This window comes from Diceros bicornis, unplaced genomic scaffold (assembly GCF_020826845.1).
Source record: "Diceros bicornis minor isolate mBicDic1 unplaced genomic scaffold, mDicBic1.mat.cur scaffold_67_ctg1, whole genome shotgun sequence".
In the NCBI taxonomy this organism is placed as follows: Eukaryota; Metazoa; Chordata; class Mammalia; order Perissodactyla; family Rhinocerotidae; genus Diceros; species Diceros bicornis.
In genome coordinates this window covers 505,367-566,314 of record NW_026691553.1, presented here as the reverse complement: position 1 = coordinate 566,314, position 60,948 = coordinate 505,367, and the positions used below count along the sequence as shown (strand labels likewise).

General features: G+C 65.9%; 5 protein-coding genes across 11 annotated transcripts in view; 1 reads left to right on the top strand and 4 right to left on the bottom strand.

The window, feature by feature from the left end:
• Positions 1–939: 939 nt before the first annotated feature.
• On the bottom strand, positions 940–3,543 carry LOC131403450 (cleavage and polyadenylation specificity factor subunit 6-like). Its single transcript, XM_058537787.1, has 2 exons — positions 3,434–3,543; positions 940–2,105 (listed from the first exon to the last, which is right to left on the bottom strand). Exons 1-2 carry the CDS (start codon positions 3,462–3,464, stop codon positions 1,609–1,611), a joined length of 528 nt encoding a protein of 175 aa, XP_058393770.1. The 5' UTR covers positions 3,465–3,543; the 3' UTR covers positions 940–1,608.
• Positions 3,544–3,734: 191 nt separating this feature from the next.
• Positions 3,735–12,748, top strand: TMEM259 (transmembrane protein 259). The gene is made up of 11 exons (XM_058537753.1): positions 3,735–4,053; positions 8,592–8,834; positions 9,507–9,606; positions 9,985–10,095; positions 10,373–10,495; positions 10,570–10,670; positions 10,782–10,839; positions 10,932–11,015; positions 11,233–11,365; positions 11,442–11,541; positions 11,631–12,748. Exons 1-11 carry the CDS (start codon positions 3,832–3,834, stop codon positions 12,171–12,173), a joined length of 1,818 nt encoding a protein of 605 aa, XP_058393736.1. The 5' UTR covers positions 3,735–3,831; the 3' UTR covers positions 12,174–12,748.
• A 5-nt stretch (positions 12,749–12,753) lies between these two features.
• Positions 12,754–20,950, bottom strand: GRIN3B (glutamate ionotropic receptor NMDA type subunit 3B). The gene is made up of 9 exons (XM_058537735.1): positions 20,519–20,950; positions 18,058–18,656; positions 16,561–17,593; positions 14,595–14,740; positions 14,391–14,506; positions 14,117–14,268; positions 13,640–13,804; positions 13,500–13,558; positions 12,754–13,298 (listed from the first exon to the last, which is right to left on the bottom strand). Exons 1-9 carry the CDS (start codon positions 20,948–20,950, stop codon positions 12,896–12,898), a joined length of 3,105 nt encoding a protein of 1,034 aa, XP_058393718.1. The 3' UTR covers positions 12,754–12,895.
• Positions 20,951–25,938: 4,988 nt separating this feature from the next.
• WDR18 (WD repeat domain 18) lies at positions 25,939–32,369 on the bottom strand. Of its 2 annotated transcripts, XM_058537765.1 has the most exons (11): positions 32,137–32,369; positions 31,628–31,786; positions 31,112–31,222; positions 29,480–29,613; positions 29,051–29,192; positions 28,377–28,520; positions 28,118–28,182; positions 27,898–28,022; positions 27,477–27,643; positions 26,643–26,711; positions 25,939–26,199 (listed from the first exon to the last, which is right to left on the bottom strand). In XM_058537765.1, the coding sequence occupies exons 1-11, from the start codon at positions 32,344–32,346 to the stop codon at positions 26,068–26,070; spliced, it is 1,458 nt and encodes a 485-aa protein (XP_058393748.1). In that variant the 5' UTR covers positions 32,347–32,369; the 3' UTR covers positions 25,939–26,067. The 2 variants fall into 2 exon arrangements, with proteins under 2 accessions (XP_058393748.1, XP_058393749.1); XM_058537766.1 differs by lacking the exon at positions 31,628–31,786 and having other exon boundaries at positions 32,137–32,367.
• A 6,056-nt stretch (positions 32,370–38,425) lies between these two features.
• ARID3A (AT-rich interaction domain 3A) overlaps positions 38,426–60,948 on the bottom strand; it is a 32,740-nt gene continuing 10,217 nt past the window's right edge. For all 6 annotated transcript variants that reach the window (XM_058537756.1, XM_058537758.1, XM_058537755.1 and 3 more), the window contains exons 4-9: positions 47,789–47,861; positions 43,842–44,025; positions 43,121–43,368; positions 40,357–40,653; positions 39,217–39,315; positions 38,426–39,067 (exon numbers count right to left, since the gene is read on the bottom strand). In XM_058537756.1, the coding sequence (XP_058393739.1) occupies positions 38,892–39,067; positions 39,217–39,315; positions 40,357–40,653; positions 43,121–43,368; positions 43,842–44,025; positions 47,789–47,861 (1,077 nt within the window). In that variant the 3' untranslated portion in view covers positions 38,426–38,891. The remainder of the gene's footprint in view (positions 39,068–39,216; positions 39,316–40,356; positions 40,654–43,120; positions 43,369–43,841; positions 44,026–47,788; positions 47,862–60,948) is intronic.

The window sequence follows — 60,948 nt, the reverse complement described above, 5'->3', positions numbered from 1 at the left end:
CAGCGGCTCTCCAGGGAGACCATCGTGAGTTGGGGGGCTCTGGAGAAGTTGCACGTGACGCTGGCCTGTGCCTACAGCCCTGTGTCCACCCAGCGGGCCTCCTCGCAGGGCAGGGGCGGGCCCGTGTCCTGGGTGCTGGGTCCAGCAGGACGGCTGAGGGGCCACAGCAGCAGCCACAGGGGCAGCGGGGGGTCCAGGGAGCGGGACGGGGGGGCCTCTGCAGGGCCGGTCAGGTGCTGAACCACAGCAACGGGACTGAGCCTGGATGGGTCCAAACCCCAGAACCGTCCGCACTGCGGCGCCCCAGGCAGGCCCCCACCCCCGCCAGGCCTCAGTCTCCCGCCTGTGAAGTGGGCCACCCCCAGGGTTGGTATTTCCTAGGTGCCCAGGAAAACGCCCGGACATCACCAGCGCCACGGGAGTGCCCGGGGATTAAAATCCCAGCGTTCTGACCAGGGCTGACCCAGGGGACCGAGATGACAGAAACGGCCTCCTGGGTACCGTCCACCTGTGCAGCCGCTGGGCCGCACAGCTGCTGAGCACTGGACTCGTGACTGGCGCGGCCGGGGAAGCGAAGGCTTCATTTTATTGGACTTTAATTAATTCTGACTTAAAATAAAACACCGACACCGCACCCAGTTTTGGGAAAACGTCCGAGTAGATTTGAAGCATCTGGGGAACGTGTGCATTTTCCTCTTTGGTCTCAGTTTGGCTGCTGCGGCCGCAGACACCCGTGTCCGAGGGCAGGTCCGTGTCCCGCCTGAGATGGGCTGGGGGGGACGCGCCGATCTCCCAGACTCTGCTCAGAAAAGCACGTGAAATGCCCTCGCTGATCATTTTTCAAATCGATTACATGTTGAAATGATATTTTCTAGAGATCGAGTTATGTGAAACGTTGCTAAAACTGTTCTCTTTTTAGTTCTTTTAATGTGGTTTAAAATTACGGTGAGGTTCGTCCTGTGTTTCTATCGGCCGGCGTGTTCTGGACCGTGGGCCAAATCCACATACTGCCTCGTTTTTTTTTGGTGTGGCCCGTGAGCTAAAAAGTGAAAAAAATCAAAAGACGACTCTTTCCCGACACGTGGAAATCATATAATATTCAGATTTCAGTGTCTAGACAAAGCTTTATTGGCGCAGCTGTGCCCACTCATTTACAGCTGGACTGAGTCGTCTCTGGGCTGCAAACCGGAAAGCACTGGCTTTTTGGTCTTTTACAGAAAATAAGTTGCTGACAACCCCTGGTCTAGACGGCAGCCTCCCAGAACCCAGGAAATCCAGACTCGGACATCCCAGAATTCAAAATCCTGGGGTTCCAGAAGCTTAGAATCTTGTAATTGGAGAAACTCTGCCGAGAACCTAGACTCAGGGAACGCCGGTGCGTGGGGTCTGTAAGATCCTACGACCGCGGAGCCCGGGTTCCAATCCTGACTCCCCACGGGCTGTGTGACCTCGGCAATCACGCTGGACCTCTCTGTGCGTCCGTCTCCAGGTCTGCAAAGCGCCCACTGCCCTGAGGGCGGCTGGCCGTGGGGAGCGGGTTAAGACGTGGAAATATGCGTGATAGTGGAGGGATGCGGTGCAGGGCGACCTGAGATAAGGCTTATTGACTCAACACGTGCAGAATCTTAGGAATTTTGGCCTCGGCCTCGGGAACCAGGCAGGGCGGTCCCGGGCCTCTGCAGCTGCCTCCGCCCTTGACCCCGGGCTTGTCCAGGACTGACCCCCGGGAGACCGTGGGGGCTGCCAGATGACTTGGGGCTCGTTGGGGGCAGCTCCAGGTGCCCCAGGGTGGGACCACGGTGATGCCCGCAGTAGGGGGCCACAGCTGGAGGACCTGGGGTTGCAGGGCACCCGCCCTCCCCTGGGTGTGGGCTGGCGGGCAGGGCCTGGGGGTCTCGGTGGCTGGCACAGGGGCTGCAGGTGCGGCCAGGGCCCTGGGGCAATCCCGTCCCTGCACTGTCCCAGGAGGGTCAGGGCAAGACCCCAGGCTGGGCCCTCTAGCGGGGGCCTTGGTGCCTCCTGGGGGGGCTTCAGACGCCCCCCCTTGCTCCCTGCAAACAGGCATTTCAGCCTCGCCTGCTCCTGTGGCTTCCTGGCCAGGACACCTGCCGGGACAATAACAAAGTAGCAAGATGGTAACAGTAAAAGCAAGTAGTAACAATAGCAAGTAGTAACAATAACATCTCAACCGCCAGGTCAGGAACCTCCCTTGCTCACAATCCCCGTGGCTCCCCATTGCCCCTTAACCAAGGTGCCTCCAGGCCCCTCCCACGGCTCTGAACTCGTCTCCCCGACGCCGGCCCTGCCCCGCTCTGCTCCAGGCTGCCAGGCTGAATTCACTCCCCAGGTCAAGGGGACATCCACCGGCCTCTCCATTGGGAAAGATTGTTTTTCTCTTTTGTAACTAACAAGTGATCTGGGAGTGATCCATAATAATTTCAAGCGTGTGCATTTATTGAGCGCCTACTGCATGCCAGGCCCCGTGCAGGGCGCTCTCTATGGGACAGGAGGAGAATGACTTCCTCAGAGGCCCCGTCTGCGCCCCTCGCGGTGGGCTGCTCGCCTTCAGGAGCCAGACCAGACACCCCCTTGTCCCCCTGCTGGCCCCGAGCCCCAACACCCGGCACTGGCCCTGGGGCGCTTTTTTTGCAGCAGGCCTGGGTGTCCACTGTCCTTTCCCCAGGCGGCCTCCCAGCCATCGCCCCACGCGTCCTGCCTCCCCTTCCTGCTGCCCTTCCCGGTTCCCTGCGGCGGAAGCACCTGGCATACAGTAGGCGCTCAGTGAACGCTGGGTCCTAGTACTTTCCCGGCTGCCCAGAGGCGCCGAGACGTCTCAAGGATGAGCACGTGACCCGAGGTGCCCTCCCAGGCCTGGACACTGGAATGTGCCCGGGCCGGCGGGCGGTGGGGGGACAGGCACTGTCCGGGGGCGGCAGGGGCTCAGAGTCCTGTCCACCCCTCGTCCCCGCCCGGCCGCGGTCGCGCGGGTGGCATGGGACAGGGACCTGACCCAGCGGGGCCGGTTCAGAACAGCAAAAACTAGGCGGCCCATGACGGTAGGTGGGCGAGCAAAACCCGGCTCGGCCCCGAAACCACCTTCTCCCGTGCACGCAGCAGGCGCCCCGTAAAGCCCCAGACCTGCACTGGGGGGGGGGGGGGGGGGGCGGGAACGAGGGAGGAGGCTGGTTCGCCCAGTCGCAGATCTCCGCGGTGAGCACAGCCCGGCGAGGCCCTCTGACGTCACGCGGCCCTCTGACGTCAGGGGGCTTCAGCGAGGCAGCGTGGAAGTTTCCCACGCAGCAAACACGCGAAACGCGCTGTTTGCGGGTATAGTTACTGAAAATAAATAAAGCTACTTTACACTTATGCCAATTTGATGAAACTTACACTCGGCGTGACTTTCTAGAGCACCACGTATAAGAAAATCTCCTACCGTCACGCTTCCTTTGATTGTCTTTTATCATGTCTAAAACCCTCCGATGTTGACTAATTTTACCTCCCAAGAACGCCCTCACAGCCGCGGAGGATTGTGGGGGCAATATGCAAAACAAAGGGCCGGCCGCAGCCCCGCCCCCGGCGTCCTCTCCGCGGGTTGGCCCGGCTAGAAGGCGGGGCCTCCGCGGGCGGCCGCCGGCATCCCAGCGTGCCCCGCGGGCGCAGGGGGCCGCTCTGGCCGGGCACGGCGACTCGCTGGCGTCAGCAGGCCGCGGAGGCGGAAGATGGCGGCGGCGGCCGGGCGGTCGTGAGCGGCGGCGGCGGCGGAGACGGCCCATGGCGGCCGGGAGGCGCGCTCGGGGACCCGCGGGCCGCTAGGGCGCGACGCGGGGCGGCATGTCGGAGCACGCGGCGCCCGGGGCCCCGGCGCCCGGGCCCAACGGCGGCGGCGGCCCGGCCCCCGCGCGCGGGCCGCGCACCCCCAACCTGAACCCCAACCCGCTCATCAACGTGCGCGACCGGCTCTTCCACGCGCTCTTCTTCAAGATGGCTGTCACCTACTCGCGGCTCTTCCCGCCCGCCTTCCGCCGCCTCTTCGAGTTCTTCGTGTTGCTCAAGGTGACCGCGGCCCCGACCCCCGACCTTTGACCCCGGAGGCGGGCCCTCCCCCGGGCCTGCGACCTCTGACCCCACACGCCCGGGCAGCGAGCCCCTGGGGACCCTCCCTTAACCCTGCGACCTCTGACTCCTGCCCCGAGACGTCCGCCTGGGGAGCCCCGGGTGTCGCCCCGTGGTGGCCCTGGTCCCGACCCCAGGAGCTCCCTCCCCGCCGCGCCCACCCCTGGTCCCCGCCTCGCCAGGCCCCGACCCGCCGGGAGCCTCCTCCTGCCCTGTGACCCCGAGCACCCGCTCCCCACCCTCTGGGCCGGTCCTGACCCAGAACCGCAATCCCGGGCGGCCGCACCCCTGGACACGCCCCCGGCCCACCAGCTGCCCCGGGGGCGCTCCCGGTCCACCGCCTCCTCCTCCCGCCCCCCTTTCCTGGGGCTGCCCCCTCCTCGGGACCTTCCACTGCCCCACCCGAGTGTCCCTCCTCCGGGCGTCCCGGGAGTGTGACCTCGTTGAGGACATTCGCCGGCGTTAGTGGCGAAGTCACAGCAGCGCTGCGGCTCACGGCTCAGTCAGGGTCCTCCCGGGGGGCTCCGGGTTCCAGCGGGAGCGCGGCCCCGGGCCCTCCACGAAGGGTCTCCCTCGGGGGCAGCTGCGACCCCAGAGAGGGAGCTCGTGGGGCCAGGGTTCGGTTCCCGAGCACAGGGTGGTCCTAGCTGTCACCTGACACGGTGGGATGCTAACGTCGCCAAGTGGGCGCTGGGCTCCTGGGCACAGAAAGGGCTGATGTTGGCGGTCGAGGCGCGGGGGGTGCGGCCGGCAGGGTCGGTCAGGAGCCTGCGGCTGTTTGGGGTTTGGCGGAAAGAGGGCGAGTGGGGCTGCCCAACAGACCTGGGTGCGTCCCGGCCCCACCGCAACCTCGGGGAAGCCCCTGAGCCCCCCAGTCCCTCCTGCGAGGCTGACCTGGGCTGTCCGCCTTATGAGGCTGCGTGCAGGTGGCCTTCCCGCCCCTCCCTCCCCACAGCCCCCAGGACGGCTCGGGTCCCCTCGGGAGGCGGTGAGCAGCTGTGGAGAGTTACAGGATCGGGGTACCTTACTCAGGCTACTGGGGACAGTGAACAGAAGTCTGCGTGTGGGCGTCACCTCCTCGGGGACAGCGAGCACTGTCCTCCCCAGACAGAAGGAAGCACTGGGTCCGCAGGCTGACCCCTGTCACTTGAGGGGTGTGTTCTGTGCCAGGTGGCACCCTCCCCAGGGATCTCCATCTCCTCTGAGAGCACGTCCTGGTCACCTCAGCTCTGTGTACTGCTCCCCGATTTGAGAGCAGATGGGTGTTTGTGCCAACCTGGCGGACAGGATCCACACCCAGAGGGTCCCTGGGCAGGTGGCCCCCGAGGCTCTCAGCCCCCACGCTCCCTCTCTGCTGTGTCAGAGCCCAGAGGCCCCTCGTTCCTCGTGGATCTCCCCGGTTCCCTCGTCTACACAGCGAGGGCCCCTCATTCCTTGTGAATCTCCCCGGTTCCCTCGTCTACACAGTGAGGGCGGACCACTGGTTCTGAGTTGCCTCAGGTTGTGGAAAGCTCAGCTCCTTTGCTTCCTGCCCGCCCGGCTTCCGGTGCTCTTGCTGCGGAGACCGAGGTCCCCTCTCGGACTTCCTCTCGCTGGCCTCTTCCTGTGGCGCCTGTTCCGCTGAGCTCACGGCTGCGACCCGTCAGACCCCCTGTCTCCCCGCCATGCCTTGGGGTCGTGGAGGACCCGTGTCCCGTGCCAGCTGCTGGGGAGCGAGAGGCGGCCGGGCCTGTGTTCAGGGCCCTTAGAAGACCTCGCCTCCGCCCCCCCCGCCTCGGCTGCCACCTCTGCTGGTTCTCCTGGCACAGAGTCCTGAGCAGCTAGCATGGGGTACTTGGGCCCATCAAGTTGGACTCTGGACTGAGGGCATCCTGACTCTGCAGCCACCCAGGTGATGCCCGCAGGGAGAGGGGCACTGACACGTGCCCTTGCTACTTGCTTCCTCTGAAGAATGGAGGTGACAGGCTCCTCGGGGTCACTGTGAGGATTAAGAACCGGATGTGCGTGCAGCCCCCAGGGTCCCTGCACACGTCCTCTGTGCCGCCTCAGGCGGGGCTCCGGGCCCCAGCAGTGAGGGGGCAGATGAGGGGGAAGGGACAGACCGGGCATGGGGGGTGGCCTGTGTGTGTGGGGGGGGGGGTAGCAGGAACAGCATGTGCAAAGGCCCTGGGGCTGGAGAACAGCAAAGCCAGCGTGGCCAGGGAGGTGACAGCGCAGGTCCCACGGAGTGGCAGAGGTTGGGGGCTAGATCACCCCAAACCTGAGGAGTGAGTGGGGCAGGCTGCTGGGCAGCGGGCGGAAGGCCCCAGAAGGAAGTGGGCAGGGCTGCTGGGTGCTGCCTCGCCTTGGGGGGTGGGAGCACTGCCCCGTTTGGCTGTTGACAGGTCTGGAGGGGACTGAAGCCGCGTCTGCCTGTTTGTTCCATAATGGGGAAACTGAGGCCCAGACTGGGGGCGGGCCTGGGGGGGGACTCCTGGCCCCGCCTCCAGGGACCCGCCCACTCCATCCATCTCAGCCGGGTTGTGCATGTTGGTGCCGTTGGGCCTGCTTCATGTGTCCTCCCTTGGCGGGACCGGTCAGTCACACCTGCCGTTCTCCCTCGGGACCCCGCCGCCCCTGCCCGGCGTGTCTTCCGGGTTCAGCTCCTGGCCCTCCTCTCCTGGCCGTGTGGCCTCTCTGCCTGGTTCCCTGTGTGCACCTCGTCTGTGCACTGGGGCCACGGCGGACGCAAGCGTCCCTGGGGCGGTGCTTGGGCAGCCGCTGGCGTTGGCCACACGGCGTGTCAGCACTTCTGTGGTGTGCTGGCATGTCGTGCGGTGCTGTCCGCCTGGCCCCGAGTGGCCGGTGTCCTGGGCACAGCTCCCGCTGGACAGTGGGCCTGCAGAGCGTGGCGGGGCTGAGCCGAGGGACTGGGGATCCGCTTTCTGACCACATCCGGCCACCGCCGCGCATCCCTCGCTCTCGTGACCCCTGTCACGAGCTCTGGGGTCCCCAGGACCACTGACCCTGTGGCCACATCTCAGGGTCCTGCACAGCTTGGCCTGTGGGAGGCTCTGCCACGGGGGGGGGGGCCCTCGCAAGCCTTCCTTCCACGCCGCCTCCCCAGACCGAGGTCCCGGCTCTGGTCTTGGCTTCGGCATCCGTCCCTCGACCTGAACTGGGGCTCGGGGGCTGGGCCGTCTCTGCTCCTGTCTCAGCAGTGTTGTTGTCCCTGTCCCCTGGGCGCCGTCGGCTCACGGTGGTGCACGGGAAGGAGACTTGGGAGCTCACACAGCGGGGAGTCTGGGTGGGTTCACCCCAGCTTCAGGAGTCGCTGGATCCGGGACTGCAGCAGGGCACCCACAGGGGGGCCTCTCCCTGTCCTGGGGCTCTCTGTCCCCCTCAGGTCACAGTCACCGTGGTCAGGACGGGAGCGGGTGCTCTGCTGGCCCAGCCTTTGCCAGGTCTGCAGGGTGGGCTCCAGGGGGGCTGCCGGGGGTCCACGTCTGGCGCTGGCACTGACCTGTGGGGTCCGTGCCAGGGTGTGGAAGGGATGAGGTTCTGGAGGGCCTGCTGGTGGCCGTGTGGCCCCGGGCAGTTCACCGCGCCCCGCAGGGCGGGGGAGGGCTTTGTGCTCTGGATCCTCTGTCTTCTGGGCTCCTCTGCCCCGTGGCTTTGAACCACGGTCAGCTCTCCTGGAATTTGGTCTGAGGGTGTGCCCCTGGTGGGGTCGTGTCAAAGGCTGCGCTGGCCCAGCGAGGGGTCACCCCGTCTCTGAGCAGGTCCTGGGGTCACTGGCTCTGACACCCCTTTCCTGGGGTGACAGCAGGCGCCCTCAGGCAAGCTGGGCCCTTTCCCAAAGGGGTGAGGCAGTGGGTGGGTCACGAGGGAGTGATGTCCTGGGCTGGGAGGGTGACACTCGGCCAGCTGGGGCCCCATGAGAAGCAAAACTGTCTGCCGGTGAGGTGGGCTCCAGGGAGGGGGTGGCCTTCTGATGCGCCTGCTGGGAGCCGGGTGGGAGGTGCTGTCATGGGTGATGCAGGGAAGCGTCTCCCCCGGCACGGCTGACACAGGCCAGGTCACTCTCTGTGGGGGGCCGTCTTGGGCACTGTGGGGGGTTGAGCAGCATCCCTGGGCCCCCCCCACTCAATGCCAGGAGCACCCCCAGTGCGACAACCACAAATGTCCCCAGACGTGGCCCAGTGTCCCCTGGGGCAGCACTGCCTGGTGGGAACGGCTGCTGTCCCCGTTTTACAGATGGAGACACCAGCCTCAGAGCGGCAGAGCGAGCTGGCCCTGCCGTGGGGCCCGTGGCCCAGGCCCTGAGGACTGGCTGTGTCTAGCTGGCGAGGTCAGGGGTGCCGCGAGGACAGCATGCGGGAGGAGCACTTGGCGAATGGCGCCTCAGGCTCTGCCAGGTCCCCTGTCGGGTGGGTCCCCACACGCTGCCAGGTAGTCACAGGGATTCCCCGAGCCCCGCTGACGACGCCACCCCGCAGGCGCTGTTCGTGCTCTTCGTGCTGGCCTACATCCACATCGTCTTCTCGCGCTCGCCCATCAACTGCCTGGAGCACGTGCGGGACCGCTGGCCGCGGGAGGGCATCCTGCGCGTGGAGGTGCAGCCCAACTCCAGCCGCGCGCCCGTGCTGCTGCAGTTCTGCGACGGTGGTGGCGCGGCCTCGGAGCCCGAGGACGAGGAGGAGGAGCTGAGCATGGAGATGTTCGCCAACAGCTCCGTCAGGGTGAGCCGGCCGGGCGGGCACGGAGGCGCTCCGTAAACAGCGTGTGGGAGGTCACGGCCGGCTCGCCCACGCCCGGCTGCTCCCCTGGAGTAACCTTGGGGTGCGGCGGGGCCTGAGGCGCACAGGGCAGTGCCGGTGACTCAGGGCTGGGGCGTTTCCTGCCTGTCTCCTGAAAGGGACTGGCCTGGTTCTGGGGCCCCAGAGGCTCTGGGCCGAGGGCTCTAAGCGGGTCCTGTCGGCCTTAGATGGCGCAGCCGCCGAAGGGCTGCTGAGCGTGAGGCACGTGGGTGATGGCCGGCACTGGCGGGGTCGGGCAGGCGTGTGAGGCCCCCAGCCTGGAGGAGGGGCGTGCCTGGATGGTCAGAGCTGGGGTGCCACGGTGAGGGCCGGGCAGTTGGGGTGTTGGTGCAGACCTCGCCAGGCAGCCCTGTGCCCCGGCCCGAGACCGCCCTGCTCCAGGGTGCAGACCCTTGCCTGGAGATGGCTGCTCAGGGGAGCTTGGTGTTTGGGGGGTCTCGGCCTGGGGTCTTTGATGGGACGCGAGTTAGAGACTTTCCAGCCCAGGAGGTGGACGACGTCTGGCAGAGGCGGCCAGGGGCGGGGGAGAGTGGCCTCCAGGCGCGACCCCTTGGTGCCACAGCCTGCTGACGCCCCGCCTCCCGGCACCCGCAGTTTGAGCTGGACATCGAGCCCAAGGTGTTGAAGCCGCCGGGCGGCGCTGAGGCCGTGAACGACAGCCAGGAGTTCCCCTTCCCGGAGACGCCCTCTAAAGGTACGCGCCACCCCGGCCACATCCTGGCGCGGCTGCTGAGGCATGCGGGCGAGGTCAACTCAGGGGCACCACTTGGGTCACTGCCTGGCCAGTGGGACTGAGAGTCCCCGCAGCCAGGTCAGCACTGGCCGGGAGGATGGCTACTCTGTCTTAGTTTCTCCATCTGTCAGCAACACGTGAGGCCCTGGCTCCCCTGCCCTGGGACCCTCCTCTGTGAAGGGGGGGTCAGGCCCTGCAGCTCGGTGCCACGCGTTCTCGGGGAGCTGCCCAGCCCCGGCCCTGCGCCCTGAAAGTCCTGTAGGGGGCTGACCAGCCGTCCCGGGCCCCTGCAGGCCGGGACTGGGCGGGGCCAGGGCTGAGCGGCTATCCCGCCCGCAGCGTGGCCGCAGGACGAGTACATCGTGGAGTACTCCCTGGAGTACGGCTTCCTGCGGCTCTCACAGGCCACGCGGCAGCGGCTCAGCATCCCCGTGATGGTGGTCACGCTGGGTGAGTCGGCTCGCCCCCGCCTGGGGCAGCCCCGGGCAGTCGGGTCTCCGGGGAGTGGCCCCAGTGGGAGACCCGGAAGCAGTAGAGTCCAGGGTCTGGTCCGTCCCAGGGAGGGACACGCGCTCTGCGGCTGCGGGAGCCCCTCCCGAGGTCTCATCCCCTAGCCATTCCTCAGAGTCACGCACTGCTGTGTGTGGGGGGGCCCACTCTCAGAAACGAGGGTCTGGGCTCCCCCGGGTGCCCTGGCCAGCCGCACACCCCGTCCCGGCCCTCGCAGACCCCACGCGGGACCAGTGCTTCGGGGACCGCTTCAGCCGTCTGCTGCTGGCCGAGTTCCTGGGCTACGACGACATTCTCATGTCCAGTGTGAAGGGCCTGGCCGAGAACGAGGAAAACAAGGGTGCGGTGGCGGGGACCGGGCGGGGCGGGGGCAGGGGCCGGGGCTCGGGCTGACGCGCCCCCGCGCCCCTGCAGGCTTCCTGCGGAACGTGGTGTCGGGCGAACACTACCGCTTCGTGAGCATGTGGATGGCCCGCACGTCCTACCTGGCCGCCTTCGTCATCATGGTCATCTTCGTGAGTGCGCGGACCCGGGGCGGGCTCGGGGGCGCGCCGGGCTGGGGCTGGGGGGGACAGGGCGCGGCGGCCCCTCCCCGTCCCCCTAGGCCTCATGCGGCCCCCTTGCAGACCCTGAGCGTGTCCATGCTGCTGCGCTACTCCCACCACCAGATCTTCGTCTTCATTGGTGAGTGTCCCGGCTGGGCGGAGGGGGCCCAGCCCCAGGCCCTGCGGCCCCCGCCCACCCCCGTCTGCCCGCCCGCCGCCCTCTGCCCGCAGTGGACCTGCTGCAGATGCTGGAGATGAACATGGCCATCGCCTTCCCCGCTGCGCCGCTGCTGACTGTCATCCTGGCCCTCGTGGGTGAGTGCCTGCCCCGTTCCCCGGGCCCCGCCCCGGGCCGCCGGCGCCGCTCACCCCGCCGCCCCGCCCACCCACCGCCCCGGGCCCCGCCCACTCCCCCGGCCCCTGGGCCACCGGCCCTGCCCCGCCCACGCCCCGCCCCGGGACCGCCGGCCCCGCCCACCCCCGCCCCAGGGCCCCGGCGGCCCCGCCCACCGCAACCGCCCCGCCCCCGCAGGCATGGAGGCCATCATGTCCGAGTTCTTCAACGACACCACCACGGCCTTCTACATCATCCTCATCGTGTGGCTGGCTGACCAGTACGACGCCATCTGCTGCCACACCAGCACCAGCAAGCGGCACTGGCTGCGGTGAGCGGCGGGGCGGGGCGCGGCGGGGCGGGGGGGCGCGGCGGGGTGGGCGGGGCCTCACCGCCCCCGCCCGCAGGTTCTTCTACCTGTACCACTTCGCCTTCTACGCCTACCACTACCGCTTCAACGGCCAGTACAGCAGCCTGGCGCTCGTCACCTCCTGGCTCTTCATCCAGGTGCGCGCCGCCCCCGGGGCCGGTCTGCGGGGTGTCCGAGGCCGGGGTTCCGGCTCCGGGCCGAGGCTGACCGCTTGCCCCGCCCGCAGCATTCCATGATCTACTTCTTCCACCACTACGAGCTGCCCGCCATCCTGCAGCAGATCCGCATCCAGGAGCTGCTGCTGCAGGCGCCCCCGCTGGGCCCCGGCGCCCCCGCCGCGCTGCCCGACGACCTGAACAACAACGCGGGCGCCGCGGCCGCCCCCGACCCTGCCGGCCAGCCCGCCGCCCTGCGCCCTGGCGCCGCGGGGGGCGGCGGGGGCCCTGGGCCTGTGGCCGAGGCGCCCAGCTCCCTGGTGGCGGCGGCAGCCTCCGTGGCCGCGGCGGCCAGCGGCGAGCTGGGCTGGATGGCGGAGACGGCCGCCATCATCACGGACGCCTCCTTCCTGTCCGGCCTGAGCGCCTCCCTCTTGGAGCGGCGGACTGCCGGCCCCCTGAGCCCCGGCGGGGGGCTACCCCGGGCCCCCCAGGACAGTGCTCCTCCGGGCGACTCCCCAGCGCCTGATGCGGCGCCCCCGGCCGCGGCGGGGAGTGGGCCCAGCGCTGAGACTGTGGCCCCAGCGGACGCGCCCTCGGAGGTCGTTTCCTGAGCTCTGGGCAGCGGACCGCGTCTGTCTCTGGCCACCCCGCCTGGCCAGCGTGACCTGGCTGGAGCCCTGGGGGTCGGGGAGGTTGTCCCGGGTGGCCCTGGGACTGCCCAGCCTGCCATGGGTGGTGTCGGGTCCATCACGTTTGCCGGAGGCGGGCTTCTCCCCGGGTGTGGGCTGCCCGGGGCCTGTCCCTGCTGTTTGTGGGGGCCCCATCCGTGAGAAGAGGCAGGCCGGTGACCTGGGTAGGATGGGGGCTCCACGTAAGGTTCTGGAAGGGGGTGGTGGAAGGTCTGGAGCGAGCTGTCCCCGGGGCAGAGCAGGGTGAACAGGGAGGGGCCCGCGCTGTTCCCGCCCCTCGGCTGGTGCTCCGTCGTGCGCAGTGCCTTTTCCGCAGCCCCCGCTCCGGGGCTGCGCCGGGCCGGGCCGGGGTGGAGCCGGGTCCAGCCCGCCCGGGGAGGGGCCGCGGCCGCATCTGTCGCTCGCGAGGAAGGCGGAAGGACGCTCATTCCATTCTATTTAATTGCAGTGGACACAGTGGTGTTTGTACATAGAATAAACTGCTGATAGCGCCCCCGCCCGCGTCTCCGTGTGTGTCTGTGCGCGCGTGTGCATGTGTGGGGACCGGAGGGGACGGCGCCGCCGCTCCCGGGCGGGATGGGCTTCTGCGCAGGCGCGGGGCGTGGTCACCGCGGACGCGCGCCCCTGGTGGAGCCGCGTCGCCGTCACCGGGCGGCCCCGGGCCCTTCGGCGCGGGCCCGGAGCAGGCGCAGCGGCCGCTGGCGGGCGCCGTCCCCGAGCTGGGCCAGGAGCTCCGCGCGCCGCCCCAGCGCCCGCCGCAGCCGCTCTCGCGCGCCCGCGATGCGCCGCTCCAGCGCCTCCAGCTCCTCCAGCCCCTCCGGGTCGCCGGGCCGGGGGGCGCCCGTGGGCGGCGCGGCGGGCGGGCGGCCGTTGGAGCAGAGCCAGACGGGGCCCTCGGGCGACCCCGCCGCGTCCGCGTCTGTGTCCGCGTCCGGTGCGACAGCGGCCCCCGCCGGCTCCAGCAGGAAGCGCACGTGGCGCTCCCGTGTCCAGCGCCCCGGGCCCGCGGGCGCGGCCGGAGTGTCCTCCCGCTGCTCCTCAGGAGCCCTGGGGACGCGGCACGGACGGGGCTGGGGCCAGTGTCGCCTCGGGGCAGGGTCAGCGGCGTCCCACCCACGCTCCTCTGCCCTCTGGGGTCAGGGTCCCCGGGAGGGCGCGGGCGGCTGGACCGAGCGGTCCCGGCCTCGGGAGGGGGCTCGAGGGCGGGTGTGGGCCGGGTGGGGTGCGGACCGGCCCGGGCTCCCTCACCTGGGCTGCGGCTCCTCCTGCCCGTCGGGCTGCTCCGCGTGGAGGGCGCGGTGGATTCTCTAGGAGCCCGGACAGAGGCCGCGGGGGTCAGCGTTGGCCGGAGGCCGCCCCCCGCCCCGCGCCCGCGTGGCCGCACTCACCTGGCTCGTGTGCAGCCAGTACTGCAGCCGGTGGCCCCTGCGGATGCGCGGCAGCGCCAGGCGGTAGAAGACGTGCTCGCCCAGAGAGCAGAGCAGGGCGCTCCCCAGGCCCAGGCAGAGCAGCACGAAGAGCCCCGAGAAGTGGTAGATACCCATCTGGAGGGTCTGCGGGCGGAACGCGGGCACACGCCCCTCACGGTCACGGCAGACCGTGGGGGCCCTGACGTGGGGGGGACGGAGGTTGGGCTAGAGAGAGAAGCCTGGGGTTGTGGGGTTGGATTGGGAGGCGCAGACTCCCAATATTGAGGAATGAGACTTCATGGAGGAGAGGGCACTGGAGCTGGGGTTTCTTAGGATGAGTAGGAGTGCACAAAAGCAGACAGATAGTCTTGGGGAGGGGTGTTGGCCACCTCAGCCGAGGCCCACGCAGGCTCAGGGCCCCCGCCTACCCCTACCCCGTGTCCGGGGCCCGCGCACCTCTGTAACGGCGAAGACGCGCTTCCCACAAGGCACCATCTTGTACCACTTGTCGTGGAGCAGGTCCATGAAGCCCGAGGACTTGTAGCGGCTGATAAACTCGGACAGCTTGGAGGTCAGCGGCGAGTTCTGGGGGAGGCCGATGCCGTAGCCTGGGGGAGGCGGCGTCGGGTCGGGGCCGGCCGGGCGCAGCCGTGGGGGAGCGTCCCCCCCGCGTCGAGCCCCCAGCGGCTCCCCGCGGCCCCGGGGTCCCCCGGCCCGGGCGCCCCCTCACCCTCGATGGTGAAGGGCTTGCCCACGGTCAGCAGCCTGCAGTCGGCGTCGATGGAGACCTCATAGTCCAGGAGCGCCTTGTCCATGATGAAGGCGTTGAGCTGGGGGGGGTCGCTCCTGCGGGGGCGGGGTGGGGTGAGCGCCCCTGCCCCCCGGGGCCCCCTCACCTGGCACCCCTTCCCCCGCCCCCACGCCCCAGCCTCACGTGAGCATGGCGACGCCGCGGGGCGTGGTGGGCGCGCTGTGGCGCCGCATGTGCGCGTGCATCTCGGGGAAGCTCGCCGTGATGTAGGCCTCGGCGCTGCTCTCGCGCACGGTGCCCACGCGGAAGCCGGGGGGCGGGCGGTGCAGCTGCGGGCCGGACGGGTCAGCGCCCCGCCCCTCGGCCGCCTCCCCGCCCGCCTCTGCTCCGGCCCGGCCCGGCCCCGCCCCGCCCGCCCCCTCCGCCCGGTGACATGGGGCCGGGTCATTCTCTGGGGGGCCGTCCTGGGCACTGTGGGGGTAGAGCAGCATCCCACCCACTCGATGCCAGGAGCGCCCCGGGGTGACAACCACAGATGTCCCTAGATGTGGCCCAGTATCCCCAGGGGGCAGGACCACCTGGTTGTAAACTGCTTTTCTAAATGCCCGCGTGTCCATCTCCACATGGACCCGGCCCTGAACCCCAGGCCGCGCCTCCTCCCCATACGCCCCTCCTCGCCCTCTCCCCTTAGGGTCACACGGGCGCCCCAAGCTGACCACATCCAGGACCCCGTCCCGATCTGCTCCCTGCACCTGCCCCCCTGGGTCCCCACCGGTGAAGGCGGCTCTGTGCCCCCTTCTCTCCCTCTGTCATCTCCACGTCCGTCCATCTGCACGTCCTGTGGGCTCAGCCTTGGGGACACTCGGCCCCTGCCCACTGCTCTGCGCTCTCCATGGTCCCCACCGTCCCCGCTGGACCGGCACCGTCCGCTCGGCTGGTCTCGCGGCTGCCCCCCCGCCTGTGCCGGCTCCTGGTGACCGCGGGAATGGTCGAACTGGCCACCACCTCCTCCCTCCCAAAGCCAGACCCGAGTCAGGTGGAGCCCCAGAGCAGAGCCATCTAGAACTTTCTGCCGACGGAAACGCTGTGTAGGGTGCTGTTTTCGACTGGCTGTTGAGCGGTTACATCTAATGTAATTAAATTAACTTAAAAAAGTAGCCACAGGTGGCAACCGGCCGGTGCCTCGGCCAGCCCGGCGTCCGGGGTTTATTAGAGTTCACAGAGGACGCGGGCGGGGGGCAGCGGAACGGAATAGACACCCCCGGGGGACACAGCTGGCCACATGTGACAGCGGGGGACACCATGGGACCAAAAATCCCACGAATTCTCCCAAACAAGCAAATCACCGGGAAAGACAGGTGGAGAGAGAACCGAGAGTTGAGAGTTTTCTTCTTCTGTGGTGTTGGCACGTTTAAGGTCCAGATTCAAACAAACCGTGAAAAAAAAAAGACACCCGGGAAAACAGGTCCCCAGTGTTTGCTGACGTCCCCAGGATATTTTGGGTGAAGAGACACAAGGTCTGGGATTTGCTCCATGATAACCCAGCACTGGGGCTGGCATGCGGATTTTTGGAGCCGGGTGATGGAGTCATTCATGGCTCCCTACTCAGGAATACTCAAGATCTTGCATTTAAAAAGAACATGGAGAGTGGGGTGTGTGTCTGCTCTGCCCGCAGCCCTCCGAGGCTCCTGGCGAAAGTTCTTTCTCGGACAGAGCCACTCTTGAGGCTCAGGTCCTTCTGTGTCCACGGGCCCTGCACGACCTGTCCCCTCTGCCCCCCCCGCCATCCCCCTTGGTCACTTGGCTCCTGCCCCAGGGCCTTTGCACAGCTGTGCACTCTCTCTGCCACGCTCCTCCTGACATCTACATAAAAGTCCGTCATGTGTCACCCCTCCTTGACAAATCCTGAACCCATTTGAGAAAACATCCCTGCCTAGTCCTCCCCGTGTCCCCACTCTGTCTTATTTTTGTCACCACCTCACACCCCAGCTGTTTTGCGTATCTGTCTGGACTCCTGCCATCTCTCCCCTGGGACCTGGATCTTTGCCTGTTTCGTCCCAGCTGGGTCCCCAGCACCTGGCACACAGCAGGCGCTCCATAAATGCTCGAGGGACCTCCCAGCTCCGCCCGGGGCCCCGCGGCCGCCCACCTTGGGGTCGTGGATCCCCGACAGCTCCTCGAAGGTCTTGTCGCCCACCATGACGGCGGCCAGCTTGGCCGTGTAGCTGGACAGCACGAGCAGGCAGAAGATGGCCCAGAGGTTCATGAGCAGGCGGCCGGTGGGGCACTTGGGCGTCTTGCTGGAGACGGTGCGGCCGAAGAGGATGGCGTAGCAGAGGTTGAGGGCGGACGAGTAGGAGAAGACGGTGGCGCGGTTGCGGCCGCGGGGCGTGAGGCCGTAGGGGCTGCGCCACTCGTAGAGCGTGAGGAAGAGCGCGGTCAGGTGCAGGGCGGCGAAGACGCCCAGCCACATGGCCCAGTGCAGCGGCCACGTGAAGGCGCCGAGGGGCGAGGCAGCGTCCCGCGCGCGCACCAGGATGCCCAGGCTGGTGGCGAGGAAGGGGCTGCTGAAGTCCAGCACCCGCGAGCGGGCCGAGTTGATGCTGAAGCTGGTCACCGCCATGTGCGCCCGGCCGGCCAGCAGGTCGCCCACCAGGCCGGTCCAGCGGCCGCCGCGCAGGGCGCCGTACTTGCCGTCGCCCACGATGTAGAGCTCGACGTCGAAGGGCGCGTCCTCCGCCAGCCGCGCCAGCAGGTCCATGCAGTAACCGTAGCAGCAGCGGCGCACGGCCCGGGGCGCCGAGCCGTCGGCCAGCGCCGCGAACAGCGCGTCCAGGGCGGCCGAGTCGTTGGTGCCGGGCGCCAGGCACAGCTGGCCCGCCAGGCACTGGCCGTCCTCGTCCGGCTCGCGGGCGAACACGAATGGGTGCTCCACCAGGGTCACCACGCGCAGCCTCGGCCGCGCCCCGGCGCCCGGCGGGGGTGGGGGCCGCGCGGCCACGCCCCCCGGCTCCCGCTCCAGCCGCCCGTCCCGCCAGGTGCCCACCGTAGCCCAGGCTGGCGCGCCCCGAGGGTCCTGGCGCAGGCTCCACACGCGGAAGGCCCGGGACGTGTGGACCCGGGAGGAGCTGGTCACCCACACGGGCCCCGTGCGGCCCTGGAAACTCGTGTTAGCCAGGAACCTGGCGGGAGGGGGGCGGGCGTCAGGGCCGCAGGGGACCCCCAAGCCCAGCTCAGACCCCGCCCTGCGCCTCTCTGAGTGCCCACACCTGGGGACCGCCGTGGAGGCTGTCGGGTCCCCGACACCTGATCCCTGGGCCAGCCGGGGCTGTGACCACACCCCTGCCGGAAGCCGACAACTGACCGCCAGGTGCAAATGCCCAGGCGGGACCCCCGGGCTCTGGGGCGCTGTCCGCCCTCTCGCCGACCTGGCCCAGCTTGTTCCTGACCTGGTCCCCTGCCCACGCTGACCAGAATCCTTTCCTCAGGCTCTGCTTACACCAAGACAGGGACAAAACCACCTGTCATGTGGGGACGGTGCCCTGTATACAGCAGGTGCCCCATGACGAGCCCTTCTGTGACCTGCAGGCACACACAGCTCCACGTGGGGCCCGCACACCCTCCCCGAAGCGGGGTCCCCACTCACTGCGCCAAGAGGCGGCCCGAGGACTCGGGCCCGGCGGGCTGAGGGTCGTTGCAGTCGACCCCGGCGGGGAGGAGGGCTCGCTCTGGCTGCACACGGGCCACGCCGCCCAGCGCCCGGGCCACCAGCTCCACGGCGTCGTGGACAGTGGCCTCCAGCGGGGGCCGGGCCACCTCGCCCAGTGCCAGCAGCCCGGGCGGCAGGCCCTCGGTGGGCAGGGCCTCAGCGGGCAGCGGCGTGCCCAGCAGCCAGCGGGGCCCCGGGGGCGCGGCCTGCAGCACGCGGCGGGCGCGGGCGGCGTCGCAGCCGAGGAGGACGGCCGCGGGCACCTGGGCCGTGCCCCCCGCCACCGCCCCCACCCCCAGCGGGGCCAGGCGTGCCCGCAGCCCCGCCTCGCCCACGTCCGGCCGGCCCAGGTCCAGCACCAGCTCCGGGGCTCGGCCAGCCCGGCTCGTCCAGAGGGCCACCAGGCCATGGGGGTCCCGCACGCGGCAGAGCGCCAGGCCGACGTCCTCCCAGGCGTGCGCCCGCAGCACCGACACCAGCACGTCTAGCAGCGTCTCCAGGGGGCTCGCCCAGGCCAGCTGCAGGTGGAACGGGTTCTGGGAAGGGGTGGGTCACGGTTAGGGCTGGAGACCTCCACGTCCCAGCACCCCCTCTCCGCCCCCATCGGCAGGTGTCACTCATAACCCGATCTCGAGCCTGCCTCCTCCCAGCCCCACCCCTGCTCTACACCCTCTGTGGCTCCCCATCGCCATCGGCACAAAGCCCAGCCTCCTCGGCCGGACGTTCGGGGCCTGCTCTCTTGGCTCCGGCCACCCTGGTGGTCCCACACTTCGAGACTTTTTCATGTGCCGTTCCCCAGTTGGAATACCTTTCTGCCTTTGTGCTGGCCAACTCCTATACATCCTTCAAAACCCAGCACCATTGCCCCTCCTCTATCCAGACGTCTCTGCTCCTCAGGCAGAACTCTGGCCCCCCTCAGGGCTCTCCCAGCCTTGTGTCCCTTGTTCACCCCCTTCCTGACCTCACGCACCCCACCCCCCCTCGAGGGCCAAAGACTGGAGTCCATAATTGTGAACTGGCTGCTGCCCTCATGCTCAGAGCCAAGCTGGAGCACTTCCCCTTGGGGCTCCTCCTTACACACCAAGGGCCCCCGTGCCCAGCAAGCCCCGGGCTGAGGGGCCCCTCTGTGCCCAGCGGCACCCAGAAAGTTCTGGATTTGCTCTGAGCCTGTCTGGGAAGGACGAGAGAACTTTGCCAGACACCTAAGGGGGGCAAGGTGTCACTCGGTGGGGACAGGGCGCCAAGGTCTGGGGGAAAGGCCCGGGCTGCTGCTCAGTCCCTGGGGGCCCCAGCCTGTCCCCCCAAAGCCTGATGGTCCCTGCAGGGGCGCAGTTCCAGGAGGTGGCAGCAGAGAGCGCCACAGGATGGGATCTGGTCCTCATCTCTCCACTGGGCAGGGGCAGGGGGCTGATGACCCCGGGCTTCCTCCAGGGTCAAGGTCTCCCCTCCCCGAGAGGGACGGCCTGGAGGGGGCTCCCAGGTGGGCCTGGAGGGAGGGAGACGCTGCCAGCCCCCGTGTCCCACGTTAGGTCTCTCCCTGCTGGCCCTGGAGGGGGCCTTCTCCTGGGGCACAGAGGGCTCCCCAGAGCCCTGCCAGCCGCCCTTCTGTCCTCCTTGTCCCATCGGCTACTTATTTGGACCCCAATCGGGGCCTGGGGGTGGGATCAAGAAGAGAGAAGAAACTTCCAGGACTCGGAGGGGGTGGGGTGACAGGGTGGCCCTGGGGACCCGAGCAGGCCATCGAGGAGGCTCCGGGGTGGGGAGGCCTCGGCCTGGAGGGCGTCTGGGAGGATCCTGGAAGGAGGAGGGTCTGGACGCGCAGACCCAGAAACTGCGCACCGGAGAGCGAATAGAAAGACCCGCTTCCCTCCCCAGCCCCGCGGCCACGCGCGGTGGAACCGGGAGGCGCCCTCACACGGGGAAGGGGGACGGGTCCTGGGGCCGGAAGGGGCAGGGGCCGCGGGGGCGGGACTCCGCCACCAAGGCCCGGGGACGGGGTCTACACGGGAGGAAGTTCTGAGGGTCCCGCCTTCGGAGTCCAGAGGCGTCCCGTGGGGTCCGGAGCTGCAGGTCCGGGGCTCTGGGTTCCTGCGCCCTGGGCTCCCGCCTCCGGTTCTAGGTCCCTACGCTCCGAGTCATCCGGGATCCAGGGGTCCAGGTCCCGGGAGCCCGGGGCAGTCTTGGGGCTTCCATCATCGGGACTCCGAGTCCCCACGCATCCAGACTCCTGGGCATCCCCGCGGGCTTCTGCATCTGGGGTCCAGAAGTCTGGGTCCCGTGCGCCCCAGGGACCCCGGCATCCGGACCCCCGGTCCCCGCGCTGCAGGAGCGCCCCGGGGCCTCCCTCATCCGGCCCCCCGGTCCCCGCGCCCTGACCCCCGCGCCCGTCCGCGCGTACCGGGGCGCCCAGGGGCGCGCGCGCCTCCCGCCGCAGCACGCTGAGCACGGGGGTCTCGGTGGCGGCCGCCAGGAAGTGCAGCAGCAGCAGCTCGGGCCGCGCCGCGGGGAAGGCGAGCACGGCCGCCGCGCCCGGCGCCGCCAGCACCTCGCACAGCGCGCGGGCCAGCGAGGCGGGGTCGCGCGCGGGGGGCGCGGCGGCCACCAGCTCCAGGCTCAGGTTCTGCGGCAGCCGCGGCGCCAGGGCGGCCCGGGCCAGGGCGGCGCGGGCGCGGGCGCGGGCGGCGGGCGCGCGGGGCAGGAGGGCGCCCAGGCGCACGGAGCCCCCCAGGCGCGCCAGGACCCCGCACGGCTGCGGGTGGCCCCCGGCGGGCCCGGGCCCCAGCGCCAGCGCCAGCGCCAGGCCGAGCCACAGCGCGCGCACGAACTCCATCCCGAAGTTGCGGGAGGCACGGAGCGGAGCGGCGGGGCCACCGCGCGGGAGGCGGGATCGTGCCCGGCCCAGCCCCTCCCTCCCCGCCCCGCGCCGGCGCACCCCTCCCTGCCCCGGCCGCCGCGCGCCCGCCCTCGCCTCCCCCGGGTCCCCAGTGCCAGGTCCCCCAGGGAGGAGTGGGACCCCCACGCAGAGCGGGAAGCGGAGGCGCCGATGGCCACACGCGTGGGGCGGGGGTGCGCGCGGGACCTGACCACTGCTCTTCCCGGCTCGTGCCAGGCCGCTTACCTCCCCATTCTACAGAGGAGGTGACTGAGGCATTGGGGTTAAAATCCGTCCCACACTCACCCCTGTTCTAGCCCAGGATCCTCCATCCCTGTCCAGCCCGGGGACGCTGCCCATTGTTCTGTCAGGGAAACTGAGGCCCGGGAGGGGTGGGATTTGCCCCCGTGGTCGCTCAGCAGCACCTCCCACCTCCAGGAAGCAGTGTCTACCCAGACCGATTCATCTGTGTTCTAACATCCTGTGCACCCTGGGGAAACTGAGGTAGGTGTGTCTGATGGGAAGCAATAGGGTGGCTGTCCTGTCCTCCAGCAGAGGGCAGTCAACTTGGGCCAGAGAACTCCTCTTCATCCTTCAAAACCCAGTGCCAAATGCCCCTACTCTGAAAAACGTTCCCTGCTTATCACCCAGAAAGAGGCATAACACGGCCGCCTCTTAAACTCCCACTCCTCCACCCCCACCTACTTTAACTCCATGACGCTGTTATCTTTCTGTTCGTTTATTTGATTTCTTATTTTCTGGCCATCTCCCCCCCTCAGTTCTGGGAGAACAGGGCCTTGTTAACAGCTCTTTCTCCAAGGCTTGCACACAGTGGGCGCTCTGTAGTTGCTTGTTGCTTGAGTCACTGCTCAGACAGGGACACTGGTTACATCAGCCTCCACCGCTCCAGAACCTTCCGTAGCTCCCACCGTCGACCAACCCCAGCCTTCTCCTGCGTTCTCTGGGCCTCCCCATGTCACACAGCCCAGGGTCCTCATGGCCCCGGCACGCAGCAGGCGCACCGGAAACGCTGCCAGTGCCCTGCACGGAATTCTCTCTCCCGTCCTCCCTGGGTGGGGGGAGCGGAGAAAACCGAGCCAGGGCGGCTCCAGCACAGAACATTCCAGGCCCGATGAATGAATCCGCACTTGGCTGACTTTTCACACACAGAAACCACCTCCAGTGGGAGCCGATGTCGCAGGCAGGAAAAAGCCTCCATTAGAGAAATAAAAACGCCAAGTGCCAGCTGGCGGTATGTGCCGAATTTTGGGACGACCGTAATGAGGGCCGGGTGGCTGGGTGCCAGGGGACAAGGAGGCCACCTCATCCAGCCACCGGGCCAGGCATCGCAGGACAGGGAGGGTCCCCGCCTGAGGCCACCGCCATGCCAGGAGCGCCCCCATGTCCCGGACGAGGCGCCGGGGTATCAAGTGTCCTCAGGGACCCTCCCTGGGGTGTGGTCCCTCTGACTGCGTGAGTCCTCAGAAACAGGGACCCATCCTCGGTAGGGGACACTTCCCTCTAATCTGGCCCTTGATGGACGCTTAGTCAGTCAGTCAGCAAACACTGCTGTGTGCTTGTTCTGGGGAGCCAGCTGCCCTGTGGCCCCCCTGACTCATACCGTGACGCCCTCATATCCGGTTCTGCTGCCCCCCCCTTCTTCCGAGTCCCACTGGGCCGTCCTTTCCCACGATCAGGGGCAGCGACGAAGGGCCGGGTTCCGCTGGGGTCCAGAACCTCGCTGCCCACTGTGTGACCTGGGACGGCTCCCTGACCGCTCTGTGCCTCAGTTTCCTCATGTTTACAAGGACGACCGTCGTTCCTGCTCCCTGGTTGCCGTGCAGATTAAACAAGTGAGCACACATGGAGGATTGTTGTCTAAAACTGGCAAAGTACAAATAACATAAAATTCACCGTCTTACCCATTTTAAGTGCACAGCTCAGTGGCATGAAGCACATTCGCATTGTCATGAAGCCATCCCCCCATCCGTCTCCAGAACTTTCTCATCCTCCCAAACTGACTCTGTCCCCCCCCATGAAACACTGACTCCCCCTCCCCTCCCCCAGCCCCTGGCCCCACCATCCACTTTCTGTCTCTGTGGATGTGACTCCTCTAGGGGCCTCCTGTGAGGGGATCACACAGTGTCTGTCCTTCTGTGTCAGGCTCATGTCATTCAGCGTCATGTCCTCCAGGTCCATCCACGCTGGAGCAGGTGTCAGAATCTCCTTCCTTTTCATGGCTGAGTAATATTCCAGTGTGTGGATGGACACTGCGTGTATCCATCATCCATCCACGGATACGCGAGCTGTGTCTAGTGTTTGGTTACTATGAATAAAGACGGTGTGAACACTCATGAACTGTGAGCGGTTGGCTCTGCTGCGTGGAGGACTGTGATGGACTAGCAAGGCGGGGGCACAGGTGTGCAGGCTGCTGTGAACGTGGGTGTGCAGATATATATTCAAGCCCCTACTTTCCGCTATTTTAGGTCTATACCCACTTTTTGTGTGTGTGTGTGTGTGAGCAAGATCAGCCCTGAACTAACATCCGTGCTGATCCTGCTCTTTTTGCTGAGGAAGACCGGCTCTGAGCTAACATCTATTGCCAATCCTCCTCCTTTTTTTTTTCCCCAAAGCCCCAGTAGATAGTTGTATGTCATAGCTGCACATCCTTCTAGCTGCTGTATGTGGGACGCGGCCTCAGCATGGCCGGAGAAGCGGTGCGTCGGTGCACGCCCGGGATCCGAAACCGGGCCGCCAGCAGCGGAGCGCACGCATTTAACCGCTAAGCCACCGGGCAGACCCAGGTCTACACCCAGAAGTGGGATTGCTGGGTCACATGGAGATTCTATATTCACTTTTTGAGGAACCTCCAGACTGTTTCCCACAGTGGCTGCCCCACGTCATGCTCCCACCAGCCATGCACGGGGTTCCTGCCCCACACTTATTTTCCGTTTCTTTTCACACGCCCATCCCGGCGACTGAGAGGAAACAGCCCATCTGGCTGTTTCACACAAACCCAGCAGCCCTCGGGGTCACTGTGAACGATGGCGCCATCGGCATCCCCCCTCTGCAGGGCTGGCCGGGACCTGGGGTCTGGTGTGCGGCCATCCTCACGGACAGGACAATGACGACGGCACCACGTGCTGTTTCACGCCCCCGCCCCACACCAGCTCCCGGAGGCTCCCTGCAGGCCTGGGGGGTTGTCCCCTTACAGACAGGGAAACTGAGTCAGCGAGCCCAGGAGGGCTGCTCTGAGGCCACGTGGCGATGTCGGCCGGTTGGGAAGAGCTCAGTGGCTCCACCCCCGCCCCCTGGCCCCAGCCCCAGCCCCCTCCGCGGCAGCACGGATGGAGGACACAATGGAAGGGCGACCTTTCAGGCCAACACCAGACAGGCGGCGGGGACGCGAGGGCGCCGAGGCTGTCCCGGGCTGGGCCGGCCGTGCCTGCGTCTGCAGGCCTGAGTCAGAGCCTGGGGACAGCCTGGGAGTGGGCACCCGCCCCTGCCCCCAGCGCTGCAGGAACCACCGGCTGTCAGGTCCCCCAGCCCCCAGCCCCTGGGTGAGGCCAGGGGTACACAGCGGGACCTCCCAGGACCCACCGAGTGGGCAGCTGCGGGTCCAGATCGGTGGTGGGGGCCCTTAGCCGCGAGAATCTTTGGGGCATCAGGGGCAGTGGGCACAGCCCCCCCAAGGGGGGGAGAATCCAGACCCGGGGAGGCGGCCACCAGACAGAGGCCGGATCCTCAGCCCCATCGTGGCGACCTGCCAGTTCCCGCCTGGGACTCGGCCAGGCGCCGGCCGCTGCACCGGGTCTCCAGGACAAGCGGCGAATCTCCTTCCAGCCGGCGTTTACTACGAGCGCGGGCAGCGGAGGACGCGGAGACCGGGGTGGTGGGCAGAGGGCAGGCCGGGCCTGGGGGCTCTGGGACCCTCCCCGGGGTCAGAGCTCAGAAGGTATCAGGCTGGGCAAGTGACAGGCCTTTGGCCTTTGGCGAGTCTGACCCTTAACTTCCAAGCCCCCTGGAGACCAAGGGGGAGGGTGGACTGGGCCCCGGGCGGGGCCGAGCTCCGAGCCCCAGCTCTGCACTGACCGGCCACCATCAGGCCCTGGACCAGCCAGGCACCCACCCTGCTGCCAGGACACCCCAGGGCCCACTGGGACCTCATCCAGAGGGACCGCAGGAGGGGTTCCCAGCCAGGGCCTGTGTGTGGGGGGCCTAAGACATGAACCCCACCAGCCAGCAACCCCTCACCAGGCACAGACAGGGAATCCCAGGCCGAAGGCCACCGGGGAGGGGACAGAGGGTGGGCCCGGCGCCACCCCGGGCTCCCCGCTGGCGAGTGCCGGGCCCTGGGAGGGACGTGAATCAGCCTAAAAGCCTGGGCTCAGAGCGGGCACAGGCTCTCAGCCGGTTACTGTGGCAGCCACGACATCACTGCGGATTTTCTGGATCATTAGGCAGGGCTGTCAGTCAGAAGCAGCTTTCTGGAAGAAGGTTCCATGGGCGGCCTTGGGGACACGGGTGTGGACTGGGCTGGTGGCTGGCAGTGTCCCCAGGGTAGTGGGGGCGCCTGGCCTCTCGGGCCCTTGATGCCGACAAAAATGTTCTGATCAAGCTGCCTCGCTGTGTGTCCCGGACCCAGGCTGGGCAGACCCTTGGGTGACCAGCAGAGGCACGGGCAGGTGTGACCACAAGGTTCTCCCTGCGTCACTCCTGCCCGAGGCTGCCCCTCCCACTGAGACCCTCGAGGTCGTGCAAAGGCACGGGGGCAGCGCAGGTGTGTGGGGAAAGTCGCAGAGCCACAGCTTCTCAACAGGGGTTTATAAAACAGATTCCCCGTGTGCTCAGGTGACTTCCGCGGGGCGGTGACTTCCGCGGGGACAGGCCCCCCCGCCAGGTCCTGGAGCCCAGCGGGACCCGGGCCCCCAGTGGCAGATGGAGACCCAGCGAGAGGAGCTTTTGTTAAAAACACACAGCACCACGTGACACACACCAGCGGGTCAGCACTGAGACGAGACGACCCCGCGGGGTGAGAGTGCGCACGACGCGGGCGGGGCGAGCCCGGCCCGCGCTCACTTGGCCGGCCGCGTGATGATGCGCGTGGAGAAGTCGAACAGGTCGCGGTTGATCTTCCGCAGGTTCCGCACCTCGTCCTCCAGCTCCGTCACGCGCACGCGCAGCTGGTCCTGGCCGCCCAGCACATTCTGCCGGAGGGAACAGGACGAGGGCCGGGCTCAGGGCCAGAGCAGCCTCGGACACGCGCGGGCCGCCGTGAGGGTCACTGCCCACTGTCCCGGACACAGGACGGGGGCACCCCGGCTCGTACCCACCCCACGCCCCGCCTCTCCAGTCCCTGCCCATCAGCCCCAGAACCCGCCCACTTCCTGGCCCCGCCCACCGCCTCCATGGTCCCGCCTCCCTCTCCCGGCCCCGCCTATCACCCCCAGGGCCTGCCCTCTGCTGCCCACCCCCCGCGCCCACTTTCTCCAGTCCCGCCCATCACCAGGCCCCGCCCCTCCACCTTCCGGCCCCGCCCACCACACCCAGGGCCCTGCAACTCCCAGCCCCGCCCCTCTCCACACCCCGCCCCCTCCCCGGCCCCGCCCACGCCGCCCGCGGGGCCGCCCATCACCCAGGCCCCGCCCACCTTCTCCATGGTCCCGCACATCACCGCGTGCAGCTGCTCCGCGCGCTCCAGGTAGCTGGGCTCCGAGCCCTGCAACACAGCAGGCGCTGCGTCGGCGACCCCCGCTCACCGCGCGCTCACTCCATCCCCTCAGTGCTGGCCACCAGCCTGCCGGGAGGAGCCATCCTGACGCCCCTGACAGCCGGGGAGACTGAGGCTCAGAGAAGAGGCCACCAGGCGCCCAACCCAAGCCCAGCTGGAAGCAACGTGACCCCATCCCTGCACATCTGCCTCCTGGGCAGCACTCTGCCCGACAAGGCCCAGGAGACAGGCACGCTCCAGGCCACACTGCAGGGGGGATGGGAGCCAGACCTTGAGGGATGCACAGAAACCAGGTCAACAAGGCTCCAGAAGACAGCCAGCTGGTCAGCTAGTGCCTCAGAACGAAGAGAGCCTGCCTGGCACAGCAAGATGGACGCTGCTGCAGTGGGGAGGCCGTCCCTCTCCTGTTTTGGACACTGTCTAGGCACGCTGCCCGTGGCTGGTGGACAGTGCCTGGCAGAGCCGCCCATGCAGCGACTGCGGAAGGGGCCTGTACACCCCGCGGGGCTGGTGTGACTCCACAGCACAGAAACGGTGGACAGAGGTGGACAGAGCATGGCCTGGGTGCACAAGGCCAGGCCCCACCGTGGACGGGCAGATCCCTGGGGGGAGCCCGGTGGGCACCAGGGGAGAGCACGGCCCGCTGCCCTGCTGGACACACGCAGCACCTCTGGGTCAGGCTCTGCTCCTGAAGGCATCCTGATGCGCCGCACGTGCGTGGACCTGTGGTGGGGGGAGGACGGGGGCAGGCACCTGCTGGTGGAGGCCCAGGCGCAGCGTGAGGCCCCCGCGGTGCGGCTCGTCGCCGTGCTCGGCGCCCAGCAGGTGTTTGTTGAAGCGGGGCAGCGGCAGGCTGGGCCTGAAGTCGGAGCTCAGCATGCTCACGGGCGCCAGCATGATGCAGGCGTTGGTCACGGGGCCTGCGGAGGGCACGGCCGGTCAGGCTCGGCCAGGCCTGGGCCTCGGCTCCCCGCCCAGCTGTCCAGGAGCCCCGACCGCTCTCCTGTACTCTCGTCCCCGTCCACTGGGCCGGACCCTGGCCCTTCCTCCCAGCACCGGGGCCCAGCCGTGATGGGCCTTTACGGGAAAAGCCACACGGTTACAAGGGTCCTGAGAGGAGCTGGGGGCATGCAGGAGGGGCTGCCAGGCCTCCACATCCCAGCGCCGCGCCTACCTTTGAGGGTCACCGTCCTGACGCACTGCTTACTCTGGACGTCCCAAAGGCGCACGGTCTCGTCATGGGAGCCCGAGAGCAGCACGCTGCCGTCAGTGGACACCGACAGGCAGGTCACCTGGTTCCTGGGGACAGACAGACCTCAGGAAGGGCGGCACAGGTGACCCCGACCCAAGAGCGAGAGAACAGGGTGTCGTCCCCCGCTGACCCGACCCCGCACCTGTGCCCTCTGAACACCTTCCCGCTGTCCTGCTCCGGCTGGAAGCTCTTCTCTCGCTGCCCGGGCTGCGGAGGCCGAGGGGGCCCGTGAGCAGAGGGACACGCGGCGCCTCGGGTCTGGGGCCCCAGGGGACTGGGGGTGGTGGGGAGCGGGGTGGAGCCCGCAGTCCGTGACGCAGCATGCGGCCCTGGACGTGGGGAGGAGGGAACCCCGGGTGCCGCCCAGCCCAGACGCCCCCATGGCTGCCCCCGCCACTCACCCAGGTGCAGAGATCGACCTGGAAGATGGAGCCGTCGCTGCCCCCGCAGAACATGTGATGCTCGGCCAGGTCCATGGTCACGGCCATGATGGCCACGTCGAACAGCACAGAGAGCAGCAGCTCGCCCGAGGAGATCTCCCACAGCTGGAGGCAGGGGGGCGGGGTGTGGGAAGGGGCTCTGCGGATACCGGGGTCCCGGCAGGAGGGGAGCGCTGGTCTGAGCCGGGCAGCCCTGACCGGGAGACGCCGGACCCCCGGGAGCCTGGGGGCTGAGGGACTCGGCCTTCCTCGAGACGGACCTCAGTTCTCAAGGCTAGGACCCCCTCACCACGGCCTGCTTTAGCCGCCGTCATCCCCCAGGCCCCCAGCCGGGCAGCCCTGAATGCACCCCCACCACCCCCGATCCCAGCACAGAGCCTAGGGCCGAGACGGCCTCAGATCCCCCGACGGCTGGGCAGGGAGCCACCGGGCGTGCGCGGGTGGCCAAGTGGGGATTTCCGAGCCGACACAGGCCCAGAGCGTCCAGCTCCGGACGTCCTTGAAGCCGGAAGCATCAGGGGGATTAAGGGCTGTCTGGAGCCGCCGGCCCAGGGGAGGAGGCGACGCACTGGCTCAGGCCGGCCAAGAACCCGCAGCTGCCCGGGCACGGTGCCCAGCTCCACGGGGGGGCCTACCTTCACTGTCTGGTCCAGCGAGGCGGTGGCCACCCGGGCCAGGGGCCCCCCGAGGCCACAGTGCAGGTCTGTGATGGGGAGGGTGTGGCGGGACCAGACATGCCGGGGGGCTGGGGTCCTGGACGGGTCCACCTGCAGCACGCTGTGGGGGTGCGCACCTCAGGGGGGGAGGCCCGCGTCCCGACACCCCCACCTCGGCTTCACGGAGCTGCCAAGCCCCCTGACCCTCCTACAGTTCTTGGACGGATGCCCACCGCCCTGGCCCTGCTCACACCAGCCGCCAGCTCACACCCCTCCCGCCGGGGCCTGGGCGCGGCCTTTCCAGAGCAGGGTCCCTGTCCTCCCCACTGTGGCCTCGCCAGCCTGAGGCCACAGGCCACAGGCCACCGGCTCGGCAGCTGCTGCAGAGCCCGAGGGGCCAGGCGCTACCTGCAGAGGCTCCAGACGAGCGCCAGGCAGTCCTTGCCCCCCGACAGCAAGTGGCTGCTGTCCCCCGTGAACTGCAGGCACGCCACGTCCTGGTAGTGGCGGCTCAGGATGACCAGAAGGTTCCCCGTGGACACCTGGGGGGGGGGCGGGGGGGGCCGGGGTTAGGGCAGGAAACAGGGCTCAGCTCCCAGCCCCCCAGCTGCCAGGTCCCAGGGACGGGCCGCCCCATGTTGATGCACCAGGGCCCAGGCCGCAGGACCTGAAATGATGGCCTGCTCTGGCTGTCCCGGGCGCCTGTCCCAACCTGGTCCCCAAGTGGATGACGGCTAGGGAGGGGGGACAGGTCTCGTTCCCGCTCCACCCCCTCATCCACAATCCTGACCGCTGAGCCCTGGGCCACAGCCCACTTGAGGACCCCAGTCCAGCGCAGGGCCGGGGGTGTCCCTACGGCCCCAGGGGCCACACGGGCTTTCTGTGGGGGCAAGTGACAGCCTGTGGACAGCCTCAGGGCCAGCTGGACTGGGACCCGTGGGCAACTCCTCAGGATGGTTCCATCAGTGGGAAACCGCTGTCTTCCGAGAGGGGCTAGGGCACCCCGTGCTGGCCGAGACCAGCAGGGAGCCGGGCAGCTGTGCAAGAGGGAGGCGCCTGGGAGCAGGGACAGCGAGCCCCTTGCCCCGCCTGGAAGGGCCGTGGCTGGGGTGGGGGGCACCGATGCTGCTGTGGGTTGAACTGTGTCCCCCGGATAACCCTGTTCATGTCCTACCCCTGGAAGCCACAACCTCACTTAAATACGGCATCTTTGTAGGTGTAGTCAGTTCAGACGAGCTCACACTGGAGGGAGGTGGCCCTAAATCCAATGACTGGTGTCCTCATGAGGGGGACATGTGGACACACCCCTTGCCCCCCAGCCCCAGTTCGAAGGCTTTCCAGCCCCCCTCAGCAGTCCTCACCCCCGCGGAGGGAACGGGAGGTCAGCAGTGGTGGATCCGGGGGTCAGGCCGGCCCTGACTGGAAGCCTTCGGCCTGAGCTCCTGACTCCGGCCAGCAGGGTAGGGCACCCCTCATGGTCACAGCTCCCGCTGGCTGGGAATTCTCCAGAGGGTGGGGAGCCAGGGCCACATGGCAGCCCCCACCAGCCAAGAGGTACCACAGACTGTCCCCCACCAAGGAGGGGCAACCCCCTAAGACAGCCCCCATCAGGGGATGGGCCACTGATTTCTGCCCACAGCCCTGCACCAGGCTGACAGCGACTGGGGTGAGGATTTCTACGTTGATGGGCCACCTTTGAAGAGCCCCTCCCTACCTCAGTTTCCCTCCCTGCGCCTAATCAACTGCTTCTTAGTCTCAAAATCACACACTGAGATTTGAACACTGCCGGGGCAAGATAACGATGCCCCCTGGCAGAGAACTCCCAGCTCCCTGGCAGACCTCTGGGGGAGGCACGGACGAGGTCAGGGAAGGCAGAATGTGGTTACGTCCCCATCTTCCGGCCCCAGATCCTGCACAGGTCAGGCTGGTCTCCCCGCAAACATACCCAACTGTGGGCGACAACTCTGTGGGTGGTAGAACCCAGCGGCCCGCAGGCCGACACCGCCCCCCATCACTCTCGCCCCCATGCTCGTCTCTGACCTCCCACAGGTATATGCTCTCAGCGATCCCCGCCACAACGTAGAGGCCGTTGGGCGACGTGGTCAGACAGGTGACAGGCCCAGGGCACATGATCTTCTGCTGCAGCTGGTCCTGGAGGGACATAAGAAGGCTCTGTGCTCCATGCGGGATGTGGAAACTAGGGGGTGGCAGGGAAAGCAGGGCGGGTGACGGAGAGAACCAGAAAGAGGAGTGTGAACAGGGGTGTTTCAGCGAGGAAGCGTTTGCAGGAAGGGTGCAGGGGAAGGCCTTCGGATCCTCGGATAAAAGCAGAGCGGCGCTTAGTCCGGGTGGGGGGCCAGAGGGACCCTCTGGGGGCGGGGAAGGCACTGAGGGCCCAGGAGGGCGCGGGGGCCAGAGAGCCCAGTGGCCAGTCTGCTTGTGCCCAATCCTGCCTCCCCTAACGTCCCTAATCCTCAGTCCCCTCATCTCTACGATGGGGAAAGTTCAGAGTCAGGCGTGGACCACCCCCGGCAAAGCCATAGCGCAGAGCCTGACCCGAAAGACGTCAGCGTGAGGCAAGGGGCGGCCAGCAGCTCCGGGGGCTGCCTTTTGGGGTTTCTCTAGGAGGGGAAACCGTGAGCCCTTATGCCGAAGGGCAGCGTCTCTTTTGTGGGGCAATACAGGGATGAGTCTCCCGGGCCGCGGACTTTCACCATTCAAGACCAGAAACCCACGTGACTCCAGCAGTAAATTCCCCCCTTTAAACTTCGCGCCCGCTCATGTGCAGCGTCCCAGGGGCACCCCATCTTCCCAGCCCTCTGTGTGCGCGTGCGCAGGCCGGCGGCGCCCCCCGCCCCAGCCCCGCGCGTGCACGCAACACCACCACCGACCTCACTGCCCCGGGCGCGCGCCTCCCCCCCAAAGCCCCCAGACCCGCGCATGCGCAGAGCGCCCGGCCCGAGACTCCCCATCCCCGAGCGGGGCGCACAGCCCCCGCCGACCCTCCGTCGGCCCCGGTCGCGGGCGCTTGCCGCACACCCCTCGGCGGAGCCCGCGCCGCCCACCTTCCGCTGCAGCTCCCAGGCGCTGATGTAGTTCTTGCCCAGCTGCGCCGCCAGCAGGTACTCGCCGTTGAGCAGCGCCAGGCCGCGGGGTCCGGCCTGCCCGCCGCGGTAGGTGAGCAGGTTGGCGCCCGAGTGCAGCTCCCACACGACGCAGCTCCACAGCGGCGCCGCCGAGTCCGTACACACGGCCACCTCCATGGGCGCCGCCATCTTGCCGCCGCCACTGCCCCGGACGTGCGTCATCACCAGCGAGACGCGCGCGACTGAGCCGCACCGGCCAGAGCGGGGCCCACGTCGCCCCGCCCCCGGCATCGGCCCGGCCCGCGCGTGCGCACTGGCCTCAGGGCGGGGGGGCGGGGGGGCTGTGCTGTGAATGGAGTTTTTTTCCCGCTCAGCGTAGAATCAGGGGCGCGCTGCCCGGCTAGAGATCTTAGAGAGAGACCTCTTCCAAAAACGGAGAAACCAAGTCCCAGGGTCTTCACAGCCTGGAGGTCTGGCTTGGCCATTTGCGCTGGGCGCTTTTAGCCGAGTGACTCAACCTCTCGGATCCCTTTTTTTTTTTAATGTGCAAATAATAAAGGACCGACCTCGCGGGCCTAAATAAGACATTCCAAGTTAAACGCAGGCCACGTACTTAACGTAACAACACGTCTACCTGGCGCTCAGCACGTTGTCATTAAATGCGCACTCATGGATGCACCGTCTGCCTCCCCCTGCACCCCTCTTCTTCGGGGGCCACAAAATCCCCATTTTTAGTTCAGCAACTTGGTGCGGGTCAAGCGAGTCGCGATCTCCAGGAGCGCCCGACCTCGGGTCACAGCTGCCGGCCCCAGGCCACGTCTGAACACAGTGCATTTTAACACGTGGAATTCATTGCCAACCTTGGAAAAGGGAGAAATCACTGAAAAGTGGGGGTCTCCCGCCCGCGAGGTTCGGCTGCCCTGGGCGGGGTACCCACAGCCACATCGGGGGTGCTGCAGGCGGGTGCCCAGAGCAGGGAACGGGCGTCCGGAGTGTGTGTGTGGGGGGGTCCGCGGCCCCAGCCCCGGCCGCCAGGTGGCAGGCGTGAGCCACCAACGGGGAAGGGACCGCAGCATGCAGTTATGGGGGAGGGAGGGGTGTCACGGGGACCAGCCTGGTTTGGGGGTGTTCCTTGAGCAGGGAACTAACAACCTAAAGAGAAAGGTGGGCAGAGGCTGGTGCAAAGGCCCTGAGGCCAGACCGCGGAGCGGGGAGCTGGGCCATGCAGGGCCTTGTGGGCAGTGGGGAGGCTGGATTTTATTTTTTCCCCCTGAGGGTGGCATAGGAAACTGAAGGACTTTTATAAGTTGAGGACAACTGAGTGTCCAAACCCCCAGCAGCTGCCAAATGGGAAACTGAGGCAGGGACCACCTAGTCCAAAGACAGGTTGGAACTAGAAACACCTGTTCCTGATTTCCACCCCCAGAACCTGCTGATGCCCCAGGTTCTTCAACTGTTGTTTTTAAAGCTGACTAAGAAAAATGAAACGCCCGAATGCTCGTTGACACTTTTCAAACACCGGTTCCCCAAAACCGCATCTCTCCTTGAATCCTGAATCTCCGGTACTTGGCGGAACCCACTTTGAGAAGGGCCACACTGTGCGGCTCCTGGGGGGATGGACTGAGGCGGCCCTTCTTCTAAACACCTGCTCACGGCTTGCACCGGGCACTTCTGAGCCGCGGGCAGGTCACCGCGCAGCTCTGAGCCTCGGTTTCCCCACGTGCAACGCGGGGACGCTGTGGTCCCTACCACCAGGAGATTCGGGGGCCCCGGGTCTGTGTCCTCATCTGGGGAAGACTAGCCTGGAAGTTTCCAGATTCCCGGGATTGTGGGTCACAGGGGCAGGCCCAGCAGGTGTGGGGTACAGGGGGACCAACTGAGCAGATGGGGGTGCAGCCAGAGAGTGAGGGGTCACTTTCCGGGGAAGTGGGGCCACGACAGGGGCGCTGGGCGGGGGCGGGCCGGGCCGAGGGCAGGGCAGCTGGATGGCAGACCCGCCCCGCGCAGGCCTCTCCCTCCTCCCCCCTCCCCTCCCTCCCCGGGGACCCAGCTCGGCCTGGGCCTGGCGGCTGAGTGAGGTCAGAGGTCACCCCACCCCCGCCAGCTCCCGGAATGAGGACAGACCAGTTGTGTCAGAGGAGCAGGACAAAAGCCACACTTTGGGGGGCGTCTCGGACCACCCATCCGCTGGACTCGGTGCCAGCTGGGAGCCAGTCCCAAAGCCAAGGCTGGGAGGGCGTGGCAAGGCAGCGGGAGCGGGGAAACTGAGGCACGGAGGCCCGCACCACCCCCCTGGGTCTCAGCCCTGCGTTCTTCATTCCCTACACACTTATTGAGCACCTGCTGTTTTCGGGTGCTGGGTGCACATGATGAACCAAACCACACCCAGCAGTTCTGGCGTCCCGCCTGCCCAGGAGACCCCCCCACCACCCAGCAGCCCCTGCCCCGGTCGTGGGCAGCCATGGGGGGTGGGAAGGCAGACGACCCGAGTGAAAACTCTCTTCTCTTGCCAGCGTCCCTTCGGCCACCTCCCTCGGCTCCGCTCATCAGACCTGGTTTCTCGCTTCGCCTCCCGGGAGCCTCCGGGCTCCTAACAAGCAGCGCAGAGCAGGAGGCCCGGGACGGGGAGGCGGCCCGACCCTCCCTGCGTCCCCTCGGGGGCTGTGTGACCCCAGGGCCCCTTGCTCCCTCTCTGAATTCCTCTTCAGCTCAGGAATGAAGATGCCGGACTGGCTCATCCAGTTTGCCGGAAAGGCCCTTTTACTAAAAAAAAAAATCCCATTTCCTTTATCGCCCTGGGGGGCAGGGGGCTCCAGAGGCAGGTGGGTTGACCTGTGTCCTCTGACCTCTCCCGGTCCCCCGGGTCCCCCGGGCCGAGCTGTGGAGGACGCATTTCTGGCAGGAGTGAGAAGCGGCCCGGGAGGCGGTGGGAACCGGCCGGCTGCGACAGGAGGCCGGGTTGTTTTCCCTCCATCCTGAGGCCGCCTCGGGGGGGCCGACCAGGCGGAAGGGACCAGCCCAGGCCGGCCGCGGCTGGAGCCGGTGGCAGCAGAGCCGGGTGGCAGGGGGCTGGGCCTGCCCATTGTCCGGCCACGCTGACCTTGAGCCTGTCCCGTCCTGTCCTCCGGGCGCAGGGGACGCGAGGGCGGACGAGGACTGGACATCCCAGAAAGTGTTTTCGGGCCCAAACCCTGCGGGGCTGCTGTCTGGTCTGCTTCAGAGGCAGAGGGGGTTGCAAACTGCAGCCTGAGAGCTGAGTCGCCCCTTGGTCTTGTTTCTGGGGTCCCACATCGTATGGACAGGTGACAGTGAACCAGACCACAGGGAGAAGGCTCAGGGGCCAGGGCCGGGGGGCAGAGGGGGGACATGTGTGGTGGGGGAGCTCCACGCGCTTCACCCCGAGAAGGCCGATGTCCTGCAGTAACGGGCGGCTTCGAGGAGGGGGTGGAGCAGAGGTAACAGAAACCCCAGCTGCTCAGAGCTTCCCAGGAAAGGAGGGAGGACGGGCACTCAGCTATGAGAAGAGCTTGTGCAAAGGCCCGGGGGCAGGCTCCGGCGTGGCCTCCTTAGAGAACCTCAATGGAGCCAGCGAGGGGCGGCTAGGGCCACACGCCTTGGGGTCGGGGGTCAGAACGCAGATGGTGGAGGCCTGGCCACACCTGTGTCCCCCTAAATCCCTACAACAGGGACTTTGCATGAGGTGCCCACGGAGGCGCTAATGGGCACACATGCCCACTTTAAGGAGGGTGACATGGGGGGGTCACCTCTCAGACATGATTTAGCCGGGGTCTCCTGCAGACACTGGGGCCGGGTCACTCTCTGTGGGGGGCCATTCTGGGCACTGTGGGGGGTCGAGCAGCATCCCTGGCCCCTACACTTGATGCCAGGAGCGTCCCCAATGTGACAAACACAGATGTCCCCAGACATGGCCTGGTGTCCCCAGGGGCACAGTCCTGGCTGGAGGACCCCTAGGTTGGCCTGTCCTTCTGCCCCCTGGACCCAGACGGGGTCGGGGTGGAGACGCCGAAGAAAAAACCACAGAGGAGCCTTTTTCTGTTAAAAGTCAGAAGTGTCTTGTCTTGTTTTAATATCTCATCAGCTTTACAGGGTTACAATTGTCTTAAATATTTCTGGTTTAAATACAATCTGCATAATAATGTTATAAAATGTAAACTTTCAGTGTTCTTTTAAATTTCAAAATCACACCTTTTTTTTTTTTTCTCTTTTTTGGTTTTTCTGTCTTTTTTTTTTTTCTTTTTCCCTTTTAATACCTGAATGTTCTGCAAAAACTGAAATCGGTACTGGCCGCCCCGCCGCGGCCGGAGGTAGAGAGTAGTTGACATCTTTTTCTTAAAAGTATCTTTTTTTTTCCTTTCACCTGAGTTGGGGCGCGTCCCTGCGCCGTGGGACAAACCCCAGAGAAGCTGACATTTCACATGTCCGGAATGGAGGCGGAGTTCATGTTTGCCGAGAAAAAGAAACGCAAAAAACGAAATGAGGGAAGAAAAAAAAAGGAAAGAAGTGGCAAAAAATGATAAAAAGCGATAAAAGTGACTGTACAAATGCACGACTATTACAGACTAACCCAGCCGCCCCGACGCCCCATCCCCCTCCCTGCCCGACAGCCGGACAGCCCTGTGGCTAGTTTAGGGGCCACACGGAACATTCTAGAAGCTGCCCGTCCACCAACATCTCCGGAGCAGGGGAGCCCCCGGGAGCCCTCTGACCCTGAGATTGGGGGTCCCCGCCCTCGCTGTGCTGCTCAGCCCCACCCATTCTGGGGTGAACGGTGCACCAGCCTGGTTTGCATAAGGGGTGCAGAGCGCACCCCAGAACCCCCCACAGGACAGGACAGGCGGTGGCCGCAGCCGGGAGCCCTACCATCACCAGTGTTGCCCGCAGGGGCACCCTGAGTTAGATCGGGGGCCACACCGCCCACCCCACGCGACCCCCAGGCCCCCGACACACACGGACACGCGACAGGCACGCAGGACCGAGGCCAGCGCCCCAGGATGCAGGGGGCTGGGAGGGTCCCGGTCCCTGGGAGGCCCTGAGCGGGTTTTGGCATTAAAGTCAGACCTGAGGTAGAAGGACCCTCACGCGGACGGCCCCCCGCGGGCCGAAGGCGGCCGGCCTGGCTCCCCGGCCGGGTTGGGGGGACAGCTCTCGGGCGGGACCGGACTGTGTCCCCTCCCACCATGATTGTGCTGCTGCGGAGACAGATGGGGAGGAGGGAACCTTCCAGAAGGAAAAACAGAGAGAGAAGCCCCCTGCCCATGCCACCCGCTCCTGGGGGGTGGAGGGGGCGTCACGACCCTGAGATACAACAAAGAAGGGGTTCCCTCCGGAAGACACGGCCTCCCGAGACAGCAACCCCCAGGACCCCCAGGTCTCCAAGGCAACCGTGCCCCCGGGGGCGGGGGGGAGCCGGGAGGTGGCCCCTCGCGGCCTCGTTAGGCCGGGCGCCCGGGGCCCAATTAGAGACTCAGGGCCACCCGGGGGACAGAGAGTTCATCCCCACAGAGGGACAGAACCCACTGACACCACCTCTAACGGGGGCCGGGGTCCTGGGGGGCAGCCCCTCCTCGGCCTGCAGAGACCATGTCCCCGAGCAGAGGGACCAAGTGGAGGGGAGGAGATGGGGGGTGCAGGATGCCATGGCCCCAAAATCTCACCCTGAGCTAAGCCCGGCTCACCCGTCCCCGTATCCACAGCCCCACTGGCAGCCCTTTTGGGCCAGAGAGGCTGCAGCCACTTCATCCCTGAGACAGGAGCCTGGGGGCGGGGATGCCGGAGCCCCCCATCTCCACCCATTTCCAGCACTTTCTCCTCCCTAGTTAAGACTCGCAGGTCCCTGACGGGAGAGCCGGTCCGAGGGGCACCCGGGATGTCACGGTCACATAGCATCCACGCCCCGCCGCCCCAGCACCTGAGTTCACGGCCTCCGCAGGCTCCAGCCGCCCGCCAACCACAGGCAACGCCCCCAAAGCAGTCATGGGAAAAATAAAAAAGTTATCCGATTTTTTTCTTTTTTTTTTCGCTTTTTCAAGTCCAGTTTCCCTGAATGAAGACAAATATATAGATATATAGATATATATATCCTCTTCCTAAGGTTCGATTCCTCCCCCGAAGAATAAAATAGACTATTTACAAAACAACACCCCGAGACCTCTTAAAAACCCCATAGAGTTCGAATAGCGCTATGTTCTTAAAAAAAAAAAAAAGTCCCGAAAGCAACAAGAAAAAAAAAAAAAACTCAACTCATCTAGGCTCAGGGGCTTCATTCACCACAAGGAGCTGGGTGTGCGAGTGTGCGATGGAGAAAATAATACAAAATAAAAGCGGAAAAAACAGGCAAAAATGAAAACACGCAGTGCAGGGATGTATGAGGTAAACAGGATCGGCCCGACATCGCGACGGGGCCGACCCGGACCCCCGAGTCCAGTCCAAGTGGGGCCCCCGGGGCCGCGGGAACAGCCCCCCTCTCTTCCCATCTCCTCCGCTGCTCTCTGAATGTCCGAAACCTGAGTAATTCAAGTGTTCCTTGGTCGCCCCCTGTTTTATTAAATCTTCTTTATATATATAGACGTATATATTTTCTTTCTCTTTTTGGCGCTAGCTGTGGCTCGGTGGTGGGTGTCTCCCCCCACCCGTATCTGCCGCCGGCCCGGCCCGCGGGGCCCACCTGATCCCCTGCCCGGCCTGGCGGGCCCCGGGTGGGCGTGGGGGGCTGGTTAAGGCAATGAGTTAGTTGAGGTAGAAGACGTGGCCGAGCCGGATGACCCCGCTGGCCCGGCCTGGCCGCCCGCGCTGCTGCCGGTCCCAGCGTGTCCTCCCCGGCTGCCGCCACCGCTGCCTTTGCTGGGGGCCGCGGGCGGCGTGGGGGCCGGCGGCTGGGCAAACAGCACTCCTGCAGGGGGACAGGGGACACACGTGTCACCGGGACTGTGAAAGGACCACGTGGCGGGCACCACGTAGAGCATCTCACTCGAGCCGTCCAGCTGGACCCAGGGGACCCGGGACTCCCGCGTCACAGGGGAGGGGGCGGCGGGTCCCTACCTGTGTACACGATCCCGTTGATCTCCACAGACATGCTAATACTGTTGCCACCGTTGCTGCCGGGCACGCTCGCGGTCGAGTCCTGGCGGCTCTCGGAGGCTGTGGGAGGAGAAACACCGCCATTCACCGTCATAACCGGATCCGGACGCACACAGCAGGCACTCAATAAATACTTATCGAACACGAATGCATTTGTCTAAAATTTGCTTTTCTCATGATTATGAGTCTCAAGCCATGTCGGCACACCCAAGTCCTCTCATTCTTTTTTTTTTGCTGAGTAAGACTGGCCCTGAGCTGACATCCGTGCCCATCCTCCTCCACTTTATATGGGACGCCGCCACAGCATGGCCTGACAAGTGGTGCGTTGGTGCGCGCCCGGGATCCGACCCGGCGAACCCCGAGCCACCGCAGCGAAGCGTGCGCACTCAACCACTACACCACCAGGCCAGCCCCATCTCATTCTTTCTAACAGCTGTAAAGTGGCCCAGACTCGACTCGTTCACTCCCCGACCGATGGACACAGGTTGCTTCAAGGCCTCGCTATACGTTCTTGTCCAGTCGTGCGCCGCATAACGACATCTCGGTCCACAACGGACCACACACATGACGGTGGTCCCGTAAGATTAGGACCACACAGCCCAGGTGTGTCGTCGGCTGCACCATCTAGGTGTGTAAGTCACTCTATGATGTTCGCACGACAACGAAATCGCCTAATGACACAGTTCTCAGAAATCATCCCGTCGTTAAGTGACGCACGACTGTATGTTTCCTTGAACGGCTGCACTAGCTCTGCCGTGGACGCCACGTAGGATCACGGGGCAAACACATTGTCTACTTTTAAAGGGATGGAAAAATTGTTGTCTCTTTACAAGCCCACCACCCTGACGAAGGGGGCCCATTTCCCCACACCCTGAGCAACATCGATATTCTCAAACTCTGGTATCTCCTTGTTAACTTGAGGATCCCCAACCAGACGGAGTTGAACAGCTTTTCTTACAAATTTACTAGTCACAGCTGCCCATTTCTTCAGTTGGCTTGTCTGCCTTTTTTTCTTATTGCTTTCTAGGCACTCTTTACATATGATGGCTCTGAGGCCCCTATCTGGGGACACAGGCAGGAAGCACGGAGAGTCAAGGATACCTTGGCTGTTGATGCGAATGCTCATGGGCAGCTGGGCGGTCATGGCCAGGAAGTTCTGCTGCAGGGCCCGCTGCATCAGCCGTTGCTGCTCGTCGGCCACCAGGGCCATCTTCTTCTCCGGAGGCTCCCCGGACTCCAGCTTCTCCCGGAGCTGCTCCAAGGCGGCCGCCTGTGCCGCCACGGCTGCCTGGGCTGCTGCTGCTTGCACTGCTGCTGCCTGGGCCGCCACCACAGGGTGGCCTGCCAGGGAGACCGGCAGGCGGCCGGGGACCGTGATGGGGATAGCTGAGTCCTCCTCTAGACAGGAGAGAAGAGGAGTCGGTGGCCAGAAGGGAACTGAGGTGGCCTGGCCCTGCCTGCCACCCCAGGCAGGAGTGTGCAGCCTCTTGAATACCACCACTGACGGGGTGCTCACCTCCTCTCCAGGGAAGTGGACAGGTTTTTGAATAGACACAAAGGCTATAAAATCCTTTCTAATATCAGGCTTCTGGTAGCTGCCATCATGACGGTAACGTTGGTGATGAAGTAACAATACTAGCTACAGTAACAGTACTACAGTAGTAGGCAGCATTAGCATTAAAGAGACTAAACAACATATATTATATACATCACTAATTATAATGAGCTCACCACGTCTTGTCTAAAGCCATCAACTTGAAGGGCCGTCTCAACAACCCCATCCTACCTGAACCCTCTCATCCCCATTTTACAGATGAGGAAACCGAGGCTGAGAGAGGATGCATAACTTTCCCAAGGCAACAGAGCTGGAGAGAGGTTGAGCTGGGATTCAAACCCAGAATTCCAGAGCCAGCTCCCAACCATTCTCCTCCTCCCTAGTTGACACGAATGTCCCGGCTGTTCCCACACACTGGTCCCACTGGGGCCCGCTGTCTCTTCTTCTCTTGACTCTTCCTCCCCTGTCTATCCCTGCTCGCCTGGCACTGCTTCTACGTGCCGTGTCCCCACTCCGGCCTTCACAGTTGCTTGGCCTCCTGCTCTGGCGTTTCCGCAGCGTCCTCTCCCGTGCCTCCCTCTTCTGGCCTCAGCTGCAACGCCACCTCCTCAGGGGCCCCCTCGGACCCGTTATCAACCAGCTTTCCCGTCCCCGGGAGCCTCCAACTGTTGCTCACTGCGCCTTGGCTCTCTCGTGAGCTCCCCTCGGTCAGAACCCCTCATTCTCATGCACCCCCAACTCCCTCAGCTTCAGCACACAGTGGATCTGAATAACCCCTCATAGGTATCCCAGGAACGCCCCAAGGTTGGGGTAAACCGAGGCCCGCAGAGGACTGAATGAGCTAATGTTAGCGAGACCCCCTTCACCTTCGATCTGACCAGTCCCGAATTTTCAGGGCACCATGGGGTCACCTCGGACCCTCGGGCCAACCCCAGGAAGTAGGGAGTCACGGGCCATGTGGCAGATGAGAAATGGGAACTCTGACGGTGCCCAGACCTGCCTGAGGCCACGCTGTCACACATGCTGTTGGTGCTTCCGTGTTAGGAAGGATTCAGAGGCTCAGCGGGAGAGAGGACCGTGATCGACTGGTGATGTCTGCCGTGAACGGGGACTCGGGGTGGGGGGCTCTCTGCATACCCAGGCTGGTGCATCTGGGCATTTTACACTCTGAATGCTCCCCAAACTCTACAAGGAAGGGATAATTTCCCCCACTTTACCCATAGAGAAAGCCGGGCTCAGAAAGGGGCAGTGGGCACCCGGCAACAGCTTCCAGGACAGTTAAGGGGTCATTTGATGGACCCACGTATATTGTCAATGGCGTCTGCTGGGACAGCGTGTTGAGAAGGATTCTAAACCTCAAAGGGAAAGGATATGGTGATCAACTAGTACTGTCTGTCATGGGCAAGGATGGGGAAAAAACTTAATTAATTAATAGGGTTGGCCGCAGGCAGAATATGGAACCAGTGCCACTATGATTGATTAGCAATGCTTGCCACAGCATCAGGAAAGAGTGCAGCGCTCAACTAGCAATGTCTGCCTCAGCGTGGACCAGGGAAACAGTGATTAATTAGTAATGTCTGCTGGGGCAAAGGATGGGAAAACTGTGCTCGATTTGTAATGTCTGCCTTGGCACAGAACTGGATGAAAAAACTATTGATTAGTGATGTCTGCCAAGGGCATGGGATTGGAGGAAAACGGATTGATTAGCAATGCCTGCCACAGCATCAGGAAAGAGTGCAGGGGCCCGCCCAGTGGCGCAAGCAGTTAAGTGTGCGCACTCTGCTGTGGCGGCCTGGGGTTCGCTGGTTCAGATCCTGGGCGCGCACCAACGCACTGCTTGGCAAGCCATGCTGTGGCGGCGTCCCATATAAAATGGAGGAAGATGGGTACGGATGTTAGCACAGGGCCAGTCTTCCTCAGCAAAAAAAGAGGAGGACTGCCAGATGTTAGCACCACGCTGATCTCTTCACAAAAAAGAGTGCAGAGCTCAACTAGTAATGTCTACCTCAGTGTGGACTGGGAAATAGTGATTAATTAGTAATGTCTGCCAAGGGCGTGGGATTGGAAGAAACTGATTGATTGGTAATGTCTGCCAGCTGTGGGCATGGAATTGGAGAAAAATGGTGATTGATTAGTAATGTCTGCAGTGGGCACCATACAGGCAGATTGGCCGCCCTCTTCCACGCCAACTTGGGGGTTTATCATCCTGGTTACCCAAAGAGGAAAAAAGGCAGCCCCGCCCCCCCAAGGTCACACAGCTGGGCTGGAGCTGAGTCAAGACCTGGTCCCAGGTCCCGGGCAGCCTCTTACCCTTCTTGATCTTGGGGGCTGGGGTGATGGAGCTGCCGTTGGTGCTGGCGGCCAGGCCCAGGGAGGACACGGGCAGCTTGGGTGAGGACAGCATGCCGTGGGCCCCGCCCGGCGAGTAGGCAAAGAGGGAGCCCCCAAAGCTCTGGCGCCGGCCCTCCCGCCGGTTGCTGTCGATGGCGGCCTGGAGCTCGTTGGGGTTGCTGAGGCCCCGCTTCTCACACTCATAGGGGTATAGGTATTTCATGTACCTGCAGGTGGGGTGGGGGCATGATGGCACCTGAGACGCCTCCTGTGGCTCCCTGGGGCCCCTGGCATGGAGCCAAACCCCGTCGTGGCACCACCTCCCTGTCCTGCCACACATCGTCACCGGGGAATCACTCATCAGAACTCGGAGCCACAGCCTTTGATAATGCTGTTTCCTCTGTCTCATTACCTGTCCCCATGACAACCTGTCACTAATCAGCACTCAATTCGCATTCTCGGGACTCAGACACATCACATGGCCCATTGCCTCCATGGTCCATCTGGCTGCCTCCTCCTCTCGCTACTCCCCGGCTGCCCCCGATCCTTCCTGCCTCAGGCCCTTTGCACGTGCTGTCCCCTCTGCTCAGGACACCCTCCCCAATCCTGGTCACCCCACGGTCCCTCCTGCCTCAGGCCCTTTGCACGTGCCGCCCCCTGCCCAGGACACGTCCGGACCCCGGCCTCAGGCAGCACTCACTGGGTCCGCAGGGTGAAGGCGGCGCTGGTGATGGACGTGGGCAGGTTGAGGCCCTTGGTGATCTCGCGCCACAGCTTCTTGTTGATGACCTCCACCAGGCCGCCCTTCTCCGTCACCAGCACGTACAGCATGAACAGGTCGAGCACCTGCTTGGCCATGATGGGGATGCGGTTCACGGGCGTCCCTGCGGGGAGGGGCGGGGCGGGTGAGGCAGGGGCGCCATCACCGGGGTGGGGGTTGGGCAGGACACGCAGCAGACGCCAAGTCCGTGGCTAACACGATGGTCCAGAGCGAGTTCCCCCCTCGGCACTGTGACACCGGTGCCAGGTCATTCTCTGGGGGGCCGTCCTGGGCGCTGTGGGGGGCTGAGCAGCATCCCTGGCCCCACCCACTTGATGCCAGGAGCTCCCCCAGTGTGACACCCACAGACGTCCCCAGACGTGGCCCAGGGTCCCCTGGGGGCAGTCACCCAGGTGAGACCCCCGCTGCAGACAGCACCGAGGAGGCGGCTCTGCCTCAGTTTCCCCATCTGTGATCCGGACTCATCACAGATCTCACCTGGGGGCCGAGGGAGCACAGAGAGGAGGGAGCAGCTGTGGGGACCCCCTGGGGTCACGCCTGAGACACAGCCCTTGTTATTGCTGCTCTGTCTCCAGCCCAACAGCTGCCAAAACAACCCGCCCGCGTTCCTGGAGGCCGGCTCCCGCCAGAGACGGGGCTGTGTGGGCAAGGAGGGAGCCTGGTTAATCCGCTCAGCAGCGTAGATGGGGGGCAGTGGGCCAGCCCGGGAGGGAGGCGCCCCCTCTTCCATCCACCCTGACCCTCCAGCCCCCACACACGCCGTCTCCCTGTCACCAGGAGCCCCGGCCGCAGGGTCTTCAGACCCCAGCTACCCCCGTCTGGCACCTTCCCGGCTGAGGGCAGAGAAGCCCCCGTTGACACCTCTCTCCCCGGCACTGAAATGCCCCCACCCCCCTGCCGTCCTGCCCACACAGGATCCCCCGGTGCTCAGCCTGGGATACAGCAGGCACTCAACACCCCCTGAAGGAAGGTCCAGCCTCGGGTGAGGGGCCAGCTCGCCTCCTCCCGGCCTGGACGATGTCCTCCACCTCTGGACCCTGGTTCCCAGCTCCCCCAAAGCCACATATTCTGGAACCACCTCCCACCACCCTCAGCCACTCCCGGGCCCTTCCCAGGTTGCAAAATCCCCTGTGAATGGACCTCAGGCCTCGCTCCCTGCCCAAGTCCATTTCTCAGTCCAAGAGGGAGAGAAAAACAAGCAGAACCAAGTGTCAATGGCATGCTCGCCCTGAGCACACCCGACCTGAGCCCACCCACCCTGAGCTGCGCTGCCCACGCACCCAGGACACTGGTGTGGGCAGAGCCTTCGGGGGGGAAAAAGAACAGAAGGAATCACACCAAGATCCTCCCGGCCCTCGGGCGTCGCTCTGCAGCCGGCGGGGCCTGGACGGATGTTTACAGAAGGAGCGGGGGCTGGGAGACCACAGAGCAGCATTGATGGAGGCCGGGCCATGGGGGCGATAAGGAAGGGTGGAGAGGTAGTCAAGGAAACAGCAGGAGGGTGGGGTGCGGGCAGGACCCCTCCCGCCTTTCCAGGCCCTGGAGAATTCTGACAGATTCAGTTGGGGGCTTCTCCTTTGTGATATGGGGAAAAAAACTCCTTTTCCTCCGGAGCGAAGGGGAAGGGGCTTGTGGGATGCAGGACACGGTGTCCAGGGAGAAGGGGGCTTCTGACAGATTCTCAGCCCCAAAAGCCCCCAGTTACAGAGGGGGAGGGTCCAAGGAGATGGCAGGAAAGAGGGGACCTTGGAGCTGGGTTCTGAGGGATGCATAGGAGTTTGGTGCCTCCTGCCCTCCAGGAGCGCCTGGCTTGGTGAGGGAGGCAGGGCTGGACAGAGACCTCGCAGCCCTGTGTGGCCAGGGGCTGGCCTGACGCGTCTGGGGCCCAGCCTCACCCACACTTCCTAAATACCTCCAGGAGGCCAGGTGCCCAGTCTTGGGCAGAATGGGTGGGCTCCGGGCCTGGGAGCTCAGAGCCCCACGGTGGGGGGGTGGGAGGGGGGTCAGGCAGGTGTGGACGGGCCGATAAAGAGAGCAGGGGAGGGTCCCCCTGACCACATAGGGGGCGGCAGGCCTGGCTGGGGCTGGACGATAACAGGAGAGGGGCCCCCACCCCAGGACCGGTCTGGACTCGTCCGTCCCCGGCACAGGAGGGGTTAACCTGGAGGCCGCAGCCCCAGCCCGGGCCCATTGCGTCCCCTTCCCTTCCGGCCGGGCCTGGCCGGCCAGTGTTTACAGAAGCTGCGGGCGAGGGAGGGGCCAGCAGAGGCCCTGGACAAAGGGGCGGCCGGCTGGTCCCTGCAGTGGCCCCGGGGACCCCAAGGCTCCGCCGGCCCCACCCCTTCCTGCCTCTGTGGCTCAGAGGGGGTGTCCTCCCCGGCCTCAGTTTCCTTCCCTGAACAGCGGGGATTGTAATCCCCCCAAGGTGGGCTGTCGGGGGTCAGAGAAACGAGACCCACCCACAGTGGGCGTTCCTGGGACCCCATCCCCCTGGCCGGCAGGGACAGACCCCTGTCTCTCTGCCCCGTGGCAGCCCCAAGCTGAGGGCGAGGCCCCTGGGACACTGCTGAAGACCCCCAGGCTGCCCCTCGCCCTCTCTGGGCCTGGCTCACCCTGACTCCCCCTCCAGGGGTGGGGCCCTGGGCCCGCCCTGTGTCTGGGCCTCAGTTTCCCCACTGAGACACCCCAGACGCGAAGGGACTGAGGGCGGGATGGGCCACAGAGGTGGCTCGGGCCCAGCACATTGTTGGCGCTCAGTAAATACAGCCCAGCACTCAGCGTGTTTGGGGCGCCGCCACACGCGGGACTGTTTGCGGCCTGTCTCACAGATGGGGAAAGTGAGGCCCCGTGGGGAGCAGAGGAGGGGCCGGGGCTGGACCTTGCACCTGTGGCCGCAGGACACCCGTCTCGGGGTCGCGAGGGCCGGGAAGCCTGTGCAGGAGATCCCGTCCTGTCGGCCCAGTGCCCACTCACCTAACTGGAGGCCAACCCTGCCCCCAAACAGAGGCTGGCCCACTGGGGGTGCCCTGGGAGCCAGGACCCCATGGGACCCCCTGCATCCGGTCTCAGCAGCAAGGGACGGAGCCTGGATCGTCAGCTCTGGGATGGGGGCGAGACCCCACCCCAAGGACCTACCCCTGAGATGCTCATGGTTGGGCCTCCCCCATCGGACCCAAGGGCTGGGCCGCACCTCCCCCATTGGACTCGCAGGCTGGGCCGTGCCTCCCCCATTAGACTGTGGGGCTGGGCTGCGCCTCCCCCTTCAGACCCACAGGCTGGGCCGTGCCTCCCCCATCAGACTGTGGGGCTGGGCCGTGCCTCCCCCATGGGACCCACAGGCTGGGCTGTGCCTCCCCCTTCAGACCCACAGGCTGGGCCGTGCCTCCCCCATCAGACTGTGGGGCTGGGCCGTGCCTCCCCCATGGGACCCACAGGCTGGGCTGTGCCTCCCCCTTCAGACCCACAGGCTGGGCCGTGCCTCCCCCATCAGACCCACAGGCTGGGCCGTGCCTCCCCCATCAGACCCACAGGCTGGGCCGTGCCTCCCTCATCAGACTGTGGGGCTGGGCCGTGCCTCCCCCATCAGACTGTGGGGCTGGGCCGTGCCTCCCCCATCAGACTGTGGGGCTGGGCCGTGCCTCCCCCATCAGACTGTGGGGCTGGGCCGTGCCTCCCCCATCAGACTGTGGGGCTGGGCCGTGCCTCCCCTATCGGACCCACAGGCTGGGCTGCGCCTCCCCCATCTGACCCACAGGCTGGGCCGTGCCTCCCCCATCAGAAACTCCCGATGCCTCCAGCCCCTCCCTGCCGCTCTGACACAGCCCAGGCTGTGCCACTTCCCGGCCGTGCCGGCGGGCAGGCCTCACCTCGCTTCTGCATGAAGCTGAACAGGTCGTCCAGGAACTCCTTCCTCTTGGGGTCCCCGTCCAGTTCGTAGAGCTGTGAGGGCGGGGAGGGGACAGTTAGTCGGTGCAGAGGGGGGCGCGGGCGCCACGTCCCCAGCGCACGGGGGGCCGACTGAGGGGGCTGCTGGCAGGGACAGGCCCTGACTCCGGTCCCCCCGGCCCTACCAGAGTCCAGACACCTCCCGAGACCCCACCGAGCATATGAGAACCCGGGCCCACTCAGACGAGGAGGCTGGCACACCTGCACGAGGGTCCTGGGGCGGCCGTTGCAAATGACCACAGACGGGGCGGCTTAAACCACAGAGCTTTATTCTCCCCGAGTCCTCGAGCCAGAGGATCACAGCGGGTGGGGCCGCGCTCCCCCCAGAGGACCCAGGGGAGGGTCCTTCCTGCCTCGTCCAGCCTCAGGGGGCTCCGGGGTCCCCGCACTCGCGGCCCTGGCCCTCCCGTCTCTGCTTCCCTCATCACGTGGCCTCTCCCTGTGTCTGCGTCCACACGTCGCTCTTCTTACAGGACACCCCTCATTGGACTTGGGGCCACCCCCCTCATCTCCATCTTAACTCAATTCCATCCGCAGGACCCTGTTTCCAGTCAAGGCCTGTTGACGGTACCAGGAGTTAGTCTTGAACTTGTCACTCTGGGGGACACAATTAGTCCCAGACGGTCGGCTCCGTTTTGCAGAAGAGGAAACTGAGGCCCAGAGGCAGATGAGCCCCGGACTGTCGGGGTTCTCTGGGCTAGTGGGGGGTAGGGGGCCCCGGCCGCGCTGACCATCAGCTCCCAAGTGCCGGTGGGCGGGGGAAGCCGGCAGAGATAATTAGAGAGCGGAGCTGGGGGGGATTTGCCCAGGACGGGCAGCGGCAAAGAGCAGGCTTCAAATTAAGCTCCTGGGAATGCGGCCCCCATGGCCGCCGGGACTGAGGGATCAGGACTGCGGGGGGCCTTAAAACCATCAATTAGCCCGGCCAGGATAATCGGTCATCAGGGCCCCAGCACGAGCCAACGCCCTGCTCCTCTGCGTGGGACATCCCCGGGGCCTGGGGAGGCGGGGTCCTCGGGCTGGCCACCCCTCAGCCATGTTGCCCCTCCCTGGGCCTCAGTTTCCCCATCTGTGCAATGGAGACAAAGTGGGGCCTCCGGGGGACGGGCCGGGGGAGCCAGAGCCCAGACCTGGGTGGTCGAGGCTGGGCCTTTGTCTCCGCCCCGCCTGGCCGGGCTGGCCGGCCGCATTCCTGCGCTGATTTATGGCGGCCGGGAGGCCCTGTTTCCCCTGCCCGAGGGGTGCGGGGGCCCGCAGGTGGCTCTTCCCGTGGGCGTGCACCCGCCAGGCCTCGCCCCTGCCCCGTCCTGGCTCTCTCTGCCCCCGTCCCTGTGCACCCCCGGGGACCCCTCACCCCTCCCCCACCAGCCTCCCACCACGGAGCCGTGGACGGCCACACTTCTGCTCCCCTGTCCTCTGCCCGGGAGAATGTCAGGGACTCTGTTTTCCTGCCTGTGTCGAGAACACGCCGAGCACACAGCAGTGGCTTAATAAATGCTCGTTAAATGAACCCTCACTTTTCTCAGCTGCCACAGGGGCCGGGCCGGGCAGAGAGCGAGCTCACACAGACTCGTGGGGGTCTCGGCCGAGACGACAGGTGCCCCCAGATTCACGTCCCCCCGGAACCACGGAACGGGGCCTCATCTGGAAATGGGGCCTTTGAGATGTTGTCAGTTAAGCGCAGATCATTCCAGACAGAGTAGGGTGGCCCTAAATCCAACGACGGGTGTCCTTATAAGAGAGGGGGACACAGACACATGGGGAGACGGCCACGTGACCACAGAGGCAGGATCGGGGTGATGTGGCCACACCCTGGAAGCTGGGCGAGGCAGGAGGGACCCTCCCCTGGGGCCCCTGGGGGGAGCGCGGCCCTGTGACCCCGTGATCTCGGACGCCCGGCCTCCTGGACGCACAGCACGAACTCTGGTCTGAGCCTCCTGCTTAGCGGTCATCTGTTGCGGCCACCCCAAGAGGCTCATACAGGGCCCGTGAACCTCAGGCCCCTCCTGACGAGGGGACAACATCATCTTTGAGATCCTGACCTGGGGGGGACGGGGGGTCTGCCCTCCCCGACCCCTTTTCCCGGGCCTGGCCCCCACAAGAGACCCTCCTGCCTCAGTTTCCCCACCTTTTGAGGACAGTGCGCAACAAACACGACAGCTTCACCCTCGGCGCCGGGAACCATTGTGACCCCCATATTCCAGGTGGGGAAACCGAGGCTCAGGGTGGGGACCAGCTGCCCCGTGACCCACGGGCAGAGGCGGGCTGGTTCGGCGGAGGGCTGCTAACCCCCAGGCCAAATGGTGGGCGGACTGTGGTGGGACAGTCAGACCCCAGTGGGCCGGGGCATTGTGCGGGGCCATAAAGGGGGCTGTGCAGGACCCCCGGCTGCCGGAGGGGGAGGCGGCTTTAACGGCCGTTGCTGTGGGCAGCCAACAACAAAGCCGGCAGGAAAGGCCGCCCGGCTTTACGGGGCTCTGGCCCCGAGTTCCGCAGCCCCGCGGGTGTGTCCGCCCCGGCCAGCCTGCCAGGCCCCAGGGATGAGCGAACTGGGGGCGGTGTCTAGACCCCCCATGGCGGTGTCCAGGCCCCCCTCGGGGGCAGTGGGCCCGGCTGCCTGTCCTCGCAAGCCTCTCTCTGGGCCACGACACACGCAGAGCCCAGGCCTCGGTCCCGCCTGGCTTCGCGGGCTGAAACCCTGCCCGTCCAAGGCGGACCAGAAGGTGCTGCATGGGCCGCTGCCATACCCAGAGCCGCAAACCCCAGCTGGAGATGGGGAGAAACCTCCGGAAACCCCTCCCTCGGGCTGAGGGCCGAGATAAGCAGCCCCACTCTGCCCTCCCTGCAGCCTGATTTCCCGTGGCCTCTGACCACGAGGTCTCGCTCCGGCCCCTGCCTGACCTGAAGACCACCCCCCCAGGGTCCACATGGTCCCAGGGGACCCCACCAGCCCCTCTCCCCGCCTCTGCCCTGGCGGTTCCTCCCGCCTGGAATGCTGTTCCAGCCGCCGGCTGCCCCGCGTCCAAGTCTCTCCACGAATGTAGTCCCGCCAGGGGCCCCGCCGGCCGACAGCGCCACCACCGCCCTGTCTCCACGTCCGTCACACACTTGGACACATTTACCGCTCTGGGGCCTCCCTCCCTCCCCGGCTCCCACCTCCGAGCCGCGTGGACGTCCACACCGGGCTGTCCGTCCGCCCGGGGGAACCTCAGAATTGTGTCTGTTGGTGGCCTGTGTGGAGAACCGGGCACACAGCGATTGCTTAATAAATGCTTGTTAAACCGACCTTGATTTCTCAGTGTGACATGGGGACGGGGCCGCTGACCCTTCCCCAAATGCAGACATGCCGCCGACCCTGGCTTGCCCGGCGATGGAAGGTGTCCCTTCCCCGGTTACCAAGGCCAGGCTGACCATGCATGCGTCTTCCCCTCCCCAGCACCACCCACTTCACAGAAGGGGAAACCGAGGCACAGAGCAGGTGGGGCCGATGCTCCCCTACTTCCCCCGGACTCAGCAGTGAGAGGGGCTTTTCCGGGCAGTCGGAGCGTGACCCCCCTGCCCCACAGTCTCCTACGGCTGCCGTCACCCAGCAAAGACCTCTCTTCTCACGCCTGGCCCTGGCCTCCCTCCACTCCAGCCGCAGCCTCGTGCCTGCTTCCTGGGCACAACACACACGCCCTCACCCCAGGGCCTTTGCACAGGCTGTTCCCGGATCTCCCTGGCCCCTCTTCACTCTCTCACCCCTGCCTCCTGCCGCACGTGGGTTTAATGCCGGCCAGCAGAGGGGTGTGGAGAGGCCTGGCGGGGGAGGAGGGAGGTGCTGGGGGGCCGGCTGAGAGGTGTCCTGGGAATGCTAAGCATTTTTACCACCACGGCCGGGGTCAGCGGGGTGACAATGCTGACCAGGCCGAGACAACCCCGGAGTTGTGGGGGTCCCTTGGCTGCCCTGCAGGGGCAGCAGGCCCCTCTGGAGCCATGGAGCCCACCCCGGGGTGGGACCCCCGCCCCAGCCTGCAGCCTGGAAGTCGGAGGAAAAGGCCCCACTGCCACCAGCAAACCCACAGAGTGAGGGTTTGCTGGTGGCAGTGGCTGGGGGACGTGTTTGCGGGGAGGGCCCGGCCCCAGGTGGAGGTCACGGCGCCACCAGAAGGCCCCACCTGGGCGACAGTGTGCAGGTTCCCAGCCCAGGGAGCCCAGGGGTGGTGTCTGGCCTTGGCAGAGGGGCCCCGGCTATAAAGAAACCGCCCGCCCACGGGGCCCCCGGACGACCTTTGCCCCTTCATGGAGTCTGCTCAGGCCCCCTCCCGCCACCCAGGCGGCTCCAAAGTCCATGGGGCCCCATCTCGGGAGGCGGCCACTGGGCCGGCGGGGACCCTGGGACGGAGGCGGCCGTCCTAGAGAGGGACCAAGATCAGGGCGAACCTGGAATGGCCTGTGCCCAGCGCCGGGGACGACCGTCTGGTGCAAACACGGAAACAGCAGAGAGACGCCTGAGCACGGGAAAGTTCTAAAAAGGCGCGTTTTTACCCCGTCTGGGACGGCGGATGGGAAACCAGGTTGCGGGGACAGGTTCACGAAGGCCTGCGCGGGAAGACGCCCCACCAGCAGCCGCCCCCACACCTCGTGCCCCGCGGGACCGCCCGCGACTCCGCTGCTGAGGGTCAGAGGGGACAGACAGACGCCACCGGGCGGAGCCTCGGTGGAACCCGGCCGCTCGGGGGTCCGTGGAGGGAGGAGGCACCAGTGAGCCTGCAGCCTACTTTTCTCCAAATCTTTAAGAAGATATTTACGGAGGTGAAATTTACAAAACAGAGAACTCACCATTTTACAGTCAACAACTCAGAGGCATTTAGTGCATTCACAAGGTTGTGCAATCATCACCTCTAGCCAGTTCCAGAACATTCCATCAACGCCTAAAGGAAGGCCCATCCCCCTCCCCAGCCCCTGACAACCACGAACCCACGTTCTGTCTGTGGATGCGCCTGTTCTGGACATTTCACGTCAATGGGATCACACACCGTGTGTCCTGTGTCTGGGTCTCTCACTGAGCGTCGTGTGTTCGGGGTCCGTCCACGGTGTGGCTGTGTCAGGGCCTCACTCCTCTTCACGGCCGTGTCATACTCCAGTGTGTGGGTGGACACGTTGTACGCATCCATCTTCTGTGGATGGACATCTGGGATGTTCCCCCTTTTGGCTCTTGTGACTCACGCTGCTGTGAACACAATCTCACCTACTTCTAGATCTTCCAGGTTTTGCACAAGAATTGATTCATCGTAACCCCTCAAGCAAAGTGAAACTGCAGACACACAAAGCAGAGAAGTTGGCTCACCTGGTTTCCAGCCCCCGTCCCCGCCAGAGAACACCCAAGAGCAACCAGGACGGTGACTCAGACGACGCTTCTTACTTGCAGCCTCCCGGGATGCAGGGTCCGAGGAGCTTTAAAATCTTTACATCAAGATCAGGCTGCGTGTCCCCTGCTCCAAAGCCGCCCGTGGCTCCCTATCGCTCTCAGGAGAAACCCCAAACTTCCAGCTGGTTGGCTCCTCACTATGTCTCCACCTTCTCTCTCCCCGCTCGGTCATTTTGCTCTGGCCACAGGAGCCAGCTCGCTGCTCCCCACGCCCGCTCCTGCCCCGGGGCCTTTGCACTTGCTGGTCCCTCCACATGGAGCCCCCACCTCCTCCAACGCCAGCCTCATTAACTCCTGCAGCCAGCTCTGACCCCCCGGCTCTGACCCCCCGGCTCTGACCCCCAGGCTCTGACCCCCTGGCTCTGACCCCCAGGCCGGGGCAGCGCCTCCAGTAACACTCCCTGCTCCCCGCCCCCGGCATCGGTCACGGTCACCTGACTGTGACCTTATTTTGGGATGGTTTCTTTCTCGACTTTGTCCCCACCCCAAGGAGAGCCCCCCGAGGGTAGGATTGGGGTCTGAGGGTGCCAGGCACGGCTCCTGGTATACAGCAGGCGCTCACCAATGAAGGGAGGGAGGAGAGAACACACTGGGTCCCCTGCCCCCTGGGGCCCATCCTCCGCCGGCCTCCATCTCGGCCCAGCTGACGGCCGGGCCCGCCCACCCGCCGATAAAGCCCCCACTCCCATTAGTGGGCGGAGGGGCCCCTCGCGCCACCAGAGATGACTCAGCGCTTGCGGCCGTTGCAGGCCCAGGTGGGCCGGGAGCCTGTCCCTGGGGGCCGCCGGCCTCCCCCATTCACAGAAACGCCCACGGCTGCCGGGGGAGGGCGGGTGGCTCCGCGCGGCCCCCCATCCCCCCGTGCCCACTCCGCACTCGGGGAAACTGAGGTTGGCGGAGAGCTCTGTGCCCCCGTGGTGACCAGTCTCACGTCCGGTGCTGGTGGGGCGCCCATGACCTGCTAAGCGCCTCATCCGCTGTTTTTCATGCTGCAGGAGGCGGGGCGGGACGTGGCCCCAAGTGTGCGCCCCTCACCCGAGGTCAGGCAGCCCAGAACGGCAGAGCTGAGCCTCGAGGGCAGTCTCGTCCCCTCCCCGCAGGGTGCCCAGAGCAGGGACGAACAGACAGACAGATGGACAATGAATGAACACAGAAGGGCGCTCGGAGGCTTCGGGAGGAGGTCGGTTGGTGGGGAAAGACCTGGAGCGTGGAACCTTCTCTGTCTGTGCTCCCGGCCTCAGTTTACCCATCGTGGGAGTCGGGGCGCGTGGTCCTCTCTCCCAGCTCTGCGGGGCAGCAAGGACTTGGCCTCAGGAGGCCGGCTGGGTACCCGGGGGGTTTGCATTTGAGGTTTTTCTCCGTTCTGGAAACTCCCAGGACACAGCGCGGAGGAGGTGGAAGGAGAGTGAGGGCTGCCTCTGGCCCATCCATTGTGCAGCCACTATTGAGCGCCTTCTGTATACCAAGCCCTGTGCTGGACACCAGGGATGCAGCCTGCTAGAGAGACCGGGGCCGGCGGGAGACAGCGGATCAAATGAAGGCGCCAGGGAGCAGGATCAGGGAAGGGCAGGCTCTCCTGTCGCTGCCTGCATACAGCAGGGGCTTAATCCATGCCCTCGTGCGACCTCAGCCTCTTCCAACGGGTCGCCCTCCGGTGCACCTGACCCCCGGGGGCACCCCCGCCCGCCGGACACGCGGCCCTTTCGTTTCCCGTCAGTGCTCCAGGCGGCGGCCTCCTCCACACAGATGCGAGGGGCCCCCTGGGCTCGCAGGAAATTGGGGAAGTGATTCTGGGCAGGGCCGAAACATCTGTCTGCTCGGCCACCCCCCGCCCAGCATGTGTCCCCGTCTCAGAAGACACAGCACCCCACCCACGGCGCGGATATTAATAAAAAGCGCTGGAGACGAGCTAAGAAGACTGGGCCACAAAAGCCAGGCCGCAAGGCTGGGCCACAAAGGCTGGGCCACGAAAGCCAGGCCACGAAGGCTGGGCCACGAAAGCCGGGCCATGGAGGCTGGACCACAAAGGCCGGGCCACGAAGCCAACGCTCAAAGGTGCTTCTCTCTGGATTTCTGGATGGCGGGGTTCCAGGGAAGGGCCCCGCCCAGCTCTTCCCCTGTCCAGGTCGGGCCTTCGTGGGACCAGAGCCAACCTGGAACCTCCGTCCTCTCATGCATGGGTGGGCGGGGTGCACCTGGGCATCCGGGGGGGATGAGGGAATGGGGGGGGCCAACCGTGCAGGGAGGAGGGTCCGGCCCCACGAAGATGGGGGGTTAGGGGGCAGGAGGGACGACTGTGGTGTCAGGACAAGGCCGGTCACCCACCAGCCCCATGTCGCAGCTGGGGAAACTGAGGCCCACGGCGGAACCAGCAGGCTCGACACTGAGGATGCACCCAGGACGAGGGCAGCGGGGACACTTCTAGGAAGACAGTACAAGGAGGCAGGTGTCCCGGGCAGAATGCAAATGACACCCAAATATCCGGGCCTCCAGTCCTCCTGGGAGCCCCCCCCCACCGGCCCGGCCCTGAGCCGACCACGAGCTACGCGGGGCCCGCTTCCCTGAGAGAGAACCCCAGAGCCAGACTCGAGCCCAGGACCGAGCCCCTGGGCGCCTCTGGAGAGACCACACGGTGCCAGGGCCACGTCGGAGCCTTGTGGGGTAGGCGAGGGACCCTGCCTGCGCCTGGCGCTCCCCTGGCAGACACTTCAGGGCCGGAAAGCCAAGAATCCAGAATGTTCTCTCCCCCAAGCAATTACAAAGCTGACGTCCACGCTGCTCTCGGGGCATTTTGTATGGGGTCCCAGGACCCCAAGACCCACACACGATATGTCTCGCGCTCCCACTTGGCCGCGGGGTCCAAGGGCTGCGCCTGGGGCCTGGCACCCGGAATTGGAAGTCCCACCCCGGGGTGTCCCCTAGAAGGAAGAGCCCAGTTCCCTGCAGACGAGCCCCAGGCACCCCGGAAAGTGCCGAAAGGGACTCTCCCAGCGGCTGGAGCTGTTCGGAAAGATCCGCCCGGCTGGGAGTGAGGTCCCCATTGCTCCCAGCCCGGGTGCTCTGAACAGAAGTGCAGCCAGGCTGCCAGAGCACCCGCCGTCCCAGGGCAGCCGCGGACAGAGCAGGAAGGAAGGGGGCTGCTGCCCGTCTGCCGCCTCCCACCCAGGGGGCAGGGGAAGGAGTCCCGGGGGCTCAGGGCCTGGGGTCCCTGCTGGCTCCCCCACAGAAGCCTCTGCCAGACCCCGGGCCGAGGGCAGGGGACAGGATCTGCAGGAGGGGGACCCTCTCCTGGAACACCCCACCTCCCCGTGTAGGGGAAGGAGGAGGAGGGAAATGGGCGGCCCTGGGCGGACACACAGCTGGCGCCCCCCATGTCCTGTCCTTCCCCCCCAGAACACTTGGTCCACGGTAATTAACAACAACAAAATGGCAACAGCCGGCGCTCACTCATGCTGTCCCCGCTTTACAGACGGGGAAACTGAGGCCCAGGAGAGGGTGTTACAAGCGGCCGGCATGGGGGACGGAGGGCAGAGCTTCAATGTGCACCCCAGTTCAGCTGGCTCTGCCCCACTGGACGGTAACAACGTCAAAGAAACGAACAACCCCAGAGGTGACTTCAGGCCCCACTTCCTTTCCAAGAACCACGCACCCCGTCCGCGGGCGCGTGGACGGGCCGGAGGGGGCGGGGAGGCCAGGCGGGGTGTCAGCTGGGTCAGGGGCTGCCCGCTGCTCCCGGGAGAAAGGTGGCTGAGGAGGAATTACGGGGCGACGGGGCGGCAGAAACAGAAACCAGGGGACCCGGGGACACGGACGCGGCCCGGGCTCCAGCCCCGGCTCCCCCAGAGAGAAGCCCGGTGACCTCGGCGGGTCACACCAGTTCTAGCGCCTGGCTGCCCCCTGCCTCCATCAGACAACCCCAGCCTGGCCTGAGTCCCGGGGAAGAATCTGGGGGGCTGGTCATAAAAGTGGAGATGAAATGAAGAACAGAAGGGGGGCCAGCGAGCCCCTACCCGTCCACAGTGGGGACCCCTCGGGGCCGGGCAGGTGCCCCCCGGGTGGGATGTCACAAGCCCAGGAGACCCACGTTTGCAGCAATGGGTTCAGGACCCTATGTTGGGGGGGCTCGGGGATACAACCTAACAGGGCAGACGCGGGAGTGGCCACAGGGGCCCTCAGAGACCCCTCCCGGGGGCAGAAAGAGAAAATAACACAGCTCAGCCACGCACGGGGACCCACGGCCACGCCCGCCTGGACAGAGATGCCAGACCCAACCCCAGAGACGCTAGAAAGACTCGCCCACATCCCCTCGGACACCCCCCCCAAACAGAAACCCCCTGACCTCAGCCCCCCACGTGGACCTCTACATGGCCGTGGACACGCGTCCGCCCCACGGCCAGCACACAGACCCTCGCACCCCTGTCTGGACGTACAACCCCACCCCCACCCCCCATGTGCTCACGGCCCTGCAGGCCCGCCCCCCCCCCCAGACGTGGTCTCCAGCACACGCGGACACGCCCGTCCACCCAGACTCAGACGCACAAACACAGACACGCCCTCGCTCGCCGCAGATAATGGCCCCAGACGGCCCGCCCTCTGCCGCCGTGCCCGCCCAGCCCACTGGGCCCCACACCCCCACCGCCACGCGGCCACGAGGGCAGCCACTTCCGTCTGCTTGGCTCACAGAGGCGTCCCCGTGCCCAGAGCAGGGGCTTGTACACAGCAGGCGCTCCACAGATGCGTGTGGAAGGACCAGGCTCAGACACACACGTGCACGGGTGCACAGCCTGGCCATCTGCCCCAAACCGCTCCCCAAAGGAGGGTCCGCGGCCGGCCAGGGTCGGGGCCCCCCTCGTCCTGTGCCTGTGGCTCCCTGAGACCCCGCCTGGTGTTGCCAGGCCTGAGGGTCAGGGCCCGTCACCCCCATTCCTGGGGCGGCCGTCACAACAGCCGGGGGAGGGCTGAGAACAGGGGCGTATCCTCTCCCGGTTCTGGAGGCCGGACCTCCAAGATCCCCGTGTGGCAGGGCCGCGCTCCCCCCGGAGGCTCCCGGGGAGGGTCCGTCCTGCCTCTCCCAGCCTCTGGGGGCCCCGGCGTCCTGGGCTTGTGGTCGCGTCACCCCCGGCTGTGCCTCAATCTCCACATGGCCCCTGCCCTGCGTCTGTCTGTCCTCTTCTCATAGGGACACCAGTCATTGGACTCAGGCGCCCCCCCACTCCACGGCGGCCTCGTCTTAACCGACCATGTCTACAAAGACCCCATTTCCAAACGAGGTCCCGTTCCGAGGTTCCAGGCAGACGTGAGTTTTGGGGGACACTATTCACCCCCGAGAGGTTTCCTCCTGGAAGGCGGGTTTATACTTGTCCCTCTGTCATCGTCTGGGAGGGCGGGCATGTGTCCCCGAGGCCCCCGGGGTGACGGGTGGGCGGGCTGACTGTGCCCTCCCCGCCCCCAACCCTGGCCCCTCGAGACCCCCGCCAGCCCTGATCGCGGGGCCAGGCCGCGTACGCGCCGGGGCCTTCAATAGCCAGATTGGTTACCGTTTAACCCCGTGACCCCCAACTGTCCTCTGGCTGCGCGTGGCCGGGCAAGCTGAGAAGGGGCGGTCTGCGCCCCGCCCCTGCGCGTGCCCACCTGCCCGCGGCATCCCGGCTGTGCCCCTGACCCGGCTGGGAGCCTACCCTGTGGGCGAGGGCGTCTGCAAATGGGGGAGCTGGGCTGTCACAGACAGACAGGTGGATGCCCCCCCAAGTCGCCACGGGTGGTGCTGGCTCTGGGGCCAGAAAACTTAGGGAGCTGAAGGGCCTCTGAGTCAGCAGGGGAAATTGAGGCACAGAGGGGGCTGAGCATGCCCGGCGTCCCCTCTTGATCAGAGAGGGCGCATCTCTGCCCAGGATCACACAGCGGCGAGTGAGGGGAAGAAGGAACAGAGGCCGGCGGCGGGGCCCCCCACCACCCCCGAGGCCCCGTTCACATCTCGGGGCTCCACGGCTGCATCAGAAACGTGGCTCCTTGGGCCGGCCCCGTGGCTTAGCGGTTAAGTGCGCGCTCCGCTGCTGGCTGCCTGGGTTCGGGTCCCAGGATTGCACCGACGCACCGCTTCTCCGGCCATGCTGAGGCCACGTCCCACATACAGCAACTAGAAGGATGTGCAGCTATGACACACAACTATCTACTGGGGCTTTGGGGGAAAAAAAATAAATAAATAAAATTATAAAAAAAAAAAAAAAAGAAAGAAACGTGGCTCCGGGACCGATGGCCGGCGGGCGCGGCAGCTGACCTGTGCCCGGGCCGGCAGACTCGAACCACTGACGGGGTCAACACGACTTTCCGGCTAATGGTTAACGGGCCCCTCCACGACCTCACGCTCCACAGGGCACGGGGAGCCAGCGGGCCGGGTGGTGGGCACGCAAAGCTCACACACGGGCACGTGTGGGAGACGGCTATGCACACGCACTCACACACGCATGTGCTCGCAGATCCCCACGCACACAGCCACGTGCAAACAAAACAGCCACAGAGGACCGTCACCCCGTCACACAGGGACACACGGAGCGTGCACGGCGCTGGCATCAACATGCTTGGGGATGCACGGGCCCTAACCACTCGTGTGTCCAGATCCCAGGACACACTCAGGACACATCCACACAAGACAGGTGACGTGGCGCACATGTGTGGGTACACAAACACGTCGGACACGGGGATGCACGAGCCGGCGCCACAGACGGTCCACGTGGCCCCAGAATGTGCACGTGGACGCACACACGAGGGCCACGGCGCCAGCACACGCATGGGCTACAGACACCTATGGAGGCTCTCAGGATGCCCCGGAGCCCTGGCCCTGGGGAACAGAGACCCTGACACACGAGGGACCCGCCAGCCCACGGGGACCACGTGCCCGCCCACCACACCCCTACACCCACGGGCCGCTCACAGGCACCCCACGTCAGCAGGCCGGACCCCACGTGGCTCGCGAGCACCGTGCCCTCCCGCGGCCGCGTGTGTGATTAGAGAGCGTGGGGCGGGCCGGGCGCTTGGCAGCGGCCCCCGGGGTGGGGAGCGGGAGGCAGGCTTGGGGCCAGGCCACAGTGGCGGTGACCCCACAGTGTGACCGGGCGGCGGCGCGGAGGCCAGATAAGGCTCTTCCGGCTGAGTCAGCGTGGCTCCAGGGCTGGCACGGGCGGGGGCACGGTGCCAGGGGCTGGCGGGCAGGCCCCCCCCCGCGCCCGCCACGGCCCGGCTGGCTCCACGCCAGCAGCCACAGGGCCTTTGATGAGGCGGGCGCTGCCCCGGGAGGGGAGGGCCGGGCTCCTGGGGGGCTTCCCGACACCCCACCCCGCCCCTCGCACACAGCCCGGCTCCCGGGGCCCCAGCAAGACGCCTGGCGCCCGAGCTGGCCCACGGGACCCACGGGGCCAGGTCCCCGGCTGCCCTGTCCCAGGCGCATCAGCTGAAGGTCGCCGGGCTCAGAACCCAGGCCGTGCCCTCTGCCCAGAACACTCTTCCACCGGAAGAATTCTCACCCTTCTCTCCTGGTCCCACAGCCCCTCTGTAGTGCTGGCCCCTTCCAGTCCTGCTGGATCATGGACCCCTGAAGGGTGCTCCCAGCATCTCTCTCTCCCCAGCTCCAAACCCTGCCAAGGCCCCTTTCTGAGCCCACCTTTGGTTTCCCCT

Excerpts from the sequence above, each read along its gene's own strand:
- LOC131403450 (XM_058537787.1), bottom strand. The coding sequence starts at position 3,464 with ATGATAAAAGACAATCAAAGGAAGCGTGACG. Across the intron at positions 2,106-3,433 it reads CAATCAAAGGAAGCGTGACG|GTGTCCTGGCCAGGAAGCCA; the intron begins GTAGGAGATTTT and ends TTGTCCCGGCAG.
- TMEM259 (XM_058537753.1), top strand. The coding sequence starts at position 3,832 with ATGTCGGAGCACGCGGCGCCCGGGGCCCCGGCGCCCGGGCCCAACGGC. Across the intron at positions 9,607-9,984 it reads CCCGGAGACGCCCTCTAAAG|CGTGGCCGCAGGACGAGTAC; the intron begins GTACGCGCCACC and ends TCCCGCCCGCAG. Across the intron at positions 11,542-11,630 it reads CCTCCTGGCTCTTCATCCAG|CATTCCATGATCTACTTCTT; the intron begins GTGCGCGCCGCC and ends CCCCGCCCGCAG.
- GRIN3B (XM_058537735.1), bottom strand. The coding sequence starts at position 20,950 with ATGGAGTTCGTGCGCGCGCTGTGGCTCGGCCTGGCGCTGGCGCTGGCG. Across the intron at positions 14,507-14,594 it reads CGCGGCGTCGCCATGCTCAC|GAGCGACCCCCCCCAGCTCA; the intron begins GTGAGGCTGGGG and ends CCGCCCCCGCAG. Across the intron at positions 13,559-13,639 it reads ACTGGCTGCACACGAGCCAG|AGAATCCACCGCGCCCTCCA; the intron begins GTGAGTGCGGCC and ends CCGGGCTCCTAG.
- WDR18 (XM_058537765.1), bottom strand. The coding sequence starts at position 32,346 with ATGGCGGCGCCCATGGAGGTGGCCGTGTGTACGGACTCGGCGGCGCCG. Across the intron at positions 29,193-29,479 it reads CTCGTCTGGAGCCTCTGCAG|CGTGCTGCAGGTGGACCCGT; the intron begins GTAGCGCCTGGC and ends GCACCCCCACAG. Across the intron at positions 26,712-27,476 it reads GCCTGGGCCTCCACCAGCAG|GGCTCGGAGCCCAGCTACCT; the intron begins GTGCCTGCCCCC and ends GCTGTGTTGCAG.